This window comes from Eretmochelys imbricata, chromosome 11 (assembly GCF_965152235.1).
Source record: "Eretmochelys imbricata isolate rEreImb1 chromosome 11, rEreImb1.hap1, whole genome shotgun sequence".
Taxonomy (NCBI): domain Eukaryota; kingdom Metazoa; phylum Chordata; order Testudines; family Cheloniidae; genus Eretmochelys; species Eretmochelys imbricata.
In genome coordinates this window covers 44,092,584-44,153,531 of record NC_135582.1, presented here as the reverse complement: position 1 = coordinate 44,153,531, position 60,948 = coordinate 44,092,584, and the positions used below count along the sequence as shown (strand labels likewise).

Genomic DNA, 60,948 nt, shown 5'->3' with positions numbered 1-60,948 from the left:
GCAATTATTGAGTGATCCACTCTATCATCCACTCCCAGCTTCTGGCAATCAGCAGTTAGGGACACCAAGATCACCTTTTTTTTTTTTGAACCTCATAGTTTTGGCCTTCACAACATTGCTGGCAACAAGTTCCACAGGTTGACTGTGCATGGTGTGAAGTACTTCCCTTTGTTTTATACCTACTGTCCAAGTTCATTGGGTGACCCCTGGTTTTTGTTATGTGAAGGAGTAAAGAACATTTCCTCATTCACTTTCTCCATACCAGTCCTAATTTTATAGGCCTTGTAAAATTAGTAGATGTAAGCCTGAATTAGTAATTTTATGTTTAAAAAAAATTGTGGAAAATTGAGGGTTGGTATTTCTGAGTGTAGTTAATTAAACTATAGGAAGAAAGTTTAAGAGTTTACAGCATAGATAACTGAATTAAAAATAGGTTCTTAAAGAAATTTAGTGTTGTCAGAACTCATCTTGAATTATTTAAACTATCAGAAAGTTCTATAAGGATAGGGGAAATATGCTGTGACTTCCCAGACATAAGATGTTAAACTAATGCTTTACAGTGCTAGAGTTCTTTTGCATATGATTGACACCTCCATAACAAATAACTTGTTTTAACTTTTACCTTGAATTTTATTTGATCCTTCTCTTACCCCTAACAGTATGGGGTGGGGGCACACAAGTAACACACCAAGTTTGTCCCTTTGTACTGCCACTGCCTACATTTCTTCAGCCTAAACAGGGAATGCATATACTATGACAGAGGTTGGAATAGTGATCATACTATGGTGAATGCAGTAAGCTATTATCAGATGATTTAGCCTGGTAGAAGCAGAACAGCACTGCCTTCTGAAATAGTTGACTAGTAGTGTCTTTATGAAGTATTGTTCTAGCACTGTTGTTCCCAGCATGTTAGAGGCAAAAAGATATTACCTCACCTATCTTGTATTGGACCAATTGCTACTGGAGAGAGCTTCTGAGCTTACACAGAGCTCTTGTTCAGGTCTGGGAAATATACTTGCACTGTGTCAGCTAAATGCAAGGTGAAACAGATTAAGCGTAAGTAGGTAACAATTCAAGGGACCACTCAAGGTGAAGCAGCCAGTTAGCCCCTCTCCAGTTATTGGTGGTGGGAGTTAAGGGTTACAGATGGTAGTAAGATAAATCAAGTGTCTGTTCAGTCCATGCTGTTTAGTGTCTAGCAGAGTAATGAATTTAAGCTCTCAGGCTCATAGGTGGAAGGTGTTGTGCAGGTTTCCTTTGAGGATGAGGACTGACAAATCAAATATAGAATGACTGGTTTGTGCAAAAGCATTCACTCACAGGTGATATGTTGTGGTTGTCATGTTTCTGAGAGTTTATTCAAGAACATAGTGCTTGTCTCATTTTACCCATAGTAGTCCCTGTTAGAATGTGCACCACCTACTTATGCTAAAAACAGTCTGTTCAATCTAGTCTTTTAGCTGTGACAGTACCTTTTCACAGACCTGAAGAGCTCTGGGTAGCTCAAAAGCTTGTCTCTCACCAACAGTTTTGTCCAGTAAGATATTACTCACCCACCTCTCTTTCTAATATCCTGGGACTAACATGGCTACAACACCTCTGCATACAAAAGGAAAAGGCACCTTACCTGGAAGACATTCTCCTGGGTGCATTTTAGAAGCCCAATGCAAACAGAGATATGAGAAGTCACAAAAGACTTAGAATAGAAAGTGTTAGGCAACTAAAACAATTAAGGACCATTTTATAAATGGTAAAGTTGATTATCTTGTAACTCTAGTTTGCTTCCAGTGCTACATTCACCCAAAATTAATTATAAACACTACTAAATTAGCATTTTTGTGAAGAAACAAAACAGCTTCAGATATGGAATCTGTACTTTAAGAGTTTAAGGATATCTGACGTAATATTTACTACTACATAAATTGTGCTAGTTACAACTGTAACTACACCAAGAGAGCGTACTATTCCTGTGTAGGCTGCTTTGAGGGACCATAACATATATGTTCATTCTCTCAGCACTTAAGCCCTCACATCTTTCAAAGCTCTCTGAACTTGTGCAGAAAAGATGGTCCTTCCTTACTTCCCACAAAGTTACAATTGTACCCACAGCTGCTTGGCACTGGACCAGCATTTAAATGGGGGTAATTATTCTCCCCTCCTCAAGTATGGTCATCATTTGTCCTATTATCAATTGGCTAGCACAGTGGTTCTCAAACTTGTGTACTGGTGACCCTTTTTACATAGCAAGTGTGACCCCCCTCCTTATAATTTTTTTAAATATATATTTAACACTATTACAAATACTGGAGGCAAAGTGGGGTTTTGGGGAGAGGCTGACAGCTCGCAACCTCCCACATAATAACCTCATGACCCTCTAAGGGGTCTCGACCCGCAGTTTGAGAACCCCAGGGCTAACAGATGGTTATGCCAAGACGTGGTAGAGGAGCGGGGGCTCAATCCCCGGAAGAAATCTGGGGGGAGGGTTTCTAGCAAGTTAGGTTTAACACAAGACCTTAACAAGTCCTACCTCATCTCTCCTAAAAAACATTAAGAGCTGAGCTCAGAGAGCCACAAAACCGCCACATGCACAGCTTTCCAGTTTAAAGGGTGATTTCAGCACACATGAAAATACTAGATAGCCTAAGAACACAAAGCCCTTTCTTCCCAAGGTGGGAGTCTGGGGAATACAAGTTACAAGGGCAGTGGCAGTGCAAGTTTTCCTATGCAACCCTGCCAGTGTTACACAACACTGACCTACTATAGTCTCAAATCTCCATGCAGATTCAATTCATTTCCTGGTCAACTCCTCCAGTTCCAAGTGCTGCGAACGCTGGACTAGGAACTTTATTGAATTAAGATCACACATTTCATTCAAGTCAACTAGCATTAGAAGGGTTGCTTCTGGCCACGGCATCCTTTTAATGGCTCTAAATCCAATTACTCAGTCTTCTACAGTACTATAGGAAGACTCAACAAAAGATCTTACTGACACACTAGATGCTCGAAAAAGAGAACTTAATTTTTTTTAATAAAAAGTCATGACAATTTACAGTTCATTCTTGTACAGAAAATGAGAAATATTTTAATTCATATATATGCATTGACAATACTTTGATATACACAGTTAACATTTATGGATGTTCTTTTCTAAACCTTGTTTGAATGCAAGCTGTAAAGTTTCACTACATTACCACCCTTTAAGCCTTTATCTGACATTTTAATTATAGATTTAATTTCTGTTTTCAAATCTTCTGACATTATCCTCTATGGAAGGGTCATTGTTCTTCTACGATGGATAGACTTGCACCACTGAGTTCAGGAAAAAGTTATCTTAGAGGTACAGGAGTCAACCTGCAGCATCCACAGTAGAAAAAGAATCAGATACATTAGAAAGTTAGCACACCCCAGACTGTCTTGCTATCACTACCATATTTTTAAGCATATTTTAAAAATACAAGTGTTGATAAATGGGATCAGATTGATATTTAAAGGAATACTCCAGACTGTACAATGAATAAAACAATATTTAAAGTGTCTTAAACATATAGCCAAGAGACAGTAAGCCAAGGCATTGTGACATTCTGATGCAGGGAAGGACTACAATCTTTCCCTCCAACCATTAAAGTACTGGAAACCAGACTGTTTCAAAGTTGCAATATAAGATAACCAGTTTAATTAAAAACGTTCAGACTGATTTCCAAAGTTTCTAGCGGCAAACCAAATTTCAGTCTCACTCTACATCAAACTGGGTCCCTGCTGGGAAACAGGACAGTCCACACACACAGAATGGAGGGGACATTTAAAAATATATACACTTATTGAAGAGTTTTCATACTTTTAAGTATTTAATGAAATTTCTAATTACAGTTGCAATGTAGGAAAAAATGCCTTGTAACTCTTTATCCTGGATAGGAAGGACAGAAAATTAAGATTTATTCTATTATAAGCTGATTTTATCTAGCAAATTTCACACTCTTGGTATCCTAAAGTACTTTACAAAGCAACCAATTAGAAACTGGTATGGCAGTTACTTTGTTCACAAGCATGGCAGCTATTGCTAATTCAGCAACGGCACCAAGTAAATTGGTTCCAATATCTGAAGCGGATCCCAGTTTGGAGAAAGGAAAGTGCTGGTCATGAAAACAGGACAATCCTCACTCTTTAAAGTGCCTATGTAAATATTACCTGGAAGTTCAGATATTCAGGTATACCATCTGTCCAACTTTTCTTTAAGGTAATTTGTTCATTTCCTTGTCTGATGAAACTAAAAACAAAGAATTGGAAGACAGTAAGCAGAAATAAATTCGTTCAATATTTTATATATCCATATTGAGACACTAATTTCAGAAACTCTGATACCCAAGCTTTACACTTAAAATATTAAGAAGACCTCCAAAGCACGTAAATCTACAGAAAAGACTGATGTTTTGTAGCTATTTTCTGGAGTCATCGGAAGAACCACCAATATATCAATCTCACAACTGAACTAAATACTTTCCTGGAACTGTATACCTAGATACCCCATATGTTCTTAGCACCTGAAGATGTTATAGGCAGGCTGCAGCAAATCAATGGATGATCTAATCTAGAAAAAAGAAAAGGAGTACTTGTGGCACCTTAGAGACTAACAAATTTATCTGAGCATAAGCTTTCGTGAGCTACAGCTCGCTTCATCAGATGCATGCACTGAAAGCTTATGCTCGAATAAATTTGTTAGTCTCCAAGTGCCACAAGTACTCCTTTTCTTTTTGCGGATACAGACTAACACGGCTGCTATTCTGAAACTAATCTAGAAAGTGACCCTTTGTTTATCATGTGCATTCAGAAGAGATTCCTCTTAGCCAGGGTAGGGAAGGTTACAGCAGGCAGGCACTAGCAGTTTTCAACCTCCGGCTAAGAAAGCATGCACCTGGTAACCAGCAACAAGGGTATCTAGTAACTCTAACTATGACAGGTATTGAGAACCTTCTGCCTCAGTACACAAAGCTACCTTTTCAACCTTGGCTTAACCTAGGGTGAGGGAAAATAGTGCATGATTACAAATTAAATGAATGACAATTAAGTGAAATTTTCATGGTGTTTACAAACATGCCATCTAAAATAAGTTTGACTGTAGAAAAAAATCTTTAACAGAGATCAAATGAGTCAATGAAAACTAAAAAATTTAACAATGATTCACTGTGTTTTCAAAGGTTGGATTTTTAGGTGCTCAGAGGCAAGTGCTGACAGGACTCAACTGGTGGGATTCTAGCACTAATCAAAATCCATATATGAACACTTCACAACTAAAACTGTTTAAGTGAAATGTGTTCATTTGAATTTTTCATTTTAGTGCAATTTAAGCAGACAATACCGGCTGCGTTGTACTTGAACTTGACTGTTCACTTAAAGTCTTAAAATATCAACTAGTTTTTACTTTTACTTTATCTGACTGAAAAGTTTAAATAAAAACAGGTCCTAGACTCCAGTGTAAAAAAGGGCTACAACAGAAACATTCCCCACCATGACAGCTTCAGATCTAGAGAGATGAACACAGGGAAAAGAAAAAAAAAAACAAAACACCAACCCAGCAAACGTCCAAGAGTCAAGGATTGGTGTGCAACTTAGAGAGAACAAGTTATTTTATTGTTTTATCCCCAAATAAATAAAAGCATTGTTTTGAGCTAAAATCCACTTTAAGTGATCCCTACTTGTTATAGGACATTCTAAGGAAAAAACTGCAAGAGCCAGAAAAATGAGACTGAACCTACATATCCTGATGTGTCATTTCCTTTGCTAATTACTAATGTCGTTAATGAGCCTAGACTTTTGCAAAGGGTTAGATCATTGTTCTCGTTAATAGGATGAATGCTTTCATCTGCATTACTCTACAGTCACCATGTTAAAGACTATTTTGAATGGTGGTCAAAAGGTTGTTTAGAAGCTCTCTTAACAGCGGGAAGACTTTTATCCACTGCTCAATTACTGATCCACATATTATTGCAAGACAGAGTTGAGAAATGAATTATACAGAACTGCTTTCAAACCCCCCCCCCCCCCCCCACAAATATCTTTAATTCTGAGAAGTGGTTTGTTCCTTCTGATCCAGCTCATACCATCTGTTTCTACTTTGCTTGCTTAAGGCAGATGGTAGATTATAACAAAACAGTATTCTGAAATTTGGAGGCTCATGTCCACAAACAAAAAACTTAAAAAGGCAGCAAATGCTATGATTTGCTAATATACTTCTTTCTCTGATCTAGGAAAAAAGCTCACTCAAGTTAATAAAAAGGAGAGAGGGGAGGGGAAAAAAAAAAAATCTAGAAGGGAGCGAGTTAAAGGGTCATGATCAGATGCTTGTTGTACATGACAAGTCTTACCTAGTCAGAAACCTTTGAACTGAAGAGGATATGCAAGACATTCCTCATTTTGTCAAGCAGCAGCTTCTCATTCAACCTGCAATGTAAAGAAATTACTCTTACCTTGTTTAAAAAAACCACTACTATTCTAATTCATGAAAAATTTTTAAAGGCAAACCTTACCTATCTCATTGCCCTTCCTTTCAGGTCTAAATGCTAGACCTATTGATTTTGTGTCAACTCAAGTGGCTATCACTCAAGGAGGCTCCAAAAGGTGAAGAACTCTTGCTAGACTTTCTTCGATATTTCAGCAGATTTAACTAGCCTTTGGAAAGCTGCTCACTATCAGCACAGTATCTTATGCCTTCACTTCTCTGGAAGTTGAAGCTGCTGTTGCTGCCGCTGCCTTGTCATTCTTTAATTATGCTGACTTGTCCATACTCAATAGGCTGCTGAAGTCCTGTCTGAGTCCTTTGATCCATACTTTGCTAAGAAGTACATCCTAGGTTCTTAAAGCTGGTTAATCACTGTCTCACAGCTTACACTTTTCCATATTGCATACCACAACTAAGCTACCCCACCCACTTAGGAACAGTTCACTTGCAGACTTCAACTGTTTAAAGTTGCAAATGAGTCTTGATTATAATCAATCTTGAAACTAATGTAGTAAGTGTTACAGGGCAACTACAGAGGCCTTGTTAAAAAGAACACTGTCAAGACTTTACCTCAACCCATCCTAATTCTTTTCCTACAATCAGATGCAGATCCAAGACTACCCAAACTCCTTGTTAGCAAGAATTTGCACATGCAAGTCAAGGAGTGATCTAAAATGTTGTGTGACTGCAGAACTCACCCACAATTTTGAAAGTATCCAGATCAGATGCCATATTTGATGTATCTTTTAAGTTTGGCCATTCTCTACAAGCTCCTTGGAGGTGATTTAAATCTAAGTGCTACCTTTTCAACTCCCATCTCAATGCATGCCATTTTACTATAGTCTGGATTCATGCAGATACTGGACTATTGGGGTTTTTATAAAACTACAGATAAAAATTTTAGAACGTTCCCACATGAAAAAAACCTGAGCAGAGGAGAAAAATCCAGTTTGGTGCCTACCAACCTTGACAGTGTTCCTTGTTTCTTTAGTATTCTGAAATTTGAACACACTCCCATAACAATGTTTGGCAACCCTGTTTAATAATTTTGATTTCTTCTACAACCTCTTAAATAGTAACTTATTGTAGTTTGACTGGTCGTAACTTAAGCCATTTCATAATATCTTTGAAGATGGATTCCTGTGCTGGAATTGCATTTACCTTATACTGCACATTGACTCAGAGGTGAAAACAGGTGAGAGCAATTCGAGCATCACATACTGTCAAATGTCTGGGGTTTTTCTTCTACTGACTGTATCCCTACTCTTCTGGGCCTGTATGACAGAAAGCACTGCTCTGGCAGAGTTGAGAGAAAAGTCAAATCAAGTAGAGGAAAGGATGACCAGTACCTGAATTTGGGGTTCAGAGTAAGGCATTAAGCATACTTGCTAGGGCTATATACCACAATCTCAAAAATGGCAGACTGAAAGGGATCTTCAGAGGTCATCAACTTCATTTCCCTGTGCTGAGGTAGGACCAAGTAAACCTAGACAATCCTTGATAGGTTTTTGTCCAACATGTTCTTAAAAGGCTTCTAAATGATGCGGATTTTCCAGAGCCTCTTTTGGAAACCTATTCCAGAATTCAACTATTGTTATTGTTAAACAGAATTTCCTAACAGCCAACCTAAATCTCCCTTGCTGCAGATTAAGCCCATTACTGCTTGTCCTAACTTCAGTACATATTGAGAACAATTTATTACCATCCTTTTTGTAAAAACCCTTAATATTGCTGAAGACTTATATCAGGTCCCCCTTCCATGTTCTTCTCCCAAGACTAAGCATGCCCAGTGTTTTTAGCCTTTCCTCATATGTCAGGTTTTCTAAGCCCTTTATTTGTTGCTCTCCTCTTAACTCTCCAATTTATCCACATCTTTCTTGAAGTGGGGCATCCAGAACTAGACACAAAATGCTCTAGCTGAGGCCTTACCAGTGCCAAACAAAGAGGAGTAATAAACACCATCCTTCTCTCCCCTCCCATACCCTACATGGAGACACTCCTGTTAATACACCCCAGAATATTAGCCCTTTTTGCAAATGCATTATTGTTGACTCATTTGTGATCCACTATAACCCCCAGATCTTTTTCAGCATTACTGTCACCTATCCAGTTATTCTGCTTGTATTCCACTTTAATACACCACCACCACCCATATCTGAATTGATTATGGGCATCTCTTAAGCAAACTGACACTGGTATCAAATCTAGCCCAAACAATGGAACTAAAGATTTCTTGCCACTAAAATATGACCAAGTTTATTTTCAAATAACCCTAAATCCCTTACTTGAACCCATATCGTCAGAAGTAAATGACTTGAACTATGACAGTTTGCCCATCATCATGAGGCTTTTTAATGAATTACCTGAGACTGTCAGGGATTATACCTGTGCTACTCTTTGCTCCAAGTCAGAAGGATGTGTCCAGAAAAAATGCCTAGGGTGTGTACAAGGAAGCATATAGCCATTAAATTGTTTTACAACATATACCTATTCTCTCACTACAACAGCAAGTTCAAATGAAATAGTTAATTCAAGAGAAAGACATCATGGCTGCTCTCTTCAAAGCACAATTTCATCCACAAAAATATCTAACTTCATACCCTAGGGTAATAGGCACTTGAGTTTCACCCTTTTGAGCTTTACAAGAATTTGAAAAAGGTAAAAGCAAGTCCATCTCCTCTTCACCCAGAACTTGAACAAGAGACTGCAGATATCCCCTACATATCTCAAAATGAGACTGGAGGCAGTTTGAATGTAGCTAAAGAGAGTCTTGTTAAAATATTTATCATGCCTTATTTTCTTGCAGAGCCAGCACTAAGTAATACAGAACTACAAATTAAAAAATATGCACAAACCAAAAAGTAATTTGAAATTTTCATTTGAAAGTAAGCTTAATTCTATCATTCACAAATACTAGTTTAAATAACTCAATCCTAATACATCTAAACACACTATTATGCAACATATGTTCTCTATTTGCATATATATATATATATATAACTCATGTCAATGTGAGTTATATATACATTGAGACTAGACCCCTTAAGACTGCAAATCAGCAGGTGTTTCTACAGTTAAAGTTAACACAAAATGGTAATTGAGAAATGCATCAATCTTCTCTATTAACAAGAAACACCCTAAACTACATTTCTTTATTTTTGTTAAAGTCTGAACTAAAATGTGGAAAAACTGAACTACACAAATATTGAAAAGTTAAAAATTCCTTAATTGTTTTTTATTCCTGGTACCACTACCACGATTTACAGGGCAATATACCTGATGTAATGAAAGGAAAAAAAAAAAAAAAAAAAGAAAAGAAAGACAAAGCTACAACAAATAGAAGACCTCAGGAATGTACATCTAATTGACACTACATTGCATTAATCAATAGCTGCACTTTTTTGCAAACTGTGGCTATGGCAGTCCTGAACAAGAAGGGTTTTTCTGTTTAAGCTGCAGTAACTTTTCTGACTATGGATCATCGTTCCTTCTGTGGCAGATTTTACAGTTCCTCTAATGCATTTGGGACGACTGTCTCAAAGTAACCTGCAGCTTTCCTGACAACTCCTCGCTCTCTCTCTCCTGCTAAGAACTGTAGCCTGTTGAATACAGGATAAGAAAATTATTACTCAGTGAACAGCTGTATAAATTCTTCATCATTGTCGTCATCTATATATATATATATATATATATATATATATATATATATATATATATATATAACATACCCACCCTTTTTCTGGTTCAGTTTAGAATCTTCGGCCACCATAGCCACCACTGCCACCTCCAGATCCATAACCACCTACGAGTAACACATATATATATTTTTAAGTAAAATTTCTTTGCAAGCGTTTAAAATTTTTTGCTCAAAGGAGTTATATTTACCACCATAGGGACTGCCTGAGCTTCTGCCACCAAAACTGCCACCTCCTTTCATGGGTCCATAGTTTGACTGCTGTTGTCCACTATAATTGCCAAAATCGTTATAGTTTCCACTACCACCATAGTTACCTGAAACAAATTTTATTTATTTTTAATCATCCCAAATTTACCATCTAAGGCAGCTTCAAAACACAAAAACCTGAAGAACCCCTCCAATTGGCCTCTGGTTGTATACTTAAGCTACAAAAGTGAAAGGCAAACTCAAAACTGGTATTGTTGATGTAGCCCTCAACAAAGAAGTTCTCTCCCCTCCCCACCAACAAAAGAAAAAACGTGAACCATCCATTTCTTACTTCCCCCTAAATCAGATGTGGTCTTAACTTTCTTATGAGGGAGAGCAATGTGGACAAGTTAGCGTTTATAATCGAGTTTTACACAATTCTGGTCATATGGCTTTCCACAGCCTCACACTAACCCATGCCAGTCCAACTTTCAACACCATCTTGGGGAAGAGAACATGTACTACCTCGCCTTTGACCAAGCGTCCACATCATTGTGTCACTCCTATTTCAACCTCCATTAAGGCAGAAAATAAGTTTTTCTACTGAGGCACCCTAACCATAATTACCAAAATTAATTACCTTTCACCTGTAATTCAGTATCTCTTTAAGGCAGAACTTGTAGTAGGAACCCACAAATACTGCTATATTAGTTGCCGAAAAGAATAGGTAGATGAAGATTCTACAGTTAGAGATAACAGTTAAACAAGATGAACCCCTTTCAAGTCCTTGAAAGCTGCTAACTAGCTACCAACCAGACCTGGAAAAGAAGTTATCCAGGAAGACTGAAGAGAGCTTGGATTTTTTCTTTATAGAAAAAAAAACTCCTCTATCAGCTCAGGCCCCACTCCTCAGTCTAGATCCAAAAAGGCCAGTTAACCATTAATGGCTTGGTTAGCCACTACTTAACAAAAACACTATCTGGTTTAACTACTGCAATGCCTTTGTCGGGGGCTCTTAAGTCAGTTTAGGAGTGGCTGAACTAATATGACCGAGTTTAGCTAAATTTATGTTAGCCATTCCTTCACTGATTTAAGAAAGTTTCTGCCAAAGGGGCTCCACCGGCTTAACTAAATCAACTGAAAAGCCAACTTGTTAATCAGTGAGCTAATCCTATTAATCACTGCAATGCCTGAGAGTATAAAAACCCCATAAACCCTGTCAACATGAGCAAAAAAATTTCCAATCAAGCCAGATAAGCTCATAAGATATAAAATTCCTATATAGACAATTGTAATGTGTTTGGAAGAGTTTCCAATCAAGTTGATTGAAATTAGTGGAAAGACATTTTTGTTGTTGATAGGGTCTTAGTTACCTTTCAAAACAGACTCATCCTTTGGCCAGGTCTACACAGCCCCCAGGGCAGGCCACAGGAGTGAGTTGTGGCATGCATTGCCAGGAGTATATGAATGTGAACTAGGTAGCTTTTATGCTCATGCTAGCAAGGTCTACACAAGGCATTTACAGCACAATGTTTTAGTGCATATTGCAACTCACACCCCCAAAGACAAGCCCTAGGTGGGCTTTGTGGGTATAGCTATAGGGGTATATTACAATGGCAGAGTGCTCTTAGTATAAGTTCAGCTTGTACCTTCACAACTGCTTTTGCTGGCGTATCTTATTCCAGACACCAAGGGATGTACGCTACATTTGGAAAAAAAAGTTTTTCCAGTGTACCTGCATCCCACAGTAAGGATTTTTACCAGCACAGTTATGTTGATCAGGGATCACTCTCCTGACCAGTACAGCTATACTAGCAAAAACGTGTACTGTAAACCTGGTCTTTGTTCCAATACACAATTATACAACCAAAAACACTGAGTGTCCTCATTGAAAGCTGCATCTATAGACACTGGTGATAGTTCAACTTTTCAAAAATGCCCCTCCCTCCTTAGCCATTCATAACACACAGGGTCTTGTTAGCAAAGCAACCTTTTGCTAATAATTAAGCTGTATGTAATCCCTTTATTAACTTATATTGGTGGTTTGAGGCTAATAAGCTTAATTGTCAAAAATAGCTTACATATCAAGATACGACAGTGGTAGTGACTAATTTCCTGACTTTTACAGTCTAATTAGTAATTTTGCATTCATTTCTTAATGAAAGAAAATGCAATAAACTGGAATACTTAGTGTTAGTATTTAAATGTCTTATACAGACTTTGATGTTCAAACCTTGTGGAGGATGGAGAAAGGCAAGTTTCCTATCTTAACTTACTGGCCAAAATAGCAGTACACTGCAGGTTATGAAAGATGAAACTGAATACCTTCATGCCACGTTATACAGAATTTTGATATTAAGTTGGGCATAGTCCTGGGAATGCTCTACTCCTCCTCGCTCAAGACATTAGACCAAAGTCTCTCCTCTATCTGCTTCCTCCCCCTCACAAATTATGGTCATTGCTCTTTATAAGAATTCCTGAGCAATGGAAGACCGTACAATTAAGTATAAACATAAGGAAAATTCTCTTACCCCCTCTGTAATACCCTTATGTTGATTATATTTGGGGCCAAAGCCTAACCTCTGTCATTTCTAGAAGTGTTACTATATGCCATAATTTTAGGTTCTATAGAGTTTAGATTTATGAGCTACATTTTAAAGTTCTGCAACTACTACTTACCGCCACCAAAATTTCCTCCTTCATTGTAACCATCGTATCCACCTCCTCCTCCACCACCACCACTGCCACCATATCCACCACCTGGGTTTCCGTATCCTGGTCCTCCTCCACCACCACCACCATAACCCCCTCTACTACTGTAACCAGGGCCACCTCCATAGTTCCCACCTAAAAAAGAAAGACTAGTCAGTGTACCACAAAAATTTAAGTGTTGATTTATGTAGAAAGAGTAAGTATGCTGCAACTGAAATGCTATGTTTTCTTCAGCTACAAGAATATTCTTTGATAAATTAATAGCTAGATAAGTCACAACACATTAGTCCATATGTCTGTACCAAAAGCAATAAAGTACCTTTAATTATATTTGCATCACTGCCATATGTTCTTGATTTATTTATTTTTATAAATAAATAAAAATAAAGTAAATAAATAAATAAATGCATGCTGAAAAAGATTCAAATCAATATACTGCATAAGGGACCAATCCTGCAAACATTTCTTTGGGGAGTAACTTTACACACAAGAGTAGACCAGTGATCTCAATGTGACTACTTCACATGTGTTTGCAAAATCAGGTCTAAAATAGAACAGTGGACTATTTCCTCTATTGTTTTCAGAGGCAGAAGTGCCACTTGTCCATCAGCGAGATGTGTAACTTCTAGAAGTTCTGTCCAGACGTGGGTTTGGAGGCTTATCCAAACCCAAGTCAGCAAAGATTACAAGTTTATGAAATCTGTTACATATGAACCTCAGATATTAAGTCAACTTCCAGGTAATCTTGTCATATCTGACACTTGAGGTTTCACGCAATAGCAGGCATAGGGACTGGAAAAAAGTTAACTTTCATTTAACTGTTTTCACTCAATGCATATTTGACTATCATTTACTTAAATGTAGATGTGTTTAAGGCTCAGTTTCCACTTGGATCAGTTTCATTTTAACCAACTTGCTCATCTCTAGGTAAAATGAAACTGCGCCGGAAAAAAAACAACAAAGGAAGTCATTCAACTCATGTTGCACAATATCCAAGTAAACAATCACTGCCAAAATAATCTCATTTTCCAAGTCCAAAGCCAGTTCTGATCAAGTGGTATTAGGATATGCTTACCATCGCCAAATCCATTATATCCATCACCACTTCCAAAGCTTCCACTTCTCCCACCACCGCCACCACCATAGCCTCCTGGACCAAAGAAAAGAGGTTTTCATGAACAAATACAAGTCTGGTTGAGCCAACATCTCATTTTGATGAAATATGAAAGAGACTCAATCATCTACCTCTGCCACCAAAGTTTCCTCCTCGGCTGAAATTTCCACCACCACCACCACCACCTCCTCCTCCAAAACTTCCACGACCCATGAAGTTGCCTGATCCACTCCCGCGACCTACAAGACATTTTACATATAGTAAATGAAATGCCAACTAATCTACGTAAAAATATCCCATTACGCACCACCCCAAACTCACCTCTCTGTGAGCTAGCAGTCTGCATCTCTTGCTTAGAAAGTGCTTTTTTCACTTCACAATTATGTCCATTTATAGTATGATATTTCTGAACTAAAAAATAAACATATTTTGAAATAGTTTCTCGTTTTCACTGTCCACTAGAACATGAGCTACACAAAGCTTAAATAAAAGCATAAGCACAGGTTAAAAGCAAAGATTATACTGCATGCAATACATTTCTTGTAGTGTGCTTTCAGTCAACTACTTGCTTACTAATAACACATTCCATGCATGGTTCAGGTCTAAGTAATTTCACATTCTATAACAGTCACATACCAACAATTTTATCAACTGTATCATGATCATCAAAAGTTACAAAAGCAAATCCTCTTTTCTTTCCACTCTGCCTATCTTCCATGACTTCTATGGTTTCAATCTTGCCATATTTTTCAAAGTAGTCTCTTAAATTATACTCTTCTGTATCTTCTTTAATTCCACCAACAAATATTTTCTTTACTGTTAAGTGTGCTCCAGGCTTTACAGAATCCTAGAAGGCCAGAAATTATATTTAGTACTTTATATTTCTCAGGACTGGATATACTCAGTACAAATTAAATGGATTAACTTACTTCTCTAGAAACTGCTCTCTTGGGCTCAACCACACGCCCATCAACTTTATGTGGTCGAGCACTCATTGCAGCATCTACCTCTTCCACACAGGAGTATGTCACAAAGCCAAAGCCTCTGGAACGTTTTGTTTGTGGGTCTCTCATCACCTACAAGAGCATAAGAGACATAGTATCACCTTACTACATTTAGATACATTGTTTCAGAAACATTTTTTGAATTATGACAACTTACCACACAGTCTGTGAGCGTGCCCCATTTTTCAAAATGTTCTCTTAAGCTATCATCTGTTGTTTCAAAGCTCAGGCCTCCAATGAACAGTTTTCTCAACTGTTCTGGCTCCTTTGGGTCATGGCCCTGCAAAAACAAGACATTCTCTCATAACGCCACACCAAACACTTATGTCCTGTAAAGTTAAGTTTGGTAGCATTACTAACAATTCTTCCGAGTTTTTTTTCATAATATAAATATTTACATAAAATTATTTTTGTTAACAATAAAAAATGTTTAACATTTGGTGAAGAACAACTGTAAGTAATTTCAGTTGTTAACTTCTTTAGTGATGAGTGGTTTTGTTTAGAAGGCTAGAATTCTGGTTTTGAATTTTAATATTAAGTTTGGTCCTACCTAGAGCTAGATACAAGAGTATCAAACAGTTTATTTTTAAAGTGTATCCAAGTATCTATGGCATGTTAATGCTATCTGATATGCAAGTTTCAGGAACTATACCCCATGGATTTCATTATAAGTGAACCACCACTATATACTGACAAATAGCTTCTACAGGGTTAAAAATAAAGCAAGACACCCCAAACCAAAAGGCACTGTCAAGAAACTGAAGACCAGAGTCTCAGTGGTCTGAGAACATGCTGTTTTGCTAGATTTAAGTGACCAGTGATTTTGGGAGCCCAACTTGACATACTATAAAGGGGCCCAAATTTTCAGAGGATGAGATCTTTCAAGATAAGCAACCAAAAACTAAGATATAAAAATCAGTCACTTTTTGAGCATCTTGGCCCCTGTACAGAGGCAAATAAAGTTGTAAAAGCTTTATTATAGCAAGATTCAAATTTCTCCTTTGCCAACCTTTCTGACTAGACAGCAAGAATTCCAACCACCACCAGCCATTAGCTAGGTTAGGCTGAAAGTGTAACAAAAAGCACTGTGGCCCACACCTTGTCCAAGAGCAAAACAAGGTCTTGTCTAAATGGCAGAGTTGCACTGATTTACCTGAAGCTGTTATTTTAAAAACAGATTTAGTTAAACTGCTGCAAAAAGCTGCATGAACATGTGAAGACAGCTCTTAAAATGTGACTCTTATACAACACCAAAGTGCTTCCCAATATTAGTGAAGCAACTACAAGTATTTTTAAAGAACATTTAGGTCATGTTAGAACATGTTCTATGACTTATTTTTGTAGATCAAATTTAAGACATTTTTGGAAATTTGAATTAAGTGTAAGCTTACTTTACGTCTTCATTCAACAAACATTTTTTTAAAAAGCCACATTGTAAAGTATCTTGAAACACTAAGTCTCACAACAGTGCTGTGTGAAAAATTGGCCCCAAGATTCTTTCTTGAGCTGTGCCCATCAAACAAGGTTAAAGCTGGAGGAACATCTACTGGAAAACAAAAGTAAGGAAAAGCTTGTTTCTAGTTTAGTTGAGCTAAATTTTAATGTAAGCTATTAAAATTAAATGCAGTTTAGTTTTCCAGAGCGCAGCTTCTCAGGGCATTCTTTAACAGTATATTTTCAATTTTGTTTTTAAGTTTAAAGATGTAAGGGGTTCTCTCCTTCCTATGAGTTTCAAGCGACTTAAGCAATGAAGGAGATAACTGACAAAGTACTGACAATGTACAATATTTTTTGGCAAACTTCCCAATTATTGTAACCACAGGTTTTACTAAACTACACAGTAGGTTAAAAATTAAGAGTGTTTTTCAAGTTGATACCATCTCTAAGTCTACTGGGCAACTCATACAACAGCTCATGTGGAAAAAGCGGAAGAATATTTTAATGTTTCATGAAAGCATAGTCACAAAATAAGAAATAGGAAACACCCCAGAGTGGAGTGCTGGCACAAGGCCCTGTGCACAATTAAAGCCCTACAGTGGGGATGTGCATGAGGGACCCATTGCATTTGCTCCCAACAGGCTAATGTGGGGCAGATACAGGGCAAGCTGAAGGACGGCTGATTGTAGATACAACTATATGGATCAAGTAACCCTGGCCTTAGACAGATGTGATCTGCCACTCCAATCTGCAAGTAGAGCATTCCAGTCCTCCTCTCAGGTTAGGGAAGGTCATTTGGCTTTTTTCAGAAAAAATGTTTTTCCCTTTGAGTGAATGCAATTTGGCTGCTTTGAAGGACAACATATTTGTAAGTTACTTGTTCAAGAGTGCTTAGCAAACAAATGCTTAAGACTGAATTTTGTACCACTTCTGGGAAATATTCAATTAAGTGGGTTCCAAACTATAGTGCAAAGACCTATGGCTGGTGGTTCATGAAGAGCTTGCTCTCATTTTCAGTTGAGAAACTGTACAGGTAGCAAAAGCATCCCCCCCCCTCATTAGTTTTATATTTTAAACTGACTTAGTTACTATACAAATAGTATGTAATGGTTAAGTGGAGAGGGGAGGATTTCAGGGGTCCTGTGACTGCAAGTGGGAGACATGGTTCTTGAAATACTTTAAATGGTCCAGACTCTGAAAATATTTGAGTACCTTTACTTCGAATACTTTAGTTACATCTGTATTTAAAATTTTTAAAGGTTCAAGTTTAGTCATAGTGTAATTACTGCTTGATACTAACTGCAATATAGTGTAATCAGCAGCATTCATAATTTTACATGAAGACTCAGTATTTAACCTACAACATGTTTTTTACATTTACATTAGCTAGCTTTGTTTTTGATTGTATATGTACAGACTCCTTTCCCTGCTGTGCCTGTCTGCTTTAGTCTTAGCAGGCACTGACTTTATAGAAGTAAAGGTCTTGAATATTTCAAACTTGCCTGCTCACATTAATGGAGCAAAAGGAAGTGTGAAGAAAAGCTATCTCAACATGAATTTTGTTTGGCAGTTCAGCATGCTAACAGAGAAACTGAGCTGGGTTCCTCCTTTGTTAAAAGGGACCTGCAAAGAGAAAAATTGGACCTGGGTCCCTTTTGTTCTTTGACACGTAGCAGGTCTGCCATTTTAATATAAATATACAAATAAGAGAAATTCAGGTCTTAGCTTATGCTCCAGGAACATGACTGGAGAACTGAAAAGAGTCATTCTTGGTGGAAGGGGAATTCTGCTATCACATTCTCCCCCTGGTTGGTGCACACACTGCAGCCTTTCCTTGGGATTTCACTGTGTTCTCACTGGGCAAGAAGGAATAGATCTTGGTGTATTAATTTCTCCCTGAGGCAGAAGATATTTTGCTGGGTACTGCACTCTCCTCATGGCGATTTGTTTTGGCATGGGAGTTCTGAAAAGGGGATGCTTCTATTTTAGAGAAGCTCTCCAGAAAATTGTTTTTTTTTTTCCCCCCTGTGAGTTTGTCACTTGTGAAGCAGGGGTACCTTGTTAAGGATTTCATTCGCTATGGGGACGGATGGCTGGGGTTTTCTGGATGTTAATTTCCTGGGGATGGGATCAGCATTGTCCCTCAAGCGCGTGTGGAATGGACTGTAGTGTTAGTCTCCAAGACTGAAGATTATGCTGAATATTACACTTCTCCTATCAGCTACGTTCAGCCTGTTCTCTTCCCGAGCAGATGGTTACAATGAAAAGGAAACGCAGCCCCTTACATAGGAGAAGGGTAACCTGCCCCAAGCCCACACTGCGGGCCTGCGCGCCATTTCGCGGCGCCGAGACGCCTATGCAGGGGGCGCATTCCGGAACGAGAAGCGGCCAGTCTGTGCTGCGACCCGGCACAGGCAGCACGCTCCGCCGCCAGCCTCCCTCCTCCCTCCCGGCAGTCTAGGTCAGCTGCCACGCTCCCTCCGCGCGGCGCTAGCGCGGCGGCGGTTACCTCCATTTTGTGACCGGACACAAGTCGCCGCGTTCACCCTCGCCTCAATATGGAGCAGAGAGGAAAGAGGGATCACGTGATAGGGGAAAGGCGGGCTTGAAACCAGCGCGCGCACCCAGCTGTCGCTTACTGGCCAGGGGAGGAGAGCGAGGGCCTGTTCCTCTTTCTCCGTCTCCAACGACCTGACGGTATCTCCTGTGGGAGCAGCGTCTCTGGCCCCATATGCGAGACCAACGTTTTCTGTTTGGTGCCCCCAGGATCGTTGTACTAAGCAGCCACAACAGGCGCGCATGAGGAAGGGGCGAAATACAAGACACAGCTGGGCGCGAACGCTGTGTCTTCCTTCAGTCTCTGTACTTCCCTTGCACAGGCACCCCCAGATCCTAGCATTTCCACCTACATATGGAGACCGCTGCCAAAAACCCCTCTGCAAGCCCGCACAGCACTCCATAAGAATCCTACTTTGTCTGGATTCGCTGCAAGCTAGCCACTGAAGACTAAAAAGCACTTAAATGCAACACCAAATTAACTTTCGGGAAGCAGCTCCAACACCAGTTCATTTGTTTCATATTTATAGCACAACAGCTTCTGAGGATCACCCTTCTAGATTACAGTGTTTTCCCAGATTATTTACAGGTGCTGTTTTCACAGCCCCAGATATCAGTATCCTTTATCAACAGGAAAGAGGCATGCAGATAGGAACTGTGGAGAAGCTTGTGTTGGCACTGTCAGTGTATATAAACTGATCTGCAGGGACCAACCCTAGCTAAGAATAAGATATGGCAGCACAATCTTCAAGCCTATTCAACCACTAAGTATTTTCAGAGTCCAAAAGTAAGACTGACAGTTAGTGACAGTGTTTGGTGGACACACTTGTCCTGTGGAAAACTGGCTGCAGATTTGTCATGGCATTTTTAATCAATAAAATCAGCACAATCATGGTAAATTTAGTAAAAGCCATAGGTTATGATTTTTTATAAAATACTTTAACATAATACCTTGTTAAAATCATAGGCCAGCATCTACAGCCTTTCCTCTGTTGTGTTCTCCTCCTCACCCTGCTGAGGGGGCACTGACATCCACAACAATATCATTATCCTCTACACAGCAACTCTAATCTTGGCCCAATGAGGAAGGGGATGGAGGCTGAAGAGCAAGCCTGCCCTACATTCATACCAGTGGCAGCTCCTACATCCTGTAGGACTTAGCCTGGTTCCCTGCTCTGGATATTGCAATCTACTGCATGGAATCACATCAGCACTCAGGTTTGGCCTGGTCACCCCTCAGTCGTGGTGGCACTGCACCTCTGTGCACATCTTGCAAAGCCCTGAATGGAGAACCAGGCCCAACCCCATAGGAGCCACCACTGATGGGCGAATGTGGGGCAGGCTTGCTCTGACATACCCCCATCCTCAGGGCCTCCCCTCTTCACCAGGCTGGCAGGCCAACCCACCTAGAGCCTTCCTGCATGGCAGTCAGAGAAACCACATCCATAACATTTTCACCACCATGAAATCTGCAGCCCTAAAATGACCATTAAACTCATTTTGTGCTTGTGGGTTCAGATGCTGAGTGACTGATGTTACTTTTTTGCATCTTTGGATAAAATGTAATAGTTATGGCATTGTTTTTAAAAGGTTTAATGACCACTTTTGGTACAAAATATCGTTACGCACAACTACAAAATGGGGAACAAATGGCAAGGTGGTAGTACCACTGAAAAGTATCTGGGAGGGTATAATAGATCAAATTGAATGAGACAGTATGAAGAAGTTTAAAAGGGCTCGTATTCTTGGGTGTATTAACAGGAGTGTTGTATATAAGACACAGGAAGTAACTCTTCAACTGTAATTGGCACTGGTGAGGCTTCAGCTGGAGTACTGGGTCCAGTTCTGGGTGCCACACTTTAGAAAAGATGCAGGTAAATTGGAGTGAGTCCAAAGGAGAGGAACAGAAGTGATAAAAGGTTTAGAAAGCCTGACCTATAAGGAAAGGTTACAAAATCTAGGCATTTTTCGTTCCGAGAAAAGACTGAGGGACCTGATAGGGAAGTTGTCACTTCCACGAGGTACAGCCATTCTCAGAGGTTGTAAGGAATGTTCATTTTAGTTACAGATAGCCTGTCTTGCCTCCCATTGAGAGCAATGGAAGGAATTCTGAACAAGGTCAAGAATTCATTCATTTACTGCTGATGCTCCTGTGATCATAAGCAGTAAAGCAGAAAACACCTCAATCAATAGTGAAAACTGGCAACTTTGAGGACATTTGTAAGATAAATTTTGTTATAGTAACTGTATAGAAGTATAGATTTTATCTTGTTCTCAGAGACTATCCTGTAGAAGTAATAAACTACACATAACATTTTAGTAAACAAGTTTGTTGTTCAGACCTTGTTTTGTTTCGGTTTTTGTAATGCAAGGGATAGGAATGTCTGAACAAGTGGTTAATAGAGCCCACCAGGCATGAATGGTGTAGTGTTGTTATATACCTGGCATAAAAGCATTCATACAGAAAGACAAGACTCATCTACCCACACAGGAGAACCAGAATGAATTTAAAAAACAAAGGAAACACTACCTGTGAAGATCTTCTTCCTTTCCTCTTGTAGTCTTCAATATCTCTCTCCTCTTTGATCCCAGACATTTTGGAAGGATGCACTAACTCAATTGCTCCTTTTAACCTAGGTAACAAGCAGTGAGTCAGTATTTACCTCTGTGGGTCTTTCTTCCCCATATGTAAAGAACCAGGCCTTTCCATGGGCTGGAACAAAAGAGTGGCTTTACTAAGGGGGACAGGGTATGCCAGTGGGGTAAAGCTCTATGAAAAAAATAGTAGAACAAGTTATGAGCCAGTAGATGGAAGCTTAGAGGAAGAGTGCTACAACAGGATTTGTTTATGTTTAACCTTTAGGTTATTTTTAAGATAGTTACTCTAATTGCTAATTAGGGAAGTGAGGTCTGAAAACATGTTTCAGAGCTGATTTATAAAACACCATGAAATCTGACATATGTTGACTATGATAGCTATACAACAGCAGATATCCACCTTACTACATAAAATTTTATTTCTCATCTTAGATTCTGTTCCTGATATCCTTTAAAGGAGTGGTGGGCAACCCGCAGCCCATTAGGGTGAACTGCAGGTTGCCCACCATTGCTTTAAAGCCTCCAATGTTTAACAAATATTGTTTGTTAACAGGATGATTTCCCTACTTTACTGGGTATGTTCCCCCGTGTGTTCTACTCACTGAACAAGTAGCCTATAAGACTGGAGCACTATAACATGGGAAAAACCATTGCCATAACAGCAAATATTGCTCTAATGCTTTACTTTAGACATTAATGCAAGAATCCTCTAATGCCACTGTGGGTTTCTGCTAGTTCAGAAAGTCCAAAATAGTGATCAGTTGACCACTAGTGATCTGTATATAGAGTACAACTGGTCACATGGTTTTGCCTCATCTTTGTTTCCCATTGTAAGTTTCATTAAAGCTAAAAACCTATAACATTTCTAATACCTGTCTTGTAAACAACTGCTTACAGTTACCAAGGGCACATGCAGTCACAAATAAGGGAGGTAGTCAACAAGACACTCTTCAAAATTGAAAACCATCTGAGCTCACATGCTAAATCAGCAGTTCTCAAACTGTGGGTTGGGACCCCAAAGTGGGTCAGGATCCCATTTTAATGGGGTCGCCAGGGATGGCGTTAGACTTGCTGAGGCCCAGGGCTGAAGTCAAAACCCGAGGCCCACTACCCTGGGCTGAAGCCAAAACCCAAAGGCTTCAGCCTCAGATAGTGGGGCTCAGGTTACAGGGCCCCGCCCCGGGCTAAAATTCTTGGGCTTCGGCTTTGCTTCCCCCATTTCCCCCGCAGCGGGGCTTGGGCAGGCTCAGGCTTCTGTCCCTCCTTGTGAAGTCATGTAGTAATTTTTGTTGTCAGAACGGGGTCACGGTGCAATGAATTTTGAGAACCCCTGTACTAGATTATTGTCCTTTAACAAGTGAAGGACAGCATGTCCCCTCTGCTCCCTGGTTATTTCAGTTAACACTGAAATTTAGTCCCCCAATTTCCTCTACACTTTTAAATTAATAGCTGGAAACAACTGCACACAAATTTAGTCACCATACGAAATTTACAATATAATCTACTCAGCAGAGAAATATTCTGGTAAATGTATTCCAACGTGGGAGTAAAGTATAAGCTGAAAAACACAAGGACATTTTTTCTCTGCCCTGGTGATAATTCAGTCAGTTTACTAAATTTAGCTTTTATATACTGTCTTTTACAGGATATATAAAAATTAGTGATTTCAGTGTACTTTTTTTTATTTCAGGCACTAAAGAATATCCTGGAAAAGGCAGAGACCCCAGTTAGTAAGAGTCAGATGTACAGTTCTTCAGAGGGCAAGTAGTATCATAATCTAAAATTATCCCATATAACAAAGTATGAAAAATATTTTGTTACTAATAAGAACCCCCAATAAGGGAAAAATAGTTTTAATATTGTATGTTGGTTTTAGATTTAATTCTAACAATACAGTTAACTTATTCAGCGAAATATAGCAATGTAGAATCTAGTAAATCAGGAGCAATTTTATGGATTATTCCAACAATGGTATTTGAAAAATGTAATTAGTAAACCAAGTAACTGCTTGACCATCACATGTGCAAGTTACCAAACAGAACTATTTGCTTTTTAGGTAGGCAGTCTACACATTTAATGCATGCAATAGATAAAAGTTTTGATTCTACATTAAATGAGAACGAACATTTATCCTGTAAACTAAAAAAAAAAAAAAAAAAAAAGAGACAAGATTTAGATAAAACTTTAATTTGACCAGATTTTAATCAAAATTTAAACGCTGTGATTTAAAACAATCCACCCTGTTTAGAAGCAAAAGCTTTTATAGGAGCATTTATGAAGTACCATCAGAGCATCTCTGTTGTCCTTGAACGTGATCTACCTCATTGCTAAGTTTTGTGCAGCTTCATACATGTCATTTCAGAAGTAAAAGTCACCAATTTCTCTCTCAAGATTCCTTACAGCAGATGTTGGAGAAAATAGGAGTCTATTCCCTATACACTTCAGAAGCAAGGAATTATGGGTAGCTGGAGGTGGTGGAACCAGGAATTGGAGGCAGTCAGGGGCTGCCAAAGGGGAGCATGTGTGGGTTTTCACGCATGCTAGCACAGGCCTGGGGGAGTTGTTAGAGGTGTGGGAGGAGATTCCCCAATCTGTTCCCCATTTTAGACCTCTATTGTGCCTTTTTAAAGTTCTAAATCCCCTCGATTTCCTATCAGCAGCTGTTGTCACCGCAAGCTAGGCTCAATGCAGGCCAGCACTAGCAGGAGGGGTAGAGAGATTGCCTGAAATCTGGTGCCACAATGAACACAGGAGATCAGAAGGAGATATTACTGTCTGCTTAGAGGCCAGCTGAATGCATGAGATATCAACTGGGATGCAGACAGGCCTGATGGGCTTGCAATCATGCATGACATTTGACAGTGCTATGTCTACAATGTGTTTCACACAAAGTTAGGGCACTGCATTTAAACACAGCTCTAGTTAAGCCAATTCTGACAAGGATAATATATTGCAAATATATCTGAAGATTCCTTTAAAACATAGTTTCATAAACAGAATTAAAACTGGGCTAGAAACAATGTAAATGGTTTACACTGTTGCAGATAACCCATTCCCAATATAAGCAGCATTATCTCTGGTGAAGAGCAGGAAAATATCTGATTAGGAACACCATGGATTTTCAAGCTTTATTAATCATGATCCACATTGTTAAATGTCAGTAGGACAGTTCCCCTACCATATGCAAACTGTGCAACATCCCTGAGGCAACTAAAACAATTGCTTACATGGAAAGTTATTCTGACCTGTTATACTACCGTCTGGAGTTTCCTCTCTGCCTCTTATGCAGTAGCAGTTACTATAGGAGGCAGCCAGGTTCTCCCTTTCTTCTAGTTGCTTTTACACGCTTCAGGCCTGGATACCTGAGAAACGGAGTGGTGGAATCTTGCTGTGAGTTTCTACTGGGAAGGAATACCCACATCCCTCCCCAATGGATTGCAGAGAAAGGAACAGCTGTGCAATAGTTCTCTCCCACAGTTGGGGCATTACAAGATCTTCCATGGGTGGTGGTAGGATTTGCTTTGTATCTTATTCTCAGTGTGGGCCAGATCCAAAAATCTATTGAAGTCAATAGGAGTCTGACTGACTTCAGTGGGCTTTGGATCAAATTCCGTGAGGGAGACTCTTCCCAGAGTCGTGGCAGCTGCATGTTGGTTGTTTTGGTGGGTGGGACAGACTTTGGCTTTAAACGTTAGTCCCCCCGTGGGGACAGTGAGGATTGTGCTGCTGTGGGTGCAATGCAAGACTCTTCTGGGGCTGTGGAAGTGTCACGTATACCAGCCTCTCCCCCAGGAGGTGCAGTGAGAAGGATGGCATTTTGCGGTTCTCTACCGGGGGGTGGAGGGGGGGGGAATAGAAGTAGGATCGCATTTTGCAGCCGTGGGTTGCGGGGTGTTTATCGCTCCCCACCCCCCGTCTTAGGCTGGAACAGCCGCTTTCTCGGGTGCCGACTGGAGACTGTCGCCGCCGGGAGAGGGGGCAATGCTGGAAATTACGCCTCTCCCTTGGGTGCGCGCGTTGGGGATTTTACTGGAGGGCCAGGCTTACTCTCCACCCCCACCCTCCCGGCGGTAAGGATATTACGAGCATTGCTGTTTCCTGGCCGGGCCCATAGTGTCAATCTCCCTCCCTCCCCCACCCCCGGAGAGTAGAAAGCTCAGAGGGCGCAAAATGGCGGCTGCAGCCCCACTGCTTGAGGGGCTGGAGCATGAAACACAGCCCTCCCCCCGCCCGCGGTCAGTGCGCCATCTCGCAGCGCCGAGGCGGCTGGGCCGGGGGAAGAACAGGGGGGAGGGGGGCGTTTTGCCACCAGCCCGCCCAACACACCCAGCTGCCTGCGCTCCCGTCCCAAATCCACCCGCATGGAGCCCCGCCGGGCACGAAAGCAGCGCGGCAGGAAGCGGCTTCACTACCCCTCCCTCGTGTCTGGCCAGACAGCAGCCCCGATCCCTCCACGCAGCGCTAACGCGGCGGCGGCGATTACCTCCATTTTGTGACCAGACTCGTTTCCTTCAGTTTCAAATTCAATATGGAGCCGAGAGGGAGAGGAGAAGAGGGGTCACGTGAGAAGAGGGGAGGCTGGCTCGAGCCAGCGCGTGCGCTCAGTAACAGAGACTTGGGCAGAGCTTTCGCGCGCAGTGGCAGGGTCGCCTCCTCCCGTCCTCCCCTTCCCGCCAGAAAACCGGAGGCGGCGGCGGGCGCCTCAGGGCCATCCCGACCCGTGACGGGGGAAGAAAGCTGCGAACAAGAGTGCTGTATGAAACAGCCACAGCTGGGAGAGGGGGAGGATACACATCCAAGATACAGCGTGGGGAGGGGCGGGGAAACGAATGTTCCCTGGGCCAGGCACGCCGTGCCTCCTGAACGCCATGCCCTGGCTCTGGTATCCACCTAGGGTGGCGGCACAAAAATCCAAACCCTTTGCCTCAGAGAATATCCCTGTAAGAGCCTGGAAAGCAGCCTGGGGAGCTTGAGTTGTACATGCAATGTACTATCAACAATCACCCTTAAGTACATATACACAAATATGAGGGCCTCCCCCGATCTGATTGAAGGACCCTACCCACCTCGGTCTGGGAGCTCTGTCCCACTGCTGCTCTACGTCCAGCGAGCCTGCCCCTCCCCGCCCCCTCCAAGTTTCCCAGTCTCTCTTCCCTGCCCTTCCAGATTCCAAGGCCCTCCCTTCTCAGCCCTTCCAATAGTGCTCACCACAGCCTTTCTTCCGGCTATATCGGACCATTCAAAGAAGCAGCCATCTTCCCTGACAGCCAACTGCCTTCATTCCCGCTGGAACGAATGGGGGTGAGCCATCTACTCTAAGGGCAGCCATACTTTCACCCTCAAAATCCTACACAATTCAGCTGAGGGTAATGTGAGCTCACTTCCATCAAGCAAAATGGAAAATAGCAGCAGTTTTGAGGAAAGGCAAAGAAAGATACACAACATTGTAGCCAGTAAACAGCCTTAGCTAAAGAGAACTACCCACTCTTCAAACGCTAAATATTATGAAAGTTAGTAACTTAGCGAGATAAAACAGTGTTCTAGAGTTTAAACAAAAACAAGAACAGGATTGCCACCCTCAAGAGATCAAAAGTCACGAGACAAACCTCTAAAAGGGGAAAGACTGGCACAGAAAAATCAGTTTTTTAATCAGTATTTTAAAGGTCTTTGATTTCTTAACTCCCCCTTTATTCCTCCGCCAATGTGTGATAATGTCAGGATGACAAGTCAACCAGTAATGCACACAACATGCAATCCTCTCACTGGATGCTCAGATGGAGACTCCACTTACTCTCCACACCCCTTGAGATAAGGGTCTTCACCCAACAGAAACACCTCCTTGTCTCTTGCTGCCCTGGGACTTTTCCATCTGTGACACACCACCCCCTGCTTCTCTAGGACTTCTCCTCTGCCCAGGCTGAGTAGCATCACATCGCTGCTTCCCCTCACCCCAGTTCCCTCTCCCTGCTTTAGGACCGTACACGTAGGCAGGGCAGGTCTGTAGTATTCTCAGTCCCAAGACACTCACACAAGACTTTGCCAGTATGCCATTGCCCAGCCCAGAAAAAAAGTCACAGCTCAGAGAAACTTCTCACATGACAGCAGTGCTCCTCCTCCAACTACCCAAAAAAATGCCCTAACTCATGATCAGTTTGCAAGAGTTGGCATAACTATCTTCTCCAGGTTGCTCAGAGGGGCCTCCCCTTCCCAACCACTACCTAGGGTAGGAGTGCTGCTGCCATTGTTTCCCCCAGCACTTTACTCTGCACGCCCTCAGCCCCATGCAACCTGTAGATCCACCTGCTGCTCTACCTTATTCTCCCACATTCACAGTGTTTCTGCTGCTCCTCATGGTCCCTATGTCCTATCTAGCTCCCTAAACCACAGAACAGCAGCCATTTTGCCTGCAGGGATGGCTTCAATCTCACTGAAAACAGTGGGAGATGGCTGCCAACTTTCTAATGGGCAGCCTCACTACCATATGCAGAGGAACTGTAGGGAAACAGTGGCCAGCTTGGTAGCTTCAGCTCCATTGATAGTAGTTGGTGGCCTATTTGAATAAGGGGAAATTGATGCATTGGCACTATTCAGCATGTTTTCATGAGACATTAAAAATACCACAAAATCACTACAGTCATGATAAAATCATGAGACATATCAATATTGGAAAAGCCTTGCCTCCTGTCTCAAAATAGTAATTTTTCAGAAGTCTGCAAAAGTAATCTTAGATTAGCACTAAATTGTGCAAAAATGTGGTCAAGATTTTTCAGGAGTGATTTTGCATGCCTTAGTTTTTGTATATTCAACTGGATATACTGTAAACAGCTTTCACTTGCAGGAATTATTGAGCACCTACACTTTCAAAGTCAGGTCATGTTAAGGTGTCCCAAGTTGAGCACTAAAAATAAAGGTAATAGTTTCAATCTGCAGTCACCTCTGAAAGTTTTAGCTGCAGTATTGTAACAAGCAAGCTTATCACTAATTAGGCCTGGTTTCTCCTGATTTTGTTATCACACACATATGTAGGGAACTAGAAGAAGTGGACTAACAAACTGTCAAGTAACCGAGTAAATGGGACTGGGAAGTACTCAAAGTTGTTTGTTACATATAGCATAGAAGAAGGACACAAACTGAATAATTATAACTATAGGTAGGCAATTCTTTCTCTCTCTCTGGAGAGGGACACTAGAATAAGCATAAAAGCCCCCAAAACTATTCAACCTGTAAAAGTCTTCTTCCTTTCTTCTTACATAGTCTTGAATATCTTTGTCCTCTTTGATTGTAGTAATAGCCATTTCAGGAGGATACACTAACTCAAATACACCTTTTAGCCAAAATAATAGGTAGAACAAATCAGTATTTAGCCCTTTGTAGGCTTGCCTTTCTTCCTCCTATGTATGGTCACAAGACCAGTTTATTGGGTGGAGTAAGTCAATAGGTGTGGTTTTACTGAAGGGGGTGCAGGTGGGGGAAGGCTCTATACAATTTGAGCAGAAACAGTATACAGAAAGTTATGAGTAAATAAGCAGAAATGTAGAGGAAAATAGCTACAAGTGTGTTAGCTACTATTATTCCAAGATTGTATTTAACTATTGTTTTGTATTTAAACTTTCTTTTTGATAAACACATTGTGATTGTTATAGTTATACAAACAAAGTTTGGGGGAAAAGGTCTCCATAGTCTCCAGCACAGTATCTAATGACTCTTCTTTCTATAGATCGAGTATCTTAAATCTATAGTACTCAGAAGATTGCTACTCTTTTAGATTCAGGCCAGATGCTCTAGTTCACTCCAGTTAATGGAAAGGGGTTAGAAAATTACTAGATTTCATCAACCAAGCATTCCACCAAGTTGGGGCAGAGATGGTATATCCTTGGACCTGGTGTATGGAGTGTACTGGAGATGGGAGAGGATGTGATCAGATTGCTATTGTGCTCTGGCTATTCTCAGTTAGTGGGGAGATGGCTTCTTAATGGCCATTACCAAAAATCCAAAGCTGGCCCTTAATATCTGATATTTAAACAAACTTCTCTGCATTTAACTAGCTTTGTTTAAAATAAAATAGTTCTCCTAAATTTGGCTTTTGTTTTACTCATGCTCTGTTTCCTACAGAATTAGGTACTATGGGCAACAGAGCTAATTAATGATCATTGTAGCAAGTGTTGACCAAAACTTTTTTTAAACTAAAAAAAATAGCAAAAAGTCTGCTATTGGTTTTTGCTAGGATTGCCTTACAGCAGTCAAAGAGTGACATGGTTCGACTCTTTAGTATTCCTTCAACTGCAAAAGCCAAGAAGTTATTGAGGTCTCAAGATGTACTCTTTTTATTTATATTTAAACTTAAGACTGGAAACAGTAGTACTCTGACTTAGGCTATATCTGTGGAATTTAACTTTGCAGTCATGCAGTGAATAAAATACAATTGATAACAGTGTAATATACAGTGAATACTTTATTGGAAAGGAGTAATAATACTCATAAGGAGAGAACGTAAAGGTAAAATAATAAACTCTGATCCATCTATGACAATGTGGGAGAAAGGTGATGGTTTCTCAGGGACTAATGTGGTTCATATAATATCAATACATTTGGTTTAACAAAATATTAAACACGAATAAACAGTTATATAGAAATATTCTGTTCATTAACACAAAACATAGTAGACAGGGTAATCTTCCTATTAGTTCCTTTAAAGATTTTTTTTCTATAATCATCTTTTTGTGTAATGACGTTTTCAGACATTATTGTAAAAATCTCAGTCCCAAGAAAGTAGGTTTAATTTGCATGTATCACCTGCAGTTATCACAATAATTTTAGGAGCGTAAATTGTTTCAAATAATGTTCAGTAGTATTGGAACTCTGTTTTCCGCTGATTTGATCTTGTTACCAATCCACAGGCAGATCAAGTTTGAGTTCAATAGTCCTAATTCACAGTCACCACGAACTTCATGAAGTCCTTTGCACAAATGTAAAGTTGTAGTAAAATGCTACTAACTTAGAATGGTAGCATTTTACAACACATTTACACTCACTTTGCATTGGTCAAGGACTACATAAAGTGCAGGGCAATGTGGCTGACGATTTCACATTACACAGGTTCACATTAGTTTACCAGAACTGGATGTAGGACTAAGTATCAGCATAGATGAAATAACAGAGATTCAGGACAATCTTCCTCTTGTAAAACTGGGATATAATGGTATAAACAAAAAATGATAATGGGACCATTCTGAATAACTAAGGAACTACAGAATATAATTTACTAATTTTGCCAGTGAGTTACAGGAGTTTATAGCATTTTTGTTAGCTAGATAGCATGCCCCAGGGATTCTCAAACTGATTAATCATATCTCCTGGACATATCCCTTTCCATTTGTGATCACACAACGTTGTTTACATGGAAATGTAATGTAGTTATTTTTATCCATTCTGCTGGTGGCTCTACTTTCCTCTTTCCCTATAATGTGTCATATTAGGTAGCAGCAGCTACCAGTGGAGGCAACTAAGATGTCTCCTTTTTTTCCAGCTGCTTTTGCAGATATTCAGGCTCCCCTTCACAATGACAAAGCTGATGGACAGTAGTTTGTACTTTTAAAAAGCATGTGGTTTAAAAAGTGCTGTATGGTTCACGAAAGTCAAGATGAGTTTGCAAGGCAGTAGGCTGCTCAGTGTATAGTACTTTCCCTGGATTTATAAGAATATTGTATATTTAAATATGGATGCTACTGCAGAAGCTTGAACTATTATATATAATCTGAAATTTCTTTATTTAGGACCCATCATTCTGACCTCTATATTTGATTTAATTACCCAACTTTTACTGAGCAAACACAGGAACATACACAGTATGTAAATGTATTTAAATTCTGTTAGTCATAGTTATATTCATTTTTATCCAGTGTAGACTGCAAACATTCACTTCACTCAATTAATGTTAAAATGTTTAAAGCCAAAATGACAATAGGTGTCAGGATGAAAAATCTGAACAAGCTATAAATTTATTGTTTTAAACATTGTTTGGTTTTTATCTATTCTATTAAAAAGTCTCTCTCTCTGTGTATATAATGTATATACATGCACACAATAACAAAAGGAACCCAACAAATAACTCCGAACACCTTTTCCCCCTGAAATTATGACTGCTCTAGTCTGTCTGTTGTCTTAGACTTACATTGTATGACTTCTGTCCCCCAAAGAGGCACATCTGGTTGCTGTGACTCTCATGGGCTATAACAGTGAAAAAAGAATATTAAATAGTCAGCAGGTAGCTCAACTAAAAGCACTTTTAAACAGCATTTTTTCCCTTGGAGATGCTGTATATTTGGTTTTCATTCAGGGTCAGGAGAGAGATTTTTTCTATAAGCAGCATACTGTATAAAAGTGTTTATATTTTGTAAAGATTTTACGTGCACACACACTCTGCAATTAGCCTTTACCATATGGAAAAATAATCTACATCTTGGATTACTGTGAGTTGGATACAATTTTGTAGACAATTCAAATCTCTTTAACATGCTAAATACTAATCAAATCTGAACATATTTATGGTTTAGGTTTTGTGGTTTTAGCTCAATCTTATTCCCTTTTTTCCTTTCAGACTGTTTTGATGGCATTTTTCTCTTTTTAAATTGTATTATTGAACAAATGGTTTTCTTGAATAAAAGAGAGCCCCTCTGACAAAAAATGAGGGGGAAATTGCTTACCAGGCATGTTTTTCCAAGGCCTATTCAGACTTACCAAATAATGAATAAGACCTCCAAAAATCAGGCAAAGGCAGCTTCCTGAGGTGTCAGCGTAATGTGTGAATGTGAACAAAGTTGCATTCCAGTGCCTGGATCACAGGATAGGCTGGCTCAGAGAATAAAGGACCTAATATTACCAGTTAACCCATTTCCCAGGCTAGGATTTAAAGAGATAATGTTAGAATGTGTTAGCAAACACATTTGAAAAATCTAATGTAGGCAAAGCAGTGTATGTGTTTAAAAATGCTAAACTGGTTGAATTACCCTAGACTTTAAAAGTAGCAGCCATGTTAGTCTGTATCACAAAAAGAAAAGGAGTACTTGTGGCACCTTAGAGACTAACAAATTTATTTGAGCATAAGCTTTCGTGAGCTACAGCTCACTTCATCAGATGCATTCAGTGGAAAATACAGTGGGGAGATTTATATACATAGAGAACATGAAACAATGGGTGTTACCATACATACTGTAACAAGAGTGATCAGGTAAGGTGAGCTATTACCAGCGGGAGAGCTGGGGGGGAAAAAAACTTTTTTAATGATAATCAAGGTGGGCCATTTCCAGCAGTTGACAGGAACATCTGAGGAACAGTGTGGGGGGAGGGGAATAAACATGGGGAAATAATTTTACTTTGTGTAATGACCCATCCACTCCCAGTCTTTATTCAAGCCTAAGTTAATTGTATCCAGTTTGCAAATTAATTCCAATTCAGCAGTCTCTTGTTAGAGTCTGTTTTTGAAGGTTTTTTGTTGCAGAATTGCCACTTTTAGGTCTGTAATCGAGTGACCAAAGAGATTGAAGTGTTCTCCGACTGGTTTTTGAACGTTATAATTCTTGACATCTGATTTGTGTCCATTTATTCTTTTACGTAGAGACTGTCCAGTTTGATCAATGTACATGGCAGAGGGGCATTGCTGGCACATGATGGCATATATCACATTGGTAGATGTGCAGGTGAACGAGCTTCTGAGAGTGTGGCTGATGTGATTAGGCCCTATGATGGTGTCCCCCTGAATAGATATGTGGGCACAGTTGGCAACGGGCTTTGTTGCAAGGATAGGTTCCTGGGTTAGTGGTTCTGTTGTGTGGTGTGTGGTTGCAGGTGAGTATTTGCTTCAGGTTGGGGGGTTGTCTGTAAGCAAGGACTGGCCTGTCTCCCAAGATCTGTGAGAGTGATGGGTCGTCCTTCAGGATAGATTGTAGATCCTTGATGATGCGTTGGAGAGGTTTTAGTTGGGGGCTGAAGGTGATGGCTAGTGGCGTTCTGTTATTTTCTTTATTTGGCCTGTCTTGTAGTAGGTGACTTCTGGGTACTCGTCTCGCTCTGTCAATCTGTTCCTTCACTTCAGCAGGTGGGTATTGTTGTAAGAATACTTGATAGAGATCTTGTAGGTGTTTGTCTCAGTCTGAGCGGTTGGAGCAAATGCGGTTGTATCGAAGAGCTTGGCTGTAGACGATGGATCGTGTGGCGTGGTCTGGATGAAAGCTGGAGGCATGTAGGTAGGCATAGTGGTCAGTAGGTTTCCGGTATAGGGTGGTGTTTATGTGACCATTGCTTATTAGCACAGTAGTGTCCAGGAAGTGGATCTCTTGTGTGGACTGGTCCAGGCTGAGGTTGATGGTTGGTGGTCAACAAACTTGACCAGCTTAACGTTAATGGGCAAAGCTTGAGGCAGTGTGCTTTGTGTATGCTTTTCAAATGTGTTAATGTCAGCTAACACATCACCTTTAAATCTTAGGACAAGGCTACAGTACAAAATTAAATCAACCTAACTTATGTCGATGTACAGCCACCACAGTAATTACATTGCTTTTGCATGTCCACACTACGCTTCTGGTGTTGCTGGCATGTGAGCTAACCAGGAGTGCTTGCACCAATTTAATTGTCAGTGTGGGGAATTGTGGGATGGCTTCTGCAATGCAGCAACAGTCAATGTAAGCAATGTAGTGTCTACACTGACACTGTGTCAACCTAACTGCATTGACCTAAGTGCTATGCCTCTTGCGGAGGTGGAGTTATTAAAGTCAGTGAAGTGGTCAATTTACATCGGTGGGAACTACATTTTAGTGTAGACACTTACAGAGTTAAGTCAACATAAGCTGCCTTATGGCAACGTAACTCTGTGGTATAGACCAGGCCGGTAGCCTGAACAAGGATAAAGAGATTGGGTGTGTTTTGTCAGGAGAAAAAGGTAATTTTTTTCAATCTTGTTAGCTCAATTGAGTTAGCTTACCACTATTGAAAACCCTGTTAAGATGCAGGCTAACGTGTTGAAGGTAATACTAATGAATGCACTTAGATCCAGCCCTGCTCAAATATATATATAAAAAAAATCATCACAATATGGAAAGAGGCAAAGAATAAATATAAGATTTTTTGACACAGATCTAACTAATGTGGGTGTCCTCTCCACAGGAAAGAAAAGATCCTAAGATATCAAGCAAATGATCCATGAATGGGAAAGAGAAATTCACAGAAGTAATATTACCAAACGCGAAAACAAACCCAGGATATGAGCTTTACGGCAATTCAGGTAAGACATTTTCTGCTCCTTAAATCAAAGTGTTCAGAGTAATATTTTATTTTATGAATAAGCCGTAATATTTTAGATTATTATTAATTCCCCATAAATGATTAACAGCTTGGAAGACATTAATAAGAAATAATTGTATTATTAGGTAAATACTAAACATTACAGGCTATAGTGTATTACTCGGGGCGATCTGCAACTGAATTTCCTGATTGTCTACATATCTGTGCATGTGAAGAGGGTAGAGGAAATAAATCTTGTTCCTTCACTGACTGCAATGCAGATCTGGCTTGGGAGGGGTTTTCAGATCTCTACAGCTCAACACATGGTCAGCATTCAACCAATAGTTAGCCTTCCATCTGGGACTGGATTAAAATGTGTGGGATTGATTCAAAATGCTTTTTTTCCCTCACTGCTAAACATGGAAAACTCTCACTTTTATTTTCTAATCTGAATTTACACACTCTCCTGACTCTGAGTACATTATATAAAGCACAATTGTGACTACTCTTCCAGCATAAACAATAGCTCCCTAAAAATTGTTTCATGAAGGATTATCCCAGAGTTTTTAAAAAATATCATATTACATTCAAATAAGCAATTCCTACTCTGCACTTATTCTCCCACTTATGTTTACTGTTCCCAGTGGCTAGGATCCTGCTTTCTGATTGTAGGATGCCTTATCTTTTTGTTTTCCATGTTCTGTTCACAAATTGTGCTTCATTTTAAAAAATGTCTGAAATTTTTAAAAGGTGATCTCAAATTGATTTTACATACAATATTTCCTCGTCTATTCTTGCTGAGGGAAACTTCTTGTCTTTTGAGACTTTCAGAGTACTTATCTGAGGAACATGGGTACAGTTTCTTTTTATATATAGCACAAAACATATGTAAATAGAGATGTGTCTATCACAAGGTGCCAAAATGAATTTGTTGATTCCTCCAGGGGAGTGTCTCACATCCACATTTTATACTAATGTTTGCAATGAGACTTTCACCTTAAGACATATCTTAGAAAAATACGACATCTGTCTAGTGATCCCACTTTTGAGTAAGCAGCTGTATATCATTCATTTCTCCCTATAAACCGGAAGAACATTTTTATTTAGGAATAAATAGTTCTAAATACAAACACATTTCCCCCTTTTATATGAAATGGTCTTAATTTAAGATTGTGTCAGGACCATAGGTGACTTCCACATGTTTTCTTCTAAGTACCCCTCTCCTTAATTTTTTTTCTGGACTACACCTGCAGCTCCAAAATGAAAGCTGTGCATCTAGCATAAAACCATAGAGAACGGCAGAGCCCCATTAACACATTGTAGCTATTTTAATTGCTTATTTGAGATGTATGTGTAAAATCAACTGGGAGCATTTAATCTAAAACAAGATGTCTGCGTAGGTGTTAGTGAACAACAGCAGCAGCTAATTTCTAGGGCCAAATTTACTTTTAAACGCCTGAAAAACAGGGACATATTTTCTGAGACAGCAAATCATATTAAAAGATAAAACCATTTGTGTGGCACTAATATGTTCAGATTTCACCACAGTAATGACAGTGTACACCTGCTTACCAAATACTGTAGGTCACATTGCAACAGGCACAGTTGGAAACTGCTGAATATACTAGAAATATTTATGGCAATATATAACCTGATGACATTTCGTGCCTTCAGGGCACAGTTGATTTGAGTTCTCCTGGTTTCCTTGACCATATAATTAATCATTTTCCATATATTAATATGAAAGATAGTAATGTAAGCAGTTTACACAAACAAAAATCTAAGATAAGGTCAACTGTGTAATACATAAAAATGGAATAATATTTTGAGACAGTAATTAATTTTTTAGCAAGTGATTTCACATAACTGAAACAGCATTCACATTGGAAATGTTGTCTTTTTTTTATGAGAAAACTATTTCAAGTAAACAGTACTTAGTAGGATTAGATAGAAGAAGCAGACAAATGTGGACTTTTGTGAAATATCCATTTGATCTCCTCTGGGTCCTGTTGAGAAGTTGAACTATCTAGAAGTTTTCATAATGTAAGGCTTTGCCCACACCAGAGCTTGTATCAATGCTTGCAAAAACACTGATGCTCAAACACAGATGAAATGTGGTTTGCAACCTGTGACCAGGGTCCCAGTGGGAGCCAGCTGTGATCACTCAAGTAGGGTGAACTGCAAAGAATGAGACAGACAATCCCCAAAAAGCTGGTGGATATTCCAATACTTAGATTTACCAAGCCAGCATAAAACAGCTTCTTTTATACCTTACTGGTTACTCAGAAGTTCAAACAACACAGTTTCCTTAAAGTGATCCAGCCTCAGGCCTCCATCCAGGTACCCATGTCAGATATGATGAAGATTTCTGAAAATCTTATTTCATCATATAAAAGAAAAGGTTCTACCAATCCCAAAGGATCGGACACATTACCTCCCAGGTTATTGACTATTCCGGATCTTACCCAAATACACGCATACAGCCAATTCTTATTAACTAAACTAAAATTTATTACAAACAAAAGAGAGAGAGTATGGTTAAAAGATCAATATACATACAGACATGAGTTCAGTTCTTAAGATTCAGATTCATAGCAGAGATGGTGATCTTTGTAGTTGCAAAGAGTTATTTCAGAAATAGTTCATAGGTTATAGTCCAATGTCATTGTAGGGTGTTCCAGTTTAGGACTGGGATCTCAGTCCTTATGACCTAAGCTTCCCCTGTATGAAGCCTTAGGCGGATCTGAGATGAACAGGATCAGGACCCAAGGATCTTTCATACAATTTCATGTCCTTTTTGACAAGTTGGAGTTCTTCCAGGAACAAAAGGTAATTAGCATGACTTTGAAGGAGGTCCATCACCAGTACTTAGCTATATGAATTAACATAAGGCAATTTGCTTGTTCCTCCACCATTCACAGATGACTTGCTATACATTTAAAAGAGAGATGAATACAGAGAGATCCTGTATTTACAATTCATTTAAATACTAGTATGTTCTTTTGATTGAATTATCAGACTACAGTATAGACAAGGACTGTTGATTACATTGTCCACCCCCTATCCATATATATGTATTTACACAAAAACACAAACATTATCTACCCACATGTTTTTAAGGGTTGTTTAATTTGCAGGATGTTTAACCCTTTCTGGCCATGTGTCACCCAATCACACTCAACATGGTGTCCCTCTAACCTACACTTACTATATGTCAAGGGAACTGGTTACAATACTCTTTTCCCCAATGTGATTGAAACACTTTGATGATTTTGTAGTGTTGGTGGAATCTAACTCTTTTTTAACAATGTCCTCAAAACATAAAAAAATCCTGGATAAAGTCTTTAAAAGTCATAGGATCAAATCCTCAGCTGATGTAAGCTCCTGAGACCTTGATAGAGCTGTGTCAACTTATACCAACTGAGGCCTTGTCTACACGGGGGCGGGGGGGGGGGCGGAGGGGGGGGGTTAGTTCATACTAAGTTGACACACACTAGTTGGTGTGTAAAGTACTTCAGAGTCTGAGTTCCAGCCCGAACCGCAATGTTTATACTGCTGTTTTTAATGCTGTAGAGTGAGCCTCAGATGTCTGAATCTGTAGACCAATTTGGCATAGGGAGATCAACTGTTAGGGGCATTGTCATACAGGTGTGTGATGCTGTGCATTAAGGTAGTGCACCAAGTTATAAAGCTTGTAATGCTCAGGAGATTATCGATGGTTTTGCACACATAGAGTTCCCAAACTGTATTGGGAGCAATTGATGGGACCCAGGTGCCTATTGTTTGCCCCTCTCACCAGGGCTCAAGAGTTTATAAACAGAAAGGGGTATTTCTTCCTGGTGCTCCAATGCCTGATTGAGCACCGTCGAAAGTGCATAAACATAAATGGTAGTGTGCAAAGGTCCCATGATGCTAGGATCTTTTGGAACTCAGCTCTGTTTGCCTTTATGAATAAAGGAAGCTGCCTCCAGGTTACTGTGGCCATTAATGGTACGGAGGTTGCTCCCATTATGCTGGGAGGGTTCTTCCTGGCTAAAGATTATCCTCTGCTTCCCTGGTGAATGAAGCCATTCTCAGGCCACTTGGACAGAAGAAAGGAACTCTTTAACTATTGCCCTGATGTAATATTCCAAACTGACCAGTGGGAAGCACAAGTTCAGCCAGTCCTGAGCATGACTGTAGTGTGTATAGTGGCTAATAGCGGGACTCGGGAGAGAGCTATTACTGTTAGCCAATTGTGGATGATTCTTACACTTGGCAATATCACTAGCTACTCACCTGCTGCCAGCTCTATTTTTACCCTTTTGTTTGGTTCAGTGACCCTTTGTCAACAATTTCTACTTTAACCTATGGATTGCATTATGGTTTTAACAAATATATATGTGCTTACATTTGTGTATTGTTTTTTTTTTAATCCCTTTCTGCACTGGGGCATTAATGTTTGCTAGTTACAAACAGTCAGTTATCAATAATTGGAACAGTGCTTGATGTGAATTTTCAAATACTGCTGTGGCAAGAGATGGTAGAAATGTTTTGATTTAAAAAGTGTTGTAAAAAAGTCTTTTTTAAAACAGAAATTTGTGTAACGTTTTAATTTTTTGAAATTTTAATTTTTTTATGAACTCCAAAACCAAAAGAAGTTGGTTCTCATTTTTTGCATTTCAATTTTTCCTTTTTTTCCCATTCCCTTCCACTCTTTTTTTTCAGTGTCAAAAGGGGAAAGTAGTAAAAAGGGAAAGACAGAAGAGAAAAAACTCCGAACTGATAATGTTCCAATCAAAACATTTTGAATAAATTTATGAACCCCTGGATTTTTAATTTTTTGCAAAAACACTCTTTATCATTTTTGACCACCTCTAGCTGCTGCTGTTTGGTGTGCTAGTGTGAACAGAGCCTAAGGGCTTGTCTTCACTACCCTGCTACATGGGTGCGGCTGTGTTTGGCTGTCTCTGCCCCCAGGAGGCTATTCATTAGCTGAGGGTTGCTGGAGGGTAGTGTGAGCACTCGAGCCATGCCTCCTTCTCAGAGGAAGGCCTCTAGCATGCCGCCCATGCTGGGGGCTGTCTGGAGGGTGACATAAGACATGGCTATGCTGGAGTAGTGCAAAGACACTAGGGTGGGATTCAGGACTGAAGACACAGTATATAGATATCATTACTTAGTAACTAAACTCCCATCTACACTAAAACATGCTTAAAACACAGTTTTGTTGTATGGTACTGAGGGGACTGGGCCATGTTTTAAGCCAAATAATGTCTACACTGTCTAGAAAAGCCAAATTCACTCCCTTCTTGGGGTTCTGCTTTGTTGGTATTTAAATAATTGAACATAAACCTCAAGCCTAAATTTTCTCCCCAAATCTAACTGTTCCTGCGGGACTTTCCTGTTCCTGTTCCTACATCACTCTGATCAGAACGTAGTGCTTGCACCCTGGTTTGTTTAGGAGCCCTGAATACCTGTGTAGGATTGTAGATCCTGCTACCTTGTTACAATTTCTAAATTGTGCTACAACCCTTCAAAGTCACAGACTGTAGCATGGTTTGGGAACATGGATATATCATAGTTTGTTCCCATCTATGCTGCAAAACAGGGATGTGTTTTTAACTGGGGATGGAGGTCAGGTGGGGGAACTGTTTTGTAAATGGGTATTCTCCAGAATAAACATGGTGTGAGAAACAAGGTGGGTTAGGTATTATCTTTTATTGGACCAACTTCGGTTGGTGAAAGGGACAAGCTTTCAAGCCACAAAGAGCTGTTCTTAAGTCTGGGAAGATACTCCAAGTGTCACAGCTAAACGTTTTGAGAACACAGATTTGATATGTTTCCTATCACTTTTGAGAAAAATCTACACACATATAATGAATTTGAGAGAATATATCTGTGTGCTTTTTATAGTACTGAGTGAGGGGAAAGAATCATTTTTTTTTTGCCTAAGAGTGTCACATACAGCTACAGGCAGATGACTAAGTTTACCATAAATGAAAAACAGTATTCCCTGGTTTATTTTTTAAGGTGCTTTTTTCCCCTTCTGTAATGTGCGTGCTACTGAGAAGTAGAGCTGAAAGTTAAAGCCAAAGTGCAGCTTGTTACGACATGTGGTCTCAATCAGAGTATTGCCCTGGCAGTTATTGTTCAACAGGGAGACTTTGGTCTGAAAAGAAGGTCAATGTGAGTGATCTGAAGAAGAAAAATCAGCTATTAATGAGTAAGAATGCCCTTATTTCTGATTCTCAAGTTCTCCTACTTTTGCTATTGAGCCAAGCACTGCAGATTAGTAGGAGAAAATATTTTTGTTTTTGTTGATATAGTAAAAAAGTTGTTGGAGAATTGTGCGGTGGAAGATATAGAAAGAAAAAAAATCTTTTGTGGGTGGATACTGACTGTGGAGGCCATGTCTATCATTTTTGTCTGCAAAACTTATCTTGCTCAGGGATGTGAAAAAAGCACACCCCTGAGCGACATAAATTATGCTGGCAGAAGTGATAGTGTGCACAGTGCTATGTCGGCGGGAGAGCTTCTCCCACCGACATAGCTACCGCCACTTGTTGGGAGTGATTTAATAATGTTGACAGAAGAGCTCTCTCCCATGGGCATAGAGTGACTACATGAGAGATCTTAAAGCGGCGCAGTACAGCTGTGCCGTTGTAAGCTCTCTAGTGTGGACATAGCCGCAGACTCCCTTGGGCTGTCTTTGATCATACTTACATATGGAAGAAACTGGGAATAACTCCACCTAAGTCAATTGAGTGTAAAACTGGGCTACATGAATAGAATCTCAGTCATTCCTGCATTTTGTCAAGTTGTGTTTACATAATAGTCTAAAATTTTCCTGCTGCATTTAACCTTGTTTTACTAGATGTTGGCCCAAGTCACAAAATTCAGATTCAGATCTGAATTTTCGTGAAGTTTGGAGTTATTTGAATTCAAGGTTTGCATTCTGGTCCTTCACTAATTGCTGTCCATTGCTTTGTTTGTTTGATAAGTGAAACCAGTATAGTCCTTTTATATAATGTCTTTTTTATAATATTCCTTTGTTTGTAAATGGTTGTCATGTCTCCTATCACTATTTGTCTCTTCTTTTACCCAGTTCTCAAAACTTTTCTTCATACATTTTATTTTCATACCTTTTTAATTTTAATTTTTCACCTCTGAGCCCTCTCCATCTTTTTTTAAATGTGATGACTTGCACTGCACAAAACAAACTTACTTACATGTTAAAAATAAACAATACTCACAAGAAAAATCTGTTTTATTTCTAAGTAATACAGTGTCAGTATTGTGCTTTCTGAGGCCCTAATCCTGCAATTGCATCTGTATGGGAGAACAAATTGGAGAAGCAGGGCCCAAGTTAGTCCTGTTCTTCTCTATCATTAAAATAAATGTATCCCCTCTCCCAGAACTCCTGAAAGGTAATGCTACTTTAAATTTTGCAAGAGAGATTGTGAGATTGTTAGTAGAATTAATTAGTTCTATTATAAAGTAAAATATATGAGTCAGAGGCCCAGGTCTGCATTTTGATATATACTATAAATACAAAGTATGCAATGAAAATCAGAATGTATATAGCATCCTTTTTTTAGTACCCATACCTTATACTTTGGTTGCCTTTTGTTTCCCTAGTCAACTAGTGATCAAAGAATCTGATGGTCCTAAATACTGGCTGCAATGCTATGGTCCATCTGCCTTCTACCTAACCCTATTAAAAGAAGTGGCACTCCTATGCAGGGTTATGGACTGCTCTGATAAGAGTCTGTTTACGACACGTAATTTTTGAATGCCTTTCTGGAAACTGACAGGTTTCAGAGTAACAGCCGTGTTAGTCTGTATTCGCAAAAAGAAAAGGAGTACTTTTGGCACCTTGCATCCGATGAAGTGAGCTGTAGCTCACGAAAGCTCATGCTCAAATAAATTGGTTAGTCTCTAAGGTGCCACAAGTACTCCTTTTCTTTCTGGAAACTGGAAATCAGATCCAGATGAACTGATTAGGTGAAATAGTTTTGTAGTCTCAGTTTTAATCACTTGTATATTTTAGCAAACATCACAAATACACCAAGTAGTTAGCATGTTTATTGGTGCCTGGGATTGGAAACATCAGGAGGTCAAATCAGAGTTGTTTTGGCAGAGCTAAAGGGAGGAGTTTATACAGCAGCACTAATATCAATGTCTTGGAACTGAACTACAAAATTAAGATTTGGGTTCATATTATCAGCCCCATCCCCACAAACTTCAGGAGTGGTTAGATGCAAAGATGTGGTTTGGGTCCATCTCTAGTCTTAATATGCATCAGCACTAAGAAAAGGGCTCCTGAATCTATGAGGAAAAAAATATACATTGAAGTTCATTAAATAAAAAAGTATACATTTGACAAGTAAGTCTATGCTTGTGACATAGAAACTGTGTTTTACTGCAGAGAATTGCTTTTTGCACAAAATAAAGAGGTGAAAATTGTCAGTTTTGTGAAACCTGATTTTGCTTTGTAAGTGCCTTCCCCTCCCCCCTCCCAACCGCTCTCCATATAAATACTGAGAAGCTTGGCATAAAGAACGCAGCCTGGGGCATACCCCATAAAACTTACAGTGCAATTAAATGAGCAATTTCTATTGGAAATAAAATGGGTACGTTGAGAAGAATATGAATTAAACCAAGCAAGAATGGAGTCAGACAACCCAACATAGTACTCAAGGCTCTTCAAAAGATCCCTGGGGTCAGCAGTACCAAATGCAGCTGACAGGTCAAGGCCAATCAGTAAAGAAAGATAACTGCAGTTTGCAATGAAAAGCAGGTCATTCCAAATTTTGATTAATGTAGTCTCAGTGCTGTGGCGTCCACTCAAATGGGTTAGCAAAATAAAGACAGATAGCAGTGGATTAATTCTAGCACTTCTTTATCGTACTGCAACCATTACAAGCTTCTCTACTGCAATCACTATAACTAGTGTTTCTCCAATTTATGACCCTTTGTCTCACATTGCCATCTGTCCTGAATTTTGTGGAATTGCCTCGGTTACATGGGACTGTTCTATTGAGCGTGTGCAGGACCATCAAAGTAACCCAAAATAACTTTGGGACAGTGCAACACCAGCATGCTCTGTTGTGACATTATGATGTGTTGATGCCATGACAGAACATATAGCAATGAATGGCAACTGTAGCACCCTAGAAAGGGGCTGTAACTTATTGTTTATTGACAGGGTTTTGTTAGACAAAGCTCAGTCTCAAAATCTGTTGTATTAACTTTAGTTGCAGAAACAACACAGTGCCAGGATAACCTGTAACAAACAACATTTAGGCATTTGTAAACTCCAGATGTATTTAAGAAATGTTGATATTAAACATCTTGTGAAAGAAAAGATATGTGCCCTCACCCCCACACAATCTTTTTCTTCCTAATGGAGAGGTGGCCATTGCTGTTTCTTTGTGCTCTTCTGTTTTTAAAAGAAATTAGACAACAAAGTGTTCACATTCACAACCCTGGCCAATGCAGGATTGAAACCTGCTTAGAAAAAACTGCCACAGTGGCCAAGAATGCAAGTGGAGCAACCTTAGAGAGATTTAAAACATCGAAAGAAAATACGTTTTGGCAGTGTTCCTCTTATTACTCTTCAGGATTTTTTCTGAAAAGTAACAGTTTTTAATTAGAGGAAGGAAAAAATGTGGCACCAATTTTAATAGTTGCTGACATTTTATTCAATAACCCCCAATTCTGCCATATATATCCTTCCAAATCCATAACTTAGGAGAAATGGTGGTCTCAGTCAAGACTACAGACTTTATGAAGTCTCACTCCAGTAGCACAGATAAATTCTGTGCCTGTGTGTAACCTCTTCAGTGACAGAAGTGCTTAATGCAACTGCTGGTTTTGCTCCTCTTTTTGCTCTGGTAGTGAAGCAAGGTGCTGTGGTGCTGTCTTACGGCTAGATTCTGATACCCTTACCAACATGGAGTAGTGCCGTACTCTGTAATGGCCCCATTGATTTCAAGGGTATTGGGAACAGAGAGTACCTTGTAGTGCTGTGTACAGACTATTTTAAGAGTTATATTCCTCACATCCAGAAAATGGTTTAGGACAAAAAAATCATGTAAGAGGTGTACTTTTTCAGATTGGGGATTAAAACTGCTATCTTCTATCTCATTGAATATCACCCCTCCCACAAATACATTGTGCATTTGGGATTTCCTGTTGTCTCAGTGGTGTGAGCTTTTCTGTGGGGAGAGAGAGGAGACCTGTTCAACCGTTGTGGGGAAAAAGGGGTATTGGCTAGATATTACACAGAATCTGTAATGTGGATGACATTGCTAGTCAAGGTGCAAAACAGTCTCTCTCTGGCTCTGTGGAAGATAGCTGAAAAAGTGAGTACAGCAGCACAGCCACATGTTGCACAAACTTTCCTGATAATCCCCCCATGGAGCCATCATGGCCAGAGGGGCCTGGCTCCAATGAAGCTGTGCTGCTAGGCCTCAAAGGTAAATCACTGAGGGACAGAAGAGCCATTGTAACTGCACAAGTCCTCTGTGCGTGCCCCATGTTTCAGAGTGGCTTTTCTGTTGTGTGGATGTGGGAAACTGGATTATTCTTAGTAACGATTTCCTCACAGTGTTAAACCTCCTTGGGGCTTTTCACACAGGAGGGCACGCACGTTCAGGCTCCAGATTTGCTTTACGTCTGCCCAGGGTACTGATATCTGTATTACATATACATTTTTATTTAGTTTTCTTTTTCACGTAAACAAGTATAAAGCTAATGGACAATTTGTGATGGCTGCCATGTATTTGCTTGCCATCTCTTCTAAAGGCATCCTGAAAGAGTCAGAACAGAGCACAGCAATGCAGATTTTAGCAGTGTCAGGGCTACTCCAATTCCAGAGCAGAAACCTAGGCTCTTGGGGCATCATGTACAGGCAGTTATTAGGAGAGGGAAACCAGCAAAAGAGACCTACTGTGTGAGTTTTATTAGCAGGTCCAGTAAAGAAGCTTCCTTAGGAGAGAACCTGATGTGCCCTGTGCGGTTATTTGGGACTGGAAAGTCTGGTAAAGTGGCAACTGATTTGGATTTATACCCCTCATAACCCAACATGGTGATCTGTACACTTTCTCATCTGGGGGCGGTGGGCAAATCAGACCCTTACGTCTATGCACAGAACCATTTACTTCTGTTTAATAAAAATGAGCTCAGAGTCCATTAACTTTATACATTTATTTTTTCAGCAAATGACTTAGTCATCATGGAGAATACTACCTTCAGACTCATTTTAGTTTATGACCCCAAATATTTCTCATTTGCTTTGAATAATTGTTTTCTGTTGAAAATTATGTGGCTGGGTGGTTAATTAGTAAAATATACAATGGGCTACATCACCACATTTTTAAAGCTATGGTGCCAGCTAGTGGTGAAAGATGATATACAGCTGGTGTCTCAGACTTGTCATTTATGTAAGTGTACAGTATATTTTTATGTGCATCATGATAATGTGACATTATATTTTATTTGTCAGTTATCACTGCATTGTGACTGAAAAAAAATAAAATCAGACAGCTGCCATCATTTTCCAGTTGGGGATTGTTTATTTGAAACCTTCTTGCCATTATTGATGGAGAGACTGCATTAGACCGTTTGCCAATCTTTAGTCTCTGGTTTCTTGTTTGTGGACATCACTAGCTATCTAGTCTGGACATGTAACTACTGTAGCATTTGATCAGAAATACTACATTTCTTAAAAATGTGGTATATTTTAATATTGTGTTTTTTTCAAAAAAATTCAGTTGAGAATATTTCTTTCCTGAGTGTACCTAAGCTATCTCTGTTATTGATTCACTTATGAACACTAAGAAGGAGAGCTATAATGTGGCTAATAAAGTGTAAAACTCTTCAATGACTATTTTTTTTTATTCATCACGTGAAAATAAAAGTCCAGTTTTTATAAGCATTTAAGATAAAATTCAGCTAATTTCTTATGTACATCAAACATTTGTATTCAGATCATCATGTAAGTGAATAGAAAGAAGTAAAATTTGCAGGGAAATTGAAAATAATCATTGGCCATTTTTCTAGTTTAATTAAGCAATAACCGATCTTAGTGGGGGTGTGGAAGGTTCTTGGATACTAATAAATAAAATTCAAGGCTGAGGCATTTCTTTCATTAAATAGTGGGACCTATTTATAACTCTATTACTTACTGCTAAAATCAATTATTATTACTAATACTCTACAAGTAATTTATAACTAAAAGCACACTGAAGGTTATAAAGGAGAACTTTTCTTTTTAAATGTCACATGTACCCATGAAGGTCACCTATTGTGAATAAGGATACCCCAGATGAACACACTTGCAATAATGTTTTGTGAAGATAGATCTAATGTTCGTGACATCTGCAAGCAGAAAGCAGAACTGTCACAATCTTACTGGCAGTCTAATGTGTGTGACTGCACTAGTGTGAAAATACATTGTTATATCTAATGCCATTGAATTAAAAAAAACAATGATTTTTGTTGAGGGTTTACATCAACTGGTGCAAACTCACAGGCATATTATTTAAAAGGATAGTTGAGCTAAAAGTTATATGGAAGAAAAATCTTTGTCTGTTACTAAAAGCAAATTAGTTTATATTAATTGTGAAGGCATTTCAGACAACCAGTGTGCTTTTCACTATGTGTGCTGTTTGTTCACTTTTTGTATTTCATTCTGCTTGGACTGAAAAGAAAAGATTCTCTGATTCTTCAGTCATTCCATGCATAGCACTCATTATGAAGTCAATGGGAATTTTGTGTATAGAAGGCCTTCTGGCAAAAAAAGCTGATTTATTATTTACCAAGAAGAATTGCTACATTTGAGTTCCTGATGGCTAAATATCCTATCCTTTATTCGGAATGTTGTCGATGGAGCCCTCCACAGATCTCTCCCTTAGAAGATGTTGTGACTCAGTATGGGAATTTTCCACATCTGTTAGGAAACTGCTACAGATGGTTCAACTCATTAGCTGACAGAACTCCTAGTGAACATCATCGAAGAGTACTGGGACCTCACTTGGACTAAATGTTAAGCTTGCCTCCTGTTCAGTGCCATTACATTTTCTCTAAAATAAGATTCTTAACCAATTCTATTGGACCCAGGATACACTTTTAAATGCAGCCAGACTGCAATCCTGTTTTATACAATTGGCAAATGTGACTAAGTTAAACAGCACCGGTTGTCATTGTACAAGCCTCTATCTAAGGATTGTGCCTCAAACATTGTAGTAGCTTGTAGTATCTTTTAAATCTTTATTGCATCTGCTATTATTGCATCTCTCAAATGATGATATAATGAACTTAATTTTTTTGCTGTTTTAATTTTTTCTATTTTGTACTATCTTAGCTTGCAAGTAAACATTTTTTTCTTCACCATTTTTGTGCTTCTTCCTTTGGCAAACACTGATGCAGTGTTTCCCCCCTCACCTCCATCCAGCTTCATGTTTGTCATGAAGTTGCTCCATGTTTGTATGTCAGCATCATCCATATCAGAACAATTATGGCAAGTTTGTTACTTTACTTCTGCAGCGGAGCCTGTAGGAGGAGCTCACAGTTTGCTATTTTATGCTTCTCACAGGTTTAGGGCCAAATTTTCAGCCTCTAATTTTGAATACAAACATTTTGAGTATACAATTAATGAATTTGCAGGCACAAACAGGTGGTATTGCATTTGTATGGACAAATGAAGTAATGGTAGAAATTGATTCATGAATAATTTTATGCTTGAAAAATGAGCTTTGATCCTGCAAAGTCTTACAATGGACTTAACTTTATGGACTGTGAGTAGTCTCATTGATTTGCATTGGACCCTAGAGATAAAAAAGGTGTTTCAGTATACCATGTTTTTTAAAAAATATGCATTTTAATGACAGGTTAGAATGGCTTCACACTTTGCAAGGTCAATCACTATACACATTACACATATACCACCTGTCGGGTGAAACGGCTTTAAAAAGATGGTTCTGGTCTATCAGGTAAATATTGGATACTTGGAGATGTGTATATATGTTAAATATACCATGCAAAATATCCTATATGGTTGCATATTTAACCATAGAGATTCATAGAGCAGAATTACTCCGATATCATTCTTATTTCATAGGTAAATAACCCACATTTTGTGCCTGATCCTGAAGTCAACTGGAGTTTTGCCTACATCAGGGTTGGACCTTGAAAGATTTTGTGTGTGTTTAAACAATGCAGTGAATTAAGTATTATCCTGAAGTCTGGCTATTATGTTTGTCTGTTAAACTTTATTTAAATGTGGGGTTTTTTTGTATTTAGCAGTATGACACTATGTGGTTGGTTAAGCCAGGCTGGGTTGATTATCACTAAAGTGTTATTTATTTCTATTTTATTAAGCCCCTTTTTACATTCATGTTACTGGTTAATTTATACTTTTATTTCATGCACTAGTTGGTTTTACTGATTAATATGCCCCATGGCATTCAATAAAGCCAGGCAGAGGAGGAAATAAGAGTGGTATTAATTTCTAACATTGCTATAAATTTGCCTTAATAAAACTAGCTCAATAACACTGCAGTAGTAATACAATGGATGCCTCCAAATTGTTAGCAAAGACACAATTGAAAGAGTAACACATTTTTTCCTGATTTTAACATTGCTCTAGTACCTTTGTACTGGTGAAATTAGATTTTATCTGTTACAATGTTAACTCCTCCTTTTACATGGTCCTCTAAGAACTGGTAAATATTAAAGTCACAAATGATTATTTTAATTCACTTCATTGGTTCTAAAGGTGCTTATATATTCTTTGGATTATGTGATCTTTTAAAAGTGGATCGGTATTCATGACTTCTGCTTATCTAGTCCTGCAAGTTCACATATGCAGAAGATATTTGCTTTGGCATCTGAGCACAGTCATTCCCAGAACTGAAGATGCTCTAAACACTAACTTGATTAAGATGGCCAAATAGTGTAGTTGGTGGCTTTTACAACCAAGTGTGACTGAGACAGTTTCAAGTGTGTTCCATATTTACAACACTAGAGCAGCCTAAGAACTGAATATGTTTCTCAATGGATATCGCTTGAAACACGAATCCCATCCAGTCTACTTCAGAGTAATCCTAGAGAGATCTCTCACATATCTTAACCACTTGAGAAAAACTGACTGGTTAAGATACCTTAGTCACATATCAACCTTCTAAGCAAATTGGCTAGCATTTCATGGGAAGAAAATGTTCAAAAATCTCTGATCAACCAGTTTAGCCCTCTATTACTCTGCAGCATGATGCTGTGCTCTGGTCTGGTTTAAATCATCTCATGTTAATCTGGTTGACACACAACTATATTCAACTATGCAAATAGTAATTTGGATGATTAGACCCACACCAGTACCATGGCTTCCTGTGTTAAGCAACATCACTCCTCCACACATCCATCATGGTTGAGAATATCAGGCAAAGCAGAGCCTACCACAATAGACCTCTTTGACCACCCAAGAGTGCACCTGTTGCCAAAGTGCCCATTATGGGGCCATTTACCCTGCCCAGATTTCTCTGTGGCATTGATATGGTGTTAAGAATAGTCTGCAGCTGATGTCAGAAAACAGTCTCTTATAATTGACCGGACTGTGTGTGTACCCAGCTTTGATTTGCCAAGCCAGGCCTTTCTAAACAGATTTCAAATGGGACAGGATCAGTGTGCAGCCACCCTTCACGCCTGGGGCCAATAAGGGGATCCCATATGTGGCTGTGGCCAAAGGCAGACAATGTCACCCATCATTGATGACTGCCCTCTGACCAGATTTAATGGTGGTCTGAGAGCTCTGCACTAATTGGTAAATTGGCTTGGCAAGCTCCACATCCAATAAGAAGACTCATGACTGCTCTTATCTCATCTGGCCATCAAAATTAGCTTTTAAAGTATCAGAAAGCATAAAAGATTCTGGAATGAGAGGCAAACAAGAGAAAAGTGGATTAACTGATTTTCTTTTGAGTAGTAAAATAATTACTGTTGATTTACATTTTGCAATTGATTTACATATTCCATTGCAGGAGAGGGGAATTCTTGAGAAAGTAAGAAAACTAGGGACTCCCGAGTGGTAGAACACATTGGTTTGGTCTAATAACTGACCATTATTATGTAATTTTTCCCCTATATTTCATGTTGGTCCTATGATTATGATACCTAGGGTGTTATCATCACCTTACAAAAATATGTAGTTCTGTCAAACTTTTTGCCCACTTAATGCCCTACTTTGGCAAATTTCTATTGATATCATTGGAAGTTTTGACTGAGTAAATGCTTCACGATCCAGCCCTTATTTGTCCTACAGAACATAGTTTAAGCATTGTAGTTTGGCAACAGAAGTCAACATAAAAACATGAACAAAAATGTTTCATATATATATAAATGAAAGTGTGTGTGTGTGTATGTGTGTGTGTATATGTTTATATCTATACCTTGCAAGATCTGGCCCTTAACAAATCACTGAACACATTATACAGAGCACCTGTGGGGAGAAAATGTGGCCTATGTTTAAAGATTTAAAATAAATATATGTAAAATGTAACTTATTTTTACACTCAGAGTGCTATCAAACAATGCTGTCATTTTAGTATATGTATTTGTTTGGTAGAATGTAGCGTATTGTCCAATGTTAGGCCCTGAACCTACAGTCAGATTTGCACAGGTCAAGGATCTGTCTATATGGATCCAATGGCAGGATAAAGGCTTTATACATCTGTGTATAAAGCAATTAATTTTTCTAAATGGTGTCAGAAATTATAAAATAAATAACATTGCATTATTTATTTAACATATAAATTATATGTCCAGAAATAAAGATATATCATTGAGTTTGCTTATATAGCACTGATATATTTTAATTATATTAAATAACTTAATTCAAGTGTTTTATAACCTTTTAATCATAGTCATTGAAGTTAGAAATGGAAATGACCTCTTTGATAATCTAGCCCATCTCCATGTCAATTCAGGTGTAACCCCTACACTACATTGTGTAATATTTTGTCCAGTCTACTCTTCTCTTGAAGGCTTCCAATTTTTCAGCTATATTTTCAACTTCCAATTTTCAATCCAAAATTAAATCTTTTTGTTTTGATCCAAGATAGTAGCCAGTAATATGAATAGTAACATTCACTGTTACATTAGATATAATCCTTCATGCTCTAGCATGTATGCCAACCACTAACTGCATGAGGTTGGGAAAAAACTTAACTATGGATGGCTTATTCCAGAATTGTACTTCATGGGTTGTCTTGCACCTTCCTGTGAAGCACCTTGTCTATACTACTATAGGAGACAGGATGTTTGATTAACTAGACCATTGACCTGATCCAGTTGGGCAATTACTTTGTTTCTGAGAAGTGCTCAGCACCTGCATCACTTACTAATATGATAATTGATGCAGACTATTAGCACTCCTCAGCTATCATAGACATAAGCAGGAATTTTAGGATCAGGCCCATAATTTGTATTTGAGGTGGGTATATATAAAATAATCTAACTATGGGGCCACTTACCCTGCCCAGATTTCTCTGGGGTATTGATATGGTGTTAAGAATAGTCTGCAGCTGATGTCAGAAAACAGTCTCTTATAATTGATCGGACTGTGTGTGTCCCCAGCTTTGGTTTGCCAAGCCGGGCCCTTCTAAACAGATTTCAAATGGGACAGGATCAGTGTGCAGCCACCCTTCACACCTGGGGCCGATAAGGGGATCCCACATGTGGCTGGACACTTTACAGGACACTTCAGCTTCTAGGCATGAACACAGGCAACAGTAATGTTAATAGTGGAAAAAGAGAGTGCACAGTTGTAATTCTCACACTGTTTACCCAAATGCAAGAGTATTGCAAACATCAATTTTCTTGTGTTAAAGCACACCCATGCAGCGTAAGCAGCAGTGTTTGCAAGATGGGTGGGGGATGAGGGTGCAGGGAAATATGTTTGGGTAGTTAAGCATAACATTGACAATTAAATATGGAAAGATCTCCTTAGTTAATAGCGTCTAGGAAAAAAAGACATATAGGGATGCAAGTAAAACAACAAGGGTTAAGGCAACATCTTTTCATTTTCAGGGTTGGAAAGGGTTTTCCCCAAAAGCCAGCTATTTTAAAAGGACATACATAAAGAAAAGCAATTAAAGAATGGTGGGGAGGAGGGAGGCTAAACTACCCTGCCCCTGGTATTCCACTTATCTTAATATTGATGTTGAAACAAGAAGATTATTTTTTCCACTGAATGCATCCGATGAAGTGAGCTGTAGCTCACGAAAGCTTATGCTCAAATAAATTTGTCAGTCTCTAAGGTGCCACAAGTACTCCTTTTCTTTTTAAGAAGATTAATGTTGTTTCAACTTTTCTCTTACTTGGTCTATTACCAGTAAAGACTGTTAATTTTTCTTTGTACATCCATATAAGGCAACTGTGCTTGTTTAGAAGGAACAGTGGTTTTCTTTCTTTCTTTCTTTTTCCTTCAAAGGAAATATTTACCATTTTTTCCATTCTTTCCCTTCACAGAGTTTTCCTCCCCATCCTATATATGAAATTAAAGGTGTTGTCTTTATTTATAGCTTGGCAATAAATATAATTTATTTCTATACCTTTTTTCTTTATGGCTCAGTCCTGAAAAAGGAATTGCAGTCAAAACATTGTTGCTAAGTTTTATATTTTCAGTCATGCATTTAAGTCACTTTTGTTGCAGAAGGAATAGATCACTTTACAGACGACATTTTCTGGGAACCAAAACTCAAAATGTAAAAACAATGTAGCCAAAACCCGTCCCTAACTGCTAAAAGAACACACATTGAATACAATAAAGCCAAACAGTCATAAATGCTCTCATTATAATATTTTCTGGACATCAAAAGTAAATCCCCCCTATGATTGATGCAGTTGAAAGGCTGCATATTACATAATCTGGGATTTTGCACTGATAATGTTCATTACATGTCTGAATCAATCTTTATTGGGCTTTCCTTGAGAGGAAAAAAATTATAAATGAAAACTTCAGTTAGTACAAATAATGAATAATGTCTTCAATGTCAATGAATTGTAGAGCTATATGTGGAAAGAACACTTGATGATTATCATTGCCCTATTCTGGTGAGTGTCCGACTTTATACCAAGACGTCCTGACAATGTATTTTAAGGACATGGAAACAAACTTAATTAAGTGTGCAATGGAATAACTCCACAGAGCAAGGTTTTTTATTTTTTTGAATGTAGGCTAGACGATTTATATTTCCAAGCCACAGGGTGGCGCCATTACCCACTGCTCCGTATTCCGAATCCTCGCCCCGCCCCCCACCCTCCCTCTGCACTTCGAGAAGCTGCTGATTTTCCATGCATGCGGCGAGGCAGTTCAATGGATCAATATGATTGATGTGCAATAAACCCTAAGATCTGTTAAAATATGCAATAAGTTTGACGTTATGCGATACAATTATGGTAATATGATCACTGGGCAGGGATCATTATGGGATCATTGCACTGAAAAGGGGATTGCTCTCTGCCTGCAATGCAGCTCCCCCCTGCCCAACGATTTGCATTCAACTGCAACATCCTGAATCTTTGCAGCGTATTATTGCGCTGGAACTCTAGTGCAAAAAAGTGCATGCAAATAGTCAGATTCTTGTTTGGGAGTGAGGGGAGATGATATGATTTGCATGGAGCCATAATTCTTTTCCTCATGTGCGTTTACATATTTGTTTTAAATCCTGCTTGAAAGGCAGGTGAAGGGAAATATTTTGCCCCATAAATCATGGAAAATTAACCTCAGCTGATGGCTCCTGTAGGACGCAGGGATGGTAGGCAGTTTAAATGAAACCCTGTGCGGGCTGGAGCAGAGGATAAGTTTGGGAATATTTTTCTTCCTGTCTGCCTGGAGTTTATGGACCCTTGAACTGGAGGCACAGCTCGAGAAAGACGAGTTTTATTCCGGCGCCTGTCACATCAACCTTGCCTCTTACGCGTGATAATAATAATACCCCCCGCCCTGACATCAACGTGTGGGGAAGATAGCAGACAAAAGGATCGCGCTGTCAATAAAGGTTAAATAACAAATGAAAATCCATGGGATCAGATTATTTCCAACTACCTCCCTAGTCCCCTCTGCCTACCCCAGTTAAATAAACGTTGTCTTTCAGATCCGAGCTAAAAACAAAGGCCAGTTTTGTTGTGTGTGTGTTTTTTTTAAACAGATGTTTGCAGAAATCCTTGCCCTCTTTTGGCCACACTAGCAGCAGCTTTATTGGAGGCGCCTGGGAGCGCGTGGATGTGGTTTGCCGCAGTTCAGCGCAGGTACCAAACCCCACTCTTAACTGCGCAGTGCAGGCACCCACTGTTAATTGCAAAGGTGGACAGCCTTTTTAATTAAAAATCAGTGGGTCTGATTTTATTGGGCCTCGCTTAGATTGATGCAAGAGAACCACACATTTTCTTTAATAAATAACTGGCACTTAGGTGTGTGTTCAGTAGAGTGCTGAGAGATTAGTACAGATGAGTTGTGACGCTCTCGGTGCTGGAATTTCTTTGCTCTCTATAATGCAGCTTGTAGAAAGCTATTGAACGCGTTCTCATGTTGCAGAATAGGGACCACTTGTGGCAGGGGCACTGCTGCACCTACCACCTTCCCCAGCTCCCCTCCCCAGACATCCACCAACCTTTGAGAGTAGGGCCTTAAAGTTTGCTCTAATACCCTGTCCCTACCCATTACATTTTGTTGGTTTAGGGAGGGTACAGGGCTTTATGTCTTCAGCACTACATCTGAGGTGATACTGCTCCTTGTCATGATTATTTTTATCATATTTTTGTGAGAGAAAATAAACTGGAAAAGAAAGTTTCTCTACACAACTACACGAGGCAGTTGCTACAAAAAGCAGGTTTTCTTGGAAACTGGAATATGCTCTTCTAAACCGCAGCAAAAAGGACTATTTCTGGCATTGATTACTTGGATGGGGGAGGGAGAAGGGAGTAAGATGGGAGTGACAGAAGGGGTAGCTGAGAAATACATTTACTGTAAATAATATAAATCTCTAGGAGCAATACACTTTTCACCTCTGGGTGCCACTGTTCAACTGTTTCTTGTTCAGTGACCATCTGTCTGGAGGTCCAGCATTTACTAGAGAAATATTCCTGAAAGAAGCTATTAAAGAGACATTTCCTATATCTCTGATTATCTGAGATACAGTTTTTCAACATATGGATGTTAGTTATGCACTGTTCTGATATATCTATTTACATACTAAAAGATGAACTAGTAAACTGAGGAAGATTCATGTTTGCCCTATTTAATGAACAGAGTAGTCTGATTCTTTGAATCTTCTCTTCACTTTTTGGCTAGAGGTTGAAAGTTAGGTGTTATGTACTCTGATATAAATTTGTGTGCATATTTATTAAATTGTTAAATTTATTCTCATATTCCAGTTGATCTAAATTCTGTTAGAATGCCAGAATTAATTTGCTTTATTGCTCACAAACTAGTTAATCTAAAAATCTATTGACTGATATCATCCCTTTCCCACTACTGTGGAACTGTTAATATTCAGAGCAAAATTAATTGCATTCTGTGTATCCAGCTGTTCCACCAAATTAATTATACTGTTTCTTCTATAAACTGTGCCAGGCCAGAACACATTGTTGAATGGCACTGGACCACATCTCAGAATTGTGCTGTGACTTATTCTAGTCAAGCAGACATTTCCTCTAAACAGTAGAAGGCAAGCAGTTTAACTCCTTCACTGCTACAGGCCTGCATGTTTTGGCACCAGTTTTTAAAGAACATCCATTGAGATCAATAGCGTGCAAGGTCACACCTGGTATGTCCTACTGCACTGGAGAGGACCACTACAAACTACCTTGGCCTGCGGCTTTTTCAACCCATTTTTTCAACCCATTTGTCACTTTAAGCCAACAATCCTGTTAAGATTTGCCTATATATACAAACACACAATAGTTTTATGATAGCCTTTATAAATAAGCACACACTCGGTATAATAATATCTTCATAATATATGTCCTGTGCTGGAGAGCTCTGTTCTTCCCTTTTATGGGATGAAACTGGTGATCTAATATGTCTTTCATTCTTAAGTACTAAACTCTATGCTAAATTCTATACATGTATTTTTTTCCCCAGTGTCAGAGGAAAAATTCAGAATAAAACATCTGTTAAAAATTAACTTAGTCCCAGATCTGTACATTTTTCTATCTAGTTACATTTGGAAAATCCTAAATAAAGAATATTTTGAAAGAAAAGAATTTAACTTTATCCTGGGAACATGCAGTTCAGGTTTTGAAAGGGGAAACATGTAATAAAGTCTGTTTTAAATGAAACTGGTAAGGCAGTAAAATACGTAAGTGGAAACTTTGAGGAAACTGGCAATGAGAAACTGGAAATCAAGCAGTAATTTAAGTTTCACTCCACCACCCTTTGCATGTGTGAGTACAAAGGAGAGACTGGGCATGAGTGTGAGTCAGAGCCCTCCTCTCAGGAACCAGAGGGACAGAGATTCCCAGCATCTGTTTCCTTAACTATCACCCAGAGGATACTGGTGGTAAATCACAGTGAGTAAAAATAGAATCAGAAGACTAGCTCAAAACAAATGAGATACTGTACTATGCAGTATATTTAATAGTGTATCTGTATGTATCACTCTCTTGCTCAACCTTTATCAATTTACAAACTCTATGTGTCAAATCCATTTTACGTTCAAGCAGATTGTTGTTATTAAAACTGCAAATGTGGACACTTAGGATTTCCCAAAGAGAACAGTCTGCCAAATCTGTTTAATAGCTAGCAGAGTTAAAGAACTCATATCTTTTAAACAAGTATACGGAAAGAGTTTATTTAGACATGGAAAGCCAGATCCTTTGGTAGTATAAATCATTATGCTGATTTGCATCAACCGTGATTCTGGCCCAGAGATTCCATTGAAAGAGTGAATTTGGAGTCATTATGTTTTACATGGCCCACTGATGTACAGAAAACTCTCAAGCCATCAGTACAGGATAAATCGGAATACAGATACTCACTTGCCTTGCAGGGCTGTAGGGTGGTTTAATTAAATTGCTGTGGGTGCAAAGAATTATCATCATCCATCAGAGTTTTCAGTGTGTACATAGGTACCAAATGTTTTAAATAATATTTTACTCACTTATTAAACTCCTGACATTTTACAAAAATGTTAAAGGCTATCTTTCTGAACAGGATTCTCCTGTTCTTCAGCACACAGAACTGGATGAGTTACTGTAAGCAGTATTGTAATTAGCAATGGTTCATTCCTGAATATAAAGGAATAATGCTTCTGGGGCCTTTCGATGGAAAGCTCAGGTGTTTATATTAGAAACAGGCATGTATGTTTAAATAAACTAAATTAGATATTTCTTGGACCTGGTTGCATTTATAATATTTTATTAAATTATAGTTGCAGATTTTCAACAAATATAGCAGCTTTAATAAATGAGATTAAGTGGGAAAAGTTAACAGTATGTAATGGAATTGATCCACTAAATTAGTATTGACACCTTAGTGGCTACCTTTAAATATACATTATTATCAGGAGAAAATGTAACCTATCTGCTTGTCTTTAATATGTTGCTTCTGCATATTTCAAGGATACACTTTTTGTCTTGTTTATTCATCATGAAAAATCTTGGCATTACTGCATTAATTTAGTTTTGTTTCCAATTCAAGATGTTTTAGGAAAAGCCAATTCTTCTAAAGAAATATTTTATAATTCATTTAGATAGTATTTAGATAGGTCTAAAAAGACTCCTGGTGTTGATTAATGTGTTTTGTTAGAACAGTTACATTTTGCTGACAAAAACATAATATTCAGAGAGTAGAACTTGCACTGAGGATCAGAGGCAGCCAATCTCTCAGTATTATTATGTACAGTGAATGTGATTTAAATCAGTAGGTACTGATAGTGAAGTGGCAGAACAGAAATATGCTGCCATATTGAGATTCAGATTTAGATTTATTCAAATTTGCTTTAATCCCAGAGAAATTTTGAGTTTGAGAGTCTCACAATTCAGAGTCTCAATCTTCAAAATTTGAAATTAATACAGGCTTTGTTCAGAATCTGAAAAATAATTGCTTTAATGTCTATTTCAAAATTTTGAAAATTACTTTTATTTAATTTACAACTAACAATCAACAACTTATTATTGTGCTTTCATAATTATTTGTATCTTAACTATGCAGTTGTGTACAATCCAGTCTTTTTAATTGATCAGAATAATCTTCTTGAAGTACTTTTCTTTGACATTTATATAATTTAGAATCTTAGTCTCGTGGGACAAAGTCTAAGTTTTAATGGAATATTTCTTTTACATTTGTCTATGTAAATACATTTGAATTATTATTATTTAATATTCATATTTATGCTCATATCATAGGATCAGGGAGCAATTCTATATAGATTCTGATCTTGCTCTCATCACAGTAGTATTTCTACTGTACAGAACTTACTATTATACCACATATGTATATACACAAATATATATATATATATACATATATATAAATATACACATATATAACACAAATGATGATGTGGGATCCCTGCCTTGAAGAAGTGAATCCCACTTTCATTTTATTGTGAGGTAAACCCGTCAAGGTCAGCACTTTACTGCCACCTATGGTTGACCCCATCTAGTTTACCTGGCAAGAAAGCTAAAGTGCTTTGTTTTCATGTTTTTTTTTCCCTTGAGATAGCTCACATGTTAGTCATGATGAGGTAAAAAAACAAATCCTCATATAGCAGTGAAGACAAGACCTTAGTTGTTTAAGGGCAGTTATAACTTGTGCTGGTATTTTTCTGTGTTTTCCACAGCTGTGTGGAACCCCATTTTGGTATGTTTGCTGCCTGTTTGTATTGTACCACTTTTAGCTGTTTATCCATCTAAAATGATTTTGATGCTTCTTTTGATACTGCCTTGTGACATTCTTCTGCACAAAACCCCCTGACATCTGTCATTTCTGTGGCAAGAGGGAGACCCTGGTGTACATCTACAGAGGATGCGTAAGAGTGCAGCCCATCTTCTGGCTCTTCCAGAACCTCCTACTGAGTTTCTGGCTAAACTGTCCCCCACATCTGCTGATCTATGCACACCGCAACCTTGGCCCCACAAAGTCACAGGATCTCCTCATCAACTTCCTCCTGGCACTGGCCAAGATAGAAGCTGAAAGGGGTCGGGGTGCCCTGCAATTGTGGGGCCTATTTCTTGTCTCTTGTCTGCTCACATCTCTCGGGAGAGTTCCTTTGGGCAGTGTCCACTGACTCCTTAAATGCCTGTGAGGAGCGGTGGGCGCTGTCTCAGATTCTCTACTCGGTGTCCCTTTCTGGGTCCTTGATTTTCAACCTTTGACCTCACTCCTGTTCCTGTTTTTCCTTTGTTGTCCCCCAGTAATCAATTGGAGCTTGGACTTAATTGTTCCTCTCCCTTAATTGTGGGGGAGGGCACTTAGTTATGGGCAAGCCTAGACTTGCGGGCACCAGTACTTCAAAGAGTACACAGCTTCCAACTTCACAGACAACAGCCTCCTTCACTACATAAACCCTCCAAGTCTGACTTCTGTCCCCTTTGCATTCAAATCAGGCAGCTTCTTCCTCCTCATTGCCTGGGTCCAGCAGGAGATGGAGGGAGAGGGATGGAGTAGGGGAACATTAAGAGCACAGGAGAGACATGTTCCCTGCCCTCATTTCCAGTACCTGCCACCTGGGCTGCCAGCAGCCCAGAGTTGAAATTTCAGGGAAAGTTGCGCTCAGCCCCAGGCTGGAGTCTGCTCAGTGTGGATTGACTCCTCAAAGGTTTTAGCTTTGAATGCCACCCAGCCACCTCCAGGTGTGGGGAAACTTGATGGGACCACTGATGATTGGCA

General features: G+C 39.2%; 1 protein-coding gene across 5 annotated transcripts; it reads right to left on the bottom strand.

The window, feature by feature from the left end:
• Window positions 1-2,998: 2,998 nt before the first annotated feature.
• HNRNPA3 (heterogeneous nuclear ribonucleoprotein A3) lies at window positions 2,999-26,398 on the bottom strand. 5 transcript variants are annotated; one of them, XM_077830542.1, is made up of 16 exons: window positions 26,281-26,398; window positions 25,043-25,159; window positions 21,730-21,832; window positions 15,364-15,486; window positions 15,132-15,278; window positions 14,839-15,049; window positions 14,524-14,613; window positions 14,334-14,441; window positions 14,164-14,238; window positions 13,056-13,223; window positions 10,379-10,504; window positions 10,226-10,295; window positions 6,522-10,092; window positions 6,360-6,435; window positions 4,186-4,264; window positions 2,999-3,351 (listed from the first exon to the last, which is right to left on the bottom strand). In XM_077830542.1, the coding sequence occupies exons 3-12, from the start codon at window positions 21,793-21,795 to the stop codon at window positions 10,243-10,245; spliced, it is 1,167 nt and encodes a 388-aa protein (XP_077686668.1). In that variant the 5' UTR covers window positions 21,796-21,832; window positions 25,043-25,159; window positions 26,281-26,398; the 3' UTR covers window positions 2,999-3,351; window positions 4,186-4,264; window positions 6,360-6,435; window positions 6,522-10,092; window positions 10,226-10,242. The 5 variants fall into 5 exon arrangements, with proteins under 5 accessions (XP_077686668.1, XP_077686667.1, XP_077686670.1 ...); XM_077830541.1 differs by having other exon boundaries at window positions 6,360-10,092; XM_077830544.1 differs by having other exon boundaries at window positions 6,360-10,092; window positions 10,382-10,504.
• Between the last annotated feature and the right edge of the window lie 34,550 nt (window positions 26,399-60,948).

Coding starts and splice junctions, on each gene's coding strand:
- HNRNPA3 (XM_077830541.1), bottom strand. CDS start 21,795: ATGTCTGGGATCAAAGAGGAGAGAGATATTGAAGACTACAAGAGGAAA. Junction 14,442..14,523: donor GACTGCTAGCTCACAGAGAG/GTGAGTTTGGGG, acceptor AATGTCTTGTAG/GTCGCGGGAGTGGATCAGGC. Junction 13,224..14,163: donor ATATAATGGATTTGGCGATG/GTAAGCATATCC, acceptor TTTCTTTTTTAG/GTGGGAACTATGGAGGTGGC.